The sequence below is a fragment of the Lactuca serriola genome, chromosome 4 (assembly GCF_051521515.1).
Source record: "Lactuca serriola cultivar US96UC23 chromosome 4, Lser_US96UC23_V15, whole genome shotgun sequence".
In the NCBI taxonomy this organism is placed as follows: domain Eukaryota; kingdom Viridiplantae; phylum Streptophyta; class Magnoliopsida; order Asterales; family Asteraceae; genus Lactuca; species Lactuca serriola.
In genome coordinates, this window is record NC_136411.1 from 98,240,028 (window position 1) to 98,312,116 (window position 72,089).

Below are 72,089 nucleotides of genomic sequence, written 5' to 3' on the forward strand. Positions count from 1 at the left end.
GAAGCTTTTATGCGATAATGAAGGAGCGATTACTTTAACCAAAGAACCAAGAGATAATGGAAAATCAAGATATCGACAAAATATATCATTATATCAGACATAGAGTTGAAGAAGGTCATCTCGTGGTAAAAAGAAACTCGTCAGAAGATAATCTTGCAGATCCTTTTACAAAGGCTCTATGAAGGATTAAGCACAGACAACATATTAGGAGCGTTGGATTGCGAGATGACATTAGTTTTAGTAGTTAGATGACTAGTTTGAAACTTGTAACCAAATAAATGTGATTGACTTTTGGTGATTAAATAATAGAGATTATTTATGAGTTTGTTTACTGCCTTTGTCAATTATTTATTCTTTTGTTCCGTTTTGCATGTTTACTTCCCGAATAATTTAATTATTCAAATTCCACAGTCACTCATACTTTGGGAAGTAAGCAGTGAATTAATATTGTCATGAACTGGATTGTCGATTGTCTAAAGAAGTTAGACATAGCAATTGTATTGCTACAACATTCAAGAGTACTTAGAAATGGAGATTTAAGTATTGAATAAATCCACGCTCAGAGAATTACTTCATGGATTATATCACGAGTAACTCTGAGACGATAATATATTATATTCTTAAAACGAAGATATATGAGTAGTAATTTACAAGTCGGTTGTGCATTGGTGTTGCATAAACGCAACAGTAACATGATGTTATAAAACACAGTGTCATGTATGATTTAGTGAGTAAAGGATACAAGCATATAAGTCGAAGTTTATTCATTCCTTTTTCCCTAACAGGAAAAACGATATCTTTGGGCCCCTTGGTGATTTGGTGGTGACTTATAGTGTAGGGCACAACCAGGCCTCAATTGATGTGTTCAATTTGAAGTTTTATATCTTCGCCACAAATCGAGAAATCAGGAAACAAAATTTTGGACAATGAGATTGATTCTAATCTATGTCTCATGTCTATATGATATTTAGTAGAACGGAGAAATATTTGATCACTTAGCTTATGACCAATGTCTATTTAATTCAGAGTTCAGCAGTTGGTTGTGGAAGCACTCTTTGCTGTCTAATTTAGAAGTTATACTGGTAATTGCAGTTATAGACTTATCCAAGAGGGAGATTGTTGGATTAGGTGCTTAAACCAATAATTGAATTAGTATAATATTGAATTACTAGCAAAGTCCTTTGGGTTGCCCTCAAACCTAGTAATTAAATGAGATGACTTTTAGAGAGAGAGATTGATTTATTAATTTATTATATGATTAATAAATAGCAATAAATAAATTTATTAATATGTTATGGAAATAATATATTAATTAAAAATATTAATGTTTAATTAATAATTAATCGAAAATTAATTAGATTCATTATATTAATTAAAAGCGCAAGGATTAAAGTGCAATTGTTCAATAGTTGAACCAGAAAGAGTCCAGAACCTTCCTTGGAAGGAGGTGGACAAAATGAGGGTATTCCAGAACATCTAGAATATTTCTTGCAAATAAATAGGAAGATGGATGATTACCAAATTTAAATAAATATTATTTTATTAATTTGGGGTTATCTAGGGTTTCCAAGTTGCACTATAAAAGGATCCCTTGAGCTATACTTTTCGGCTACACAACTCCTTCTACTTTAGAGATAGCCGAAAATTGACATCCCTTCTTCTCTTTCAAAAGCTTCTTGTTGCTAGTGTTGGGTGTGAACCATCAGATGCAAGACATTTGTGTTGTTATCTTCCAAGTTATTGAAGAAAGGATTCTTGATTGTTTACTACAATAATCAAAATGTATGTTTTATGTTCTACAATTTTCGAACTTACCTAGGGTTAGTGTGTCCTTGTTGTTCAATAGAATGCTAGATCAATAATGTTATGACTTAGATCTTTAGGTTGCATGTACCCTTAAGTGTTAATGATTTATCCACATTAATACATATTTAACCCATCAATATATATAAGGTTAAAACGTCTAGCCGAAATAGTGGATGTTACAATTTATCACCACCCCCGATTCAATACGAGTTAATGGAGAGGACATTAAGTGGAAACCATCATTGATATCTAATCTTACTGATTGACCTCTTAATATTTTTTATACATCCTCTCATACAGACTTTAACAATTTACCAATAGTAGTGATACGTGGAATTTCATCAATGTTATACTATATTATAAAACATATTAGTCATATGTTGAATTTTAAAAGGTACGAGATGAACAGCTTATTGTTCAAATTAGTTATGCATAAACAAAACATTTGATTGCCAAAAGTTTAAAGACTTGAATCAAACAAAGTTATTAAGAAATTAAATCCGAAACAAAATGACAATTTTAAAATATTAAATATATCTATACAAATTAATTTATATTTCTTAAACTAGACATCAAAAATAATTAATTTACATAAAATGTATAAACATACAATATAAATATAAGTTCCAAACATAAATATTTTATTTAAAATGATACTTTTTATTACATAATAACTAATAATAAAATTTATTAATTATTTCTCCATGACAAAGCAATTTGCCAAAAGAGTTATTTATCGTCAATACTTTGCGTGGGCACACATCTAATATTAAAAAATCCATATCTATCTTTATTTTTTAACATAACATCTATTTTTGGTTTCAAATCATCTAATGTGGTTACACAAATACATCACTAACATTAATCTCCATTTGGGGTAAACTCACCTTACAAAAATATTTTGGATTGGTTGTTTATGGATTAATATTTTGGGTTAATATTTCTGTAAAATTATATCGGTTTTTATAATTGTTATATTGTTTTTTATAATTTTAATGTTAAATAAACAAAATAAAAGAAATGAAAATTGTTTTAGCGGCGACACAAAACTATTAACGACGACGGCGTACTAGTGGTGACATGTGGTTATTAGCGGCGACAACTTAGTATTAGCGGACTAAAAGAGCATTTGCCACGAAGCATTATCAGCGACCTATTTACAGCTACACATCGCCGCTAATACCTTTAACGGCGACAAGCCCTATCTTTGCCGGTGACAAACGTCGCCGCTAATGCCCACATTTCTTGTAGTGTCAAGAGAAAATTTGACATAAAATTCTTGATGCTCACATGAATTAATTGTTGGTAAACGAACATGTTCGAATTGAAGATCAACTGAAACTTGATGTCATCATCATGTTTCTGCAAGTACTATCGGTAAGTTGTATGTTGTCCATGCAACTACAAATGTCAAAATGGGTTATGTTGAAGCAACTATTGTGGTCGATGTCTATTGCCCCCGAAAAAATCTATTGCAAAAACCAGTGGCGTAGCCATGATTTTTTTTAGGGTAGGCCAAATAATATACAAAATATGAACGAGTGACAAAATTCTTCAAAGGATAACAAAATATAACTATATATATATATATATATATATATATATATATATATATATATATATATATATATATATATATATAACTAAATTGTTTATTTTAAGTTGCACACGATATTGTCTTACATCATTAAAGTAATCTAAAATGGAGTCTAATCGACATAGAAAATAATGTATTCTCTTCTACTAATTTCAAGTTTTAAATGAATAGCCCATATCACAACCTTAATTCTTTTTATTTAACAAATATATATATATATATATATATATATATATATATATATATATATATATATATATATATATATATATATATATATATCTCAAACCCCTATATTGGCTAGCAAAAAAAATGTCAACTACTACAACCTTCCCTCACCTATTATCATGTTGATCACCACAAGATGATGTCTCAAAATCCCCTCCTGAACATATCTTTTTTATTGGAATTCAATTGAACTTAGTTGCCTATTTGAGTGTTAAGCCGTAATATCATTTTCTTTTGCAACTAACCTATAAATTAGGTGTTCAAGAAGGTGAATGTGTGATTGATCGATCTTTATAGATCCAAAGGTGATCTTACTATTTGTTTCTAATCCATTTTATCTACAAAACATATAACATAAGATGAATGTGAAATAAACTATGAGTGAAAATGAGTGTGCCAGGATGTGATGTCTTTTATTTTTTAAACGACATGTCATTCCCTAGTTAAAACTTAAGAGATTCATTAAACTGTCACTACACCACTTTGGTAGATGATGTTAAGATGGATGACACAAATAGGAATATATTGTAGATGCATATGTACATATTATGAAAAGGGAAACAATACAGTATAAAAAACCGTGTTATAGTGGACATCATTCATGAGTTGTCATAGATCATTTCCTAAATTTGGAGTTAAAAGACTATCTAAGACAGTTGGTCAAAAAGACCACACCATGTTTCAAAGTTGGGTCGTTGTATCAATATGAGAAAGGAAAAGGTTAAAGTATATAACATATAATTTAGAGGGGTCATCTTGTATTTTTGCTTTATCTTGTTTCCGTGTTTCCAATTTCTATCAACCAAAATATAACTTTTTTTGTATGCACTACGGAGCATATGGTCAATACAACATTTGATTTTTTTTGCAATTATTTTATTTAGTTTTAAAATCAAAAGTAGTGTTTAGGTTCATATTTTTGTGTTTGCTTTGAAAAGAAACATAAAAAAAACGTATATGTGCATACTCAATTACTGCTGTTCATGAGTAACGGGTCCACTAATATTGCACCGAAAATTTTTAAATGTACATAATACAACTTATACATATATTTAAATATTATAGGTATATATTGTTTAACAAATTATCGGAATGCATATCTTGTTATTAAGTTATTTCCTTAGTTATATAACTTAGAAGAGCCTACCAAATCGCTTCAAATATGCTTACTTAATGAGGATAAACTATAGCACATCATTAAATAGATTAAATTAAGGAGTGACTCACGATTCATTTATATATTTTAATAGTTGAAGAATTTTATTGATGTTAGTGCAAAGGAAAAGTGTGGATAGTCGAGAATCCATGTGATTAATATTTGATGATATGCGGTGCGGCCTTGGAGATGATTGATTATTGGGAGCCGGAGGATACGTTGGACGTGGTCGGCGGGGACCGCATCTTGGTTACGGGTTGTCATCATTCGTTGACATTTAAAAAAGAGTCGGTTACATTCTTATTCCATGCTATAAGTGTAAAATGTGGCCTTTAATCTTTATTTTTAAAAACAAAACTCAAGACTGGTCCTGTGATATTTTAAAAAACTTTTAGTAGGGTCTAAAAAGTTTTTAATTTACATGGAAGGTCCAAAATCAAGGTTGTATTATGATTTTGGTCCTAAAAACCCTGAAAAGACGGTTATGTCCTTTATTTTCTTTTGACGAAATTGCAAGAATTGTTCCTATGGTATGTCCAAAATTGTTACTTTGAGCCAAACAGGTTTGGACTAGCACCAATAGTTCAAAAGTTTTCATTTTGTTGCGGTTTTTGTCCAAAACAGTTTAAAAAATCTTAAAATGATGGATTTGCCTTTTTCTATTTGTTTTTTACTTTTCTTTTTGTTATTTAATTAATTTCTAACTAAAAAAAATAAAAAAATAACAAAAGAAAATATTTCTCTCTCTCTCTCTCTCACACACACACACACACACACACACACACACTCTCTCTCTCTCTCTCTCTCTCTCTCTCTCTCTCGGAAACCACATAACATACAAGATTATATATCTCTCTTAGTCTACAGTTATGCCGGAAATCACCTTCTCGTCGGAAATACCTGTCATCGTCGGAAACCACCGCCGCTACCGCCACCATATTCGCCGGAAACCAGCAAAACCACCGCTACAACCACCATTTATGTCAGAAAGCATGGAAACCGAAGCCCTCCTTCGTCTTCTCCGGCTTGATCGTCTTCTTCATCGAAGCACAACGCCGCCACCTACCAAGATCTGAAGAATTAGGGTTTTGGCGACTTCGCCTCCAATAAATCTGACTTCGTCGATCTGGGTTACAATGATACATTTCGTCTCCCCAGAGAAGATGAATTGATCTTGGTCCATCTGTAGACTTTGTCTTCCTCTACCAAAGCAACTACCATCTGCCTAAAAAATACGAACAACCACCTCCCTAGCTCCTATCTATAAACCATCGGAGGTTGCCGACTACCGCCTTCGCAGCCCCTCCCCACATTTACGACGCGTAAATGCGCGTCAAGGAAGGCCCTGTCATAAAGAGAGACGACGCGCATTTACGACACACATTTATGACACGCAATGCGTATCATTAAAATCCTTGTCAAGAGAGGCCATGTCATAAATGAAGTTGACACACATTTTTGTGTATCGTAAATTTAAATGTTTAAAAAAAATATATTTATATATTTATTATTTTTTAAATTAAATTTGCATTTAATGTATCATAATAGAAATAAAATACCATATACAAAAAATACAATCCGTTGCATAAAATTTAATGTCATACAATTCTATTTCTTACAATATATAAATTTGCATTCATCTAATCTACTTTGTGTTTCATACAAAAAAATCTATTTCATGCGGCTTCTTGCATTTCTCTTATTAGCAGCTTCCATCATTAGTAGTACAACTAACAATTGAAATGAATAATGCAACACTTGGATTTGCAATATCTTATCTCTTTCAGCTTGAGCTTTCTTTTCCTCTTCTAACAATTGAAATGAAGAATGCAACACTTGTTGAATATTGTTAAACTTGTATTTCTGCTAACCCAAGAATCAAATTAGTTTGTTTGCATGTTTTCAACCAAATATAGGAAATTTGTTAATATCCAATGATTCCCAATCTAACATAAAAGGGAATCATTTCCATACAAAAAACAATTAACATATTTTTTTCATATATTTATAATAACAGCCAAAATTTTGTAAAAATCAGCTAAAACAACAAACTCATACACATCGTAAATGTATAAAACAACAAACTCAACAATGGCAGTAGCAGTAGCATCAAAGCAGCAGCAAAATCACACATCTATTTTGAAAAAGGTTTTGTACTTTACGGGCTAACACATAAAGGCAATGCACTTTGCATCAAAATTCCAACAACAACAGTACAGATACAGCTAAAGTGATAACTACAACAATTTAAATTGAATAAAAAAGATGGCAATATTGAGTTTCAAGAAACAAACCAATGACATAAGTACATGTGTGTGTGTGTAAGCTTTATCTGCATTTGCAAGTCGATCTTGGAATAATGCCCACTCACTTCTGCATCTATCTCTTACCCCCTTCCATGGAGCTTCACCAAATTCAGACTTACCCTGAATCAACAACATTCTACTTTCAATTATACCATTCTAATTTCATTTCAATATAACATGGGGTGGGGTTGGTCTCACTTGGTTCTCGTGTGTAGGCTGTCACATCAAAACGATTTTTTTTTGAGATTTTAATTTGAAGTTAATTTTAGATCTCAGAAGAAAATAGAATTGATTGATTGACCTTTACACATCGTCGAAGTGCAAAATCCAAACCCCATCCGTGCACCAAATCATTCTATAACAACATTATAAAACCAATAAACCATTATTGTTAATGTCTTGTTAAAATATAAGCTGACTATATTTTTTTTTATATATCTTTACCTAAATCAAATGCCACACACACCTCCAATGCATGAAAAGACATGAGAGGAAGATAAAAGTAGCAAAAATGAAGATATGGTGATGGACATGTGGTAAAAAAATATTGTAACTTCCATAAGAACCATGAAAGCAAACTATGTGTACATTTAAAAGACACTTCTTTTACGTGCTCTTATTTCATTCACAATTTCAGTTTATAATAATTGTCAAATAAACAGTTAACTATTATTCAGAATTATTTTCAGACAAAAGGGTAAAACAATAAGTTTTTTTCTTCATATTTTCATTTAAACCAAAAAAGAAAAGTCTTTTTATCAATTACTTTACCCATACATTACTAGCGGAGAAAAAAAAACATCCCCTAAAAGTCCATAACAACAATTTCAATTTCAACACACAAGAATCTTGGAATTTTGTTTTTTAATCTCATAAATAAGTAAAGAACTATATTTTTTTTCTTGGCAAAACAGCGTTGGTTTTTTCTTCAAATAACTGAAACTTTGTGTTTACAAAATACCATTATTTTAATAGTTTTCAACAGTGTTTGTGAATAAGAAAAATAAATAGTTGGTTACCAGTTTATGACATCTAAACCTGTTAAAAATACGATCAGCCAACGACACTAGTCTTGGCTGCAAGATAGGTGAGAGACTATTTATGGTAATTAATCCCAAGTTGTTTATACTTTTTAGTAAAAGTCACAACATCAATCTCCTTTCCAAGAAGTTGTTCATGTAGCATTTTTGATTCCTCATCCGTTTTATTCATACACTCTGAAATAAAATCAGCGACAATATATCATCAGAATAATTCCCAAAAATGACAAATAATCAATTTTAAAGAAAATATATATTTATTATACCTTGTAGCTTGTTTAGCAAGGAACCCGGGGAGTAACATTGAAGGAGTTGGGTTTTTTTTCTTGAGCTCATGTAACTTTTCTTGAGCAGATGCTAATTCCATTGTTCGTATGATCATACAGTGTAACACCACATTAAGTTAACAAAAAGGAATCGGAATGGAATCTGTTGAAGGAATTGGAATTTGAGGGAATAAAGGAAATGTGTTTGGTTGGTTGGTTGGATGGATGGAATAAAATTCAACAATAAAATTGAATGATTTGTAAGTTTTATTTTTTCTATATTTATTATTTCAATACATGTAATGAGGGTATTTTGGTCTATTATTAAAAAAAAAAGAATGGAACTGATTTCCATTGATTTAGCAAAACAAACATGCAATGATGGAATGGAATCTGGAATTCCAGTTATATGAGTTTTAAGTGCCCTGAAAAACTCACCTGGTTCCTTAATTTAGTTATCTGGGGTTCTTATTCCATGTTTTCTCCTGCATAACAAACATATCATAAAATTATTCGTATATTATTCAAGGGTATTTCAGACATTTGGTAAATAAATCCACGGTCAAATATTCAATGGAGTAGATTATCCAGATCATTTTTTTTGTTATTTTTACTTTATTTCAACTTTATTTAGGTTACAAATTTGATAAAAAGGCTAACACATCAAGTAAGAAACTTACTAGCAAGTTGCAGGGTTTCTTTCTTAAGCTCATCTTGTACTTGGTTAAAAAAAAAACATATATATATATATATATATATATATATATATATATATATATATATATATATATAAAAGAGAAAGTTACAGGAATTAGCAATGTACTTGATCTTTTTACTAATATAGGTATTGTTATTCCTCATTATTTGTCCAATATATAAAGATAAAAATAACTGGAAGACTATATCAAAACATCAAGAATTTAAGAACTTGTGATTAAATAGATAAAAGTTTGTTGGTTAAAAAAAAGAAAACATATATATATATATATATATATATATATATATATATATATATATATATATAAGAGAAAGTTACAGGAATTAGCAATGTACTTGATCTTTTTACTAATATAGGTATTGTTATTCCTCATTATTTGTCCAATATATAAAGATAAAAATAACTGGAAGACTATATCAAAACATCAAGAATTTAAGAACTTGTGATTAAAAAGATAAAAGTTTGTTGCTTAAATTATTTAGAGTTCTTACAGGATCAATTGAAAGCAAGAACTGTTGATAGGCTCCTTGGTTAAATAAAAGTGTCTGTAACTCATCAATGCTACACCAATCATATAATGCAAAGATTAAATACACAAAAATTCAAAAAAGAAATAGAAAAATGATGGTTGAAGAATATTAACATGTTTGAAAGGAAGGGTACCTTTTGTCTTGCAGATATCTAGCCATGGTATAGGTGATTAAAGCCACTACTAGAAAAACAGCCTTGTACGACACTCATTGCGCGTTGTAAAAGGCTCAGACGACGTGCAAATGCGCGTCAAGGAAGGCCATGTCATAAAGAGAGACGACGCGCATTTACGACGCTCATTTACGACGCCCAATTACGACGCGCGTTCACGACACGCAATGCTTCTCAGGGAAGGCCCTGTCATAAAGGAAGACGACACACATTCGCGTGTCGTAACCTTACGACGCGCGTGTTAATGACACGCAATGCGTATCAAGAAAGCCCCTGTCAAGAAAGGCCATGTCATAAATGAAGATGATACATATTTTTGCGTATCATAATTTTAAATGTTTAAAAAAATATTATTTATAGATTTACTTATTTTCAACTTAAATTTGTATATAATGTTTTATAATAGAAAATAAAATATCATATACAAAAAATAGAATTCATTGCATCATGTTAAAAAATTGTAATACATTGGTATTAAGGGGATCCGATTGTACATTGTTATTAAGAGGTTTTCCCTAACTATATAACCTAATACTACATTGCTGTTAAGGAACACCTTCTTGTTTCTACTTATTGTTATGCTTTTTTGTCCACATGATACCTGTTTTCATCATAACACATTAGTATTCAGAATGCTTTCAAGCATCAACAATCTATGTTATAAAATATTAAAATTTAATACAAATATAGTAAAATACCTTTTTCCAATAATTCAAGGTTGAATACAACCCATACCTATATAGAATATTAAAATTTAATACACATGTTGATTAAAAAGTTAATATGAAAGAGTGAAATAGTAAATACATTTTTCCAATTGTCATTGCAGCAATTCAATACGACCCATACTTGTATAAAGAAACATGGTGACATACAAGGAAAAATCAGTGCAAAATGGTATGATGGGTTTTGTTCGTCTTCAATTGGGAATTCCTTGTTTTGGTATTTTTTATAAAATTTCTGCATAAAAATAAAATCTTTTCCATTTTTTGGTGAATGCAAGACTTAAAACTATCCGATTTTTTTTATCTACTTGAGTGGTGAATGTTGCTTATTATCTTTATGATGGCGATAGAGAAGTTTTTAAAGTTGTCAACTTTTTTTAGAGCTTTGATTTTGTTGGATTTAATAGATCAGATACCTAGGGCCACCCCTACAATTCCTAGAATGTTCCAAAATATGTTCCCGTTAGCAGCTGGTCAGGTAATAAGTTTAAGATTGTATGTTATTTTATTATTATTATTTTTTTTATACACATTGGCTATTTGCAATTTGGAGCTCTTCCTGTTATGCCAGTTCAAGCCGGAGAAAAGCTAACCTTATCAGTCAAAGGTTCTCTGCCCCAAGGCTGATTATGTTCTATGTACTCAAATAACAACCTACTCTGAGTGGTGGCAGAATCACTATCATCACTAGACATTATTAAGCTCACATACTCTTCTCATGTTGTCCAAAACCTGAAAATTGATTATTATAAACTTGTAAGAAACAAATTCATATTGATTACAAGTAATGTACATTATACAATCCTTGTTTATGCCTCTAGCTTGTTTGAGTCACCAGTAAGAATGACATGTGCATTTTATTTTGCAGCAATTAAACTAGGTAGTGATATTCTAACTCCAAGCTACAGATAAACGTTATGTTGAGATTGAATAATTGATAATCAATTAATGATAAACAGAACACATAATGAATCATGATTTATCTAAAACAAACAAGCTAAAATGGTGTAAAATGTTTATTTTTAACTTTGTTGGTTAAACATTAGTGACTTTAACATTTTGTGACCTAACTTCCCTTGTATATAATTGTTTTTTGGTTGAAAATGAGTGACTTTAACAGTTGGTGACCAAATTGCCCCTGTAATTCATAATTTCAAAATAAATAACCAGAAAACATTGACATCATTTTATTTAGACCAAAACTATTTCATTCTAACATTCTAACATTCTAACATGATTTTCAACTGTATGCATATATGATATACCTTTGAGACTTTGTATGCATATATGATATCTTACTATGTGACTTTTCTTTCCATCTTTTATATATTCCTGTTTTATTCGCCTTCCCTTTTTTACCACTCTCTGTTATTATCTGTATATACACACAAGTAAATTAAATAGTACAAACATATTTTTAGAACCAAAAATTGATAAAAAATAAAAAATAAAATTATGTTTGAAAATACCTTCCTATCAGCTGACACACAGTCACCGTTGTTCAACTTGACATACTTTTTACTCCACTGTCATCATATATATAAATAAATTAAATATAAGTAAAAAAGTGGAATAATAAATATATATACATAATTAAAAAAAAGTCAAACCTTATCCCAATGAATGAAACGAGAATTTTTGCTTTTGTAATCCACCACTATCATCTGCAGCTAAGTCAAGAACAGCAGACTCCAACCAATTTCATCAATCAATACAAAATTTTAACTTTATATCATCATAATACCAACTTTTTTGTAAAAAATGATCACAAGTTCAAGTCTCCTGAGATCTAGTTATTTACAACCAATCCTACGGCTCAATGTATGAAAAATAACAGGTATAACAAACTCTTATTAGTATTAAAAATTTATATAAAAAGGAATAAATCTGTTTTCTTTTTGCCGTTTAAAAGGATTAAAAAATAGTTGTTGATGCTTATCATACCAAAAGTCCAAAACTTAGTCAGTATGCTTTCGTTTTGTCGTTAAATAACTAACTTTCTGCACCAAATCTTATCAAAATGCACCTGCTTAGACCACTAGATAGTCCCTCCTCATCTTGTTTCTTGGAAGCTTTTTTCCAGTCATTGCAAGATAATCTTCTTCAATCTCTTCTCTAGTAAGCCTGATCAATAATTTTGGTTTCTCATTTTTTGGATCCTCACTCATCTTGTCCTTAGAAACCGAGTTTTCACCTTCTGAAGGGACCTTAGAAGAGGAACCCTTGGATTAGGGGTGTGCAAAAAAACCGCAAAACCGAAAAACCGATCTGATCCGGTCAATCCGAAACCGAAAAAACCGAAACTGAAAAAAAACCGTAACCGAAAAAACCGAAACCGTAAAAACCGACTCTCTACGGGTCGGTTTCGGTTTCGATATTTAGATATCCGTGGATACCCGAACCGAACCGGCGCGTATATATATATATATATATATATATATATATATATATATATATATATATATATATATATATATATATATATAAGTAAATAAAATACTAATCAACATTGTTTGGAATGATCCCTGTGATACTTCGCAGTGGCCAAAACAAAATTTAATTGACAATTTTCAGTTTCACGTTCTATATTGATTTTTTTTTTCTTATTAATTTTATTAGTATATTTATTATATAAATTTAATAAATGATATTTGAATTTTATATTTTCTTTTTGACCTTGTGAGTTACTACTTTTAGAAAAAAAAAATTGGTCGAAATAGAGTTTATAGCTTTGATTAAATTTGATTTTTTTATTTAGCGGGTATCCGTGAACCGAACCGTGGTTACCCGCCTTCACACGGTTCGGTTCGGTTCGATTTTTTGGCCAATTCGGTTCGGTTTCGGTTAGTGCACATGAGGTACCCGCCCTGTGGTCATGGTTCATAATTTTATTACTATCCGAACCGAACCGCCCCGTGAACACCCCTACCTTGGATCCATGGTTACCAGCCGAATTAGGCTCCTTTATTTTGGCTAGTTTAGACTTAATATCAACCTCAGTGGATGTGGAGTTGCTGCTGTGCTTCATGAACCGAGGTTGCTCGGAGACAAGTGGTGTTCTCATGGGTGCACCCCTTGGGAGTTGTTGGTTTTTCTCCTTACTAGTCCACTTCAATTCATCTGGCATGTTAAATTAATGTAACTTCTTGTTAAAGCTTCAGGTAGGCATTTTGTTCTAAAACATGAAAAGTAGAATCAAGATACAAACAATACAATGGAAAATGTTACAAAATAAAGCTACTATTTCTGTAATTACAGTGCTATCTACAAAACCAATATATAGTTTTCACTTTTCAGTTAAAAAAATCAAAAATTATTGAAATTAAACACTAATTTAAAGATATCAATCATATTATTATACCGATTGATAGCTGAGTGACTCCAAGTTGAACTTCAATGGAAGATCGCCCAAGCCATACAACAGAACCACCCATTTTTAGATCACCATCAACACTAATTGTTTTCTTGAGAACCATTTTGTCAACAGATGCAGTAACCAGTAATAAGGGCCTTGTCATGCTATACAAAAAGAAAGAAACTTAATTATATTAACAAATTGATTAATGTTGTTAAAACTGTGTGATGGAATGTAAGGGTAAAATGGTCATTTATTTTCATTCAAGCGGTTTATTCGGTCCAGAAAAGTGAACAGAAACAGACCTTATGAGTTATGAGTTATGTATGAAGCACTTTATCAAATTTCGAGGGTGGACCCCGTCTTCAATGAATGGTTTTGCCTCCTTCAAGAACTCACCAGCAAGAAGAACTACTGTTGTGGTTCCATCACCAGCAAGAAGAAGAAAGGTTAAGTTCATGTAGGATGTTTCCAGTGAGATGTGAAATTAAAGACTTGAGCATAGAAACTTGTTTTAGGTTCTACAGTTTCCAGTGAGATGTGACATTCAAGAAGAACTCACCAACAAGAAGAACTACTGGGGGTTGCCTTACCTTAGAATGGAGATGTTGAAAGGAGTTGGTGTTCACATTTGTTAAAGACTTGAGCATAGAAACTTGTTTTATGTTCTACAGTTTTCTTGGTTGGATGGGGGTCTGAGTTCACTTGTATTTTAAGTTAGAGCCAACCACAGTGCATGTTTTGAAGGGAACACAATATTTCTCAACAATGTCCCTTTAGTTAGGCTCCATACCTGCAATTTAAAAAAAATTCATGAGGGCATTCACGTCTTTTCCGAATATTTATGCAATATGTACCTTGCAAGTACGATCTAGAAAGGCAGATAAGATAATTGCATGGGATCCTCCATAGCCCGTGACAATGTCAGTTACAGGTAAAGCATGACCAGTGAAACTGTATTCATACAGATGTCCTGCTCTCTGTTGTCCTTCCTCATCAAATATCCTGATCACAAGATGAAGAAAATGAATTATAGTAATAAACGCTAAAATTGCAACTCATGAATGTAAAAGGGTAAATGAGTAATTATACATACATCAGAAGTGACCAGACTCTAACAGTTCCATCCTTAGATCCAGAAATCAAAAGTGACTGATCATTAGAAAAGACCAAGCAAGTAACAGGCCTATAGTGACCATGCCATTTCTTTAATAATCTACCAGTTGCAACCTATAATAAATCAAAAGAAATAAAGAAAAGACTTGTAATAAGATCAATTTTTTTATGATTTTTGCACAGATAGTTAATCCGATTATAAAAAAAAATAGTGAATTGTTGGAACCAAAGAGCAACAGTAAAACAGAATAACAAAGTTTTCAATATAATTTGAAGAGAAATTAAAAATCGGCAAAAGAACCATGTATTCTTTATGACTAGAAAACTGAAATGAATTTACAACTCACCTCCCACAAGTGAATATGACCTGAAACTCCTCCTACTATGTAAGTACCATCAGTATTGCAAGCAAGAGGATTGATTGCTTCTGCTGGAAAACTCTTAACTTCTACCTGAGGCTGCAAACAGCAAAAACCTGAACATAAGTGTCAAATTTGATATTTTTTAAATGAATAAGTTATGAACTACATAAATAGTTATATAGTTTAATGTAGTGAATGTTGGGTGATTGAACTCCTATTAGAATCTAGGCAACAGGAAATAATTAAGAATTAAGCTATAATATTTCCCTTGCAATTCCTCTGTATGTTGAAAACCTAATGGAACTAGTATATTTACGTAGTTGCTTCTGTTATATTTGTATTTATAACTTCTACTTTAATTAGTTTATTTATTTATTTATTATTATTATTATTTACAAAATTAATAAGATTGTCACCAAGTAGATACCTGGAACCATCTACATCCACCCTTCCATATGCTCTAGTAATAGACTACAAGTTTATGACACAATACATCAGTTAAAAATGAAAATATGTTGCCATTTTGTATATTTTGCCTCGAATATTAACATCAAATGATTAAAAGAGAAGAAAAGAAAATATTGTTTGAAGCAAATTGGGAAACTATCAACTGTCAAGTGTATCTTGGATCTTGATAGCCAGTTTATGCACCTCTTCCATAGGTTCCATTTGGATTGAAAGATAAATTCTGATATGAAGTTGGCCTCATAGGGGTAGAAGCAGTGCTCCCCTTCACACCATTTGGGTTTCCTTGAGTTGTGTCCAAAGATAAAGCAGGTTCCTCTTTAGTTGCTATGATCTCACCCTTTGGAGGCACAGGAGAGTAAGGGGTTGTAGGGGTCATAGGTGGGAAGTAAGAAGTAGGGTACTGGTAATGTTGGGCTCCATAGAGTTCACCATATTAACCTACTGTTGGCATAGGTGAGCCAGCAGGAGAATAAGGTCCATATGGTGCATAACCATGACCATAAACACCCTGTAATGAAACCAAAAACAATATACAATTATAAACATTTTTTCATGTCAAAAAATAGACAAAACTCACAGAAGGAAACAGGTTCTTACATGAAATAAATCAACTCCATCAGGATTCACATATCTTGAGTAGTCATCCCAATCATTGGTAGTTCTATCATAGCCTATACAACAGAAAAGGGAGATTGAGCAATTGCAGAAAAGGGAGAAAAGGGGTAGGAAGACTATACGCCATTGTTAATGTTTTATGATAAGAGATAAGCGAAAGAGAACTTACTGTGACTGGATTAATGGAGTATACACCATGGTTGGATCGATTATCTAACTTAGAACCAAAATACCACCACCACCGTTTCCGACGAGACAATGAGAGAAAGCATCTGGAGCGATCCCTTGTGAAGAAAGCTATGCGGTTACAGAGAGTCCTTGTTAACCGAATCCAAAGATTCCGTCAATGGCTCTATCGGGTTTGGTTAAAACCCCAGTTTGGGATGTGCTACATCTGGTTCATGAACTTGTCAAATCAATAGGGTTTTTTTTAATAAAAAATGAAAGGGGTTAATGGATTGGGATGAATTACCCGAACAGGATAGATGCTGAAGCGTTTGATGGTTTTGAATCATCGATGATTGTATCAAGTAGAAAAGTATCAGAATGGGATGCACAAGTAGAAAGTAGGGGAGAATGATATCGTACCTGAGAAAAGAAAGAAAAAGAAGGAGAAAAGGGGAGAAACAACGGATCCTATCTGATATGCGTAGAGAGTAGAAGTAGGGATCGAGTATGGAGGAGGAAATCACAATTGAAACCCATATAATTTTTACGGTTAGGGTTTTATAGAGGAGAAGATGAGAAGTTTCAAAATCAAAATTAGAGGTAAGAATAGAGGAGAAAGAGGAACATGTATCATGTATTTGACATTCTTGATGGAATCGTTGCTCTCGACCTAGAGAATGATGGTTTTTACGGTTAGGGTTTTATCATACGAACGTGAAGCATGAGCACCTGTGACATGAATGATTTGATCTCAATTGACATAAATACAAACATTAGCATATCATGATGGGGGGGGGGGGTTGTTATCGGTGTAGTGCGACAGGAAAGAATGCTTGGAGAAGATGGTCGGAGACACTTGGCGGTGCGAGATCGGAGGTTGGGTGGTGGTGCGATGCTGCTATGAAGACGAAGGCCTAGGGCTTTTTCTTGCTAATCGAAAGAGACGACGGGCTTTATTTTTTGGATCCAACAGGCGGGGTGAAATCCCGCCTTAAAAAACGCGTGTTTCATTAAAAAATTATAAAGTGACACACTTGGATGACACACATTTTATGATAGGCGCCCTCCGCATTTCTTTTTTTTTTTTCTTTTTCTGACACTAATTTTAGGGCACGCACAAATGCGTGTCCACTATCCTTCAAATTTTGCAAAACTGACATTATTTTTTAGGGCACGCACAAATGCGCGTCCACTATCAGCGAGTGTCATTGTTTGCGCGTCATTAAAGGGCTGTTTTCTTGTAGTGAGCCCATCATAAGTGTATCTTGGATCTTGATAGCTAGTTTGTGCACCTCTTCCATAGGTTCCATTTGGATTGAAAGATAAATTCTGATATGAAGTTGGCCTCACAGGGGTAGAAGCAATGTTCCCCTTCACACCATTTGGGTTTCCTTTAGTTGTGTCCAAAGATAAAGTAGGTTCCTCTTTAGTTGTTGTGATCTCACCCTTTGGAGGAGCAGGCGGGTAAGGGGTTGTAGGGGTCATAGGTTGGAAGTAAGAAGTAGGGGTAATGTTGGGCCCCATAGAGTTGACCATCTTGACCTACTGTTGGCATAGGTGAGCCGACAGGAGAATAAGGTCCATATGGTGCATAACCATAACCATAAACACCTTGTAATGAAACCAAAAAATGTATACAATGATAAACATGTTTTCAAGTCAAAATATAGACAAAAATCACAGAAGGAAACAGGTTCTTACATGAGATAAATCAACTCCATCAGCAAATCAGATGCTTCTGTACATAAAATTAAGGATAACTACTTGTTTATCAAAGAAACTGTTACCATCAACAATTGAATCATAAAACTCGTATCCGTACTGTTAAACTTAAAACCCTAAGAACCTGATGATATAAACCAAGATTCAGTGACAAAACTACAACATAGAACATTCTATTTATGCAGCAGGTGGACAATTACGTATAAAGATCGCACAGAAGCGTGATCTTCGAGAGAAACAAGAAACCCAGTTCAAATCGAGAGAAAACAATAACGAACCGTAAAGAAATTACTAGCAAACAGAGGATACATCGGTGCAGGAAGGAGGTGCGAATCTCAAATTTCTTGAGAGTTCTTGGAATTACCTGATACACATAGGGAGAAAAGGGGTAAGAAGACTATACGCACACATGTTCTGTTGACTTTCATATTAGCGATTACAAGAGCAAGAGCAATTCTGCATATTCGGAATTATGTTTCACCCCATTAAGTCGTTGTACTCTTCTTTGATCATGAAAGCAAGAGCAATTCTGCTATGAAGATGAAGGACCTAAGGCTTTTTCTTGCTAATTGGAAGAGGCGGGGGGTTTACTTTTTGAGATCCAATAGGCGGGTGAAATCCTACCTTAAAAACACGTGTTTCATTAAAAATTATAAAGCGACACACATTTTATGGAAGGTGGCCTCTGCATTTCTTTTTTTTTTCTTTTCTGACACTAATTTTAGGGCACGCACAAATGCGTGTCCTCTATCCTTCAAATTTTGCAAAACCGACATTATTTTTTAGGGCACACACAAATGTGCATCCTCTATCAGCGAGTGTCATTGTTTACCCTAGCCGCCAAGAAACCCTAACTTTCAGATTTCGATCCAAAGCATTTAGGGTTGCATGTGCACCATAGGAGTGTTATAGTGCTCAAAACCCAACATTATTAACTAGAGACTAGAGGAGTATCCCCAAAAATCAACTCATGAACAACCAAGTCAACATTGGAAACTAAAGTACGGTGAAGGATTGCTCCACGTAATCCTTTAAAGTCATATCATAACACCAATGAGAATTGTATCAAACATTTCTCTTCTCTCATAGCAATTTAGAGCATGGATGACTTCAACTCATTGGGATCTAAAAGGTTAACTGGTCCCATAAATTAGACAGAACAACATAAAAATCCTAGACACTCATAATATTTTTATTGGAGTGCTCAAATATCTATCTCAAACTATTACTACTTAGTAAATTAGACTGAGTGTACAATTTAACCAAGCGATCTCACACTTCTTTAGTTGTATAATATTTCACCAACTGGGCGTCAATGGATTAGATCAAAGAATTATTAACCCAAGTTATAAGTTTTGAAATATCATTCTTCGATGTAGCAAGAAAAGTTATGAATTTTTTTTGTCTTCTCATCATTAGGTTGACATGGTGTGCTAGTAAAACATCCCTACAAAACAAAACTCCAATAAACATAATTTTTGCCATCTAGTTAATGGTGTATGGTGTATGGGGTTCGTACATACATAATGACTATACGACATCATTAAGGAAGGCTTAGCCAATGCGGTAAGCCCATGATTAACCAGACCGACTTTCTTAAGTAGCCCATATCAACTAGAAAATCAGCAAGGTAATATCTTATATCAACAAATAATTTGTGCAACTACCTATGTGTATCTCGGGAAAACATGGAAAATACATTAATTATATTAGAGAAAACTACCCTTATAACCTCATGACAACATCATTACCCGGTTAAAAGCAATGACCAAGACTTTTTCATCCATGTATACATACCTCAACATATATCGGTAAAAGTGGAGAACACATTCATTAACAATTACGCAACTTTCATGTTTGATATCTAACTTAGGCATTGGAGAGCAATACATGGGTCTATCCGTCAGTAGTGCGTCCTAACCTAGTGTTCACTTAATTTGCAACATAACTTCCTCTGTAGCACCACAAAACAGACTCTCTAGTGCATGAATCGTTAGTCCGGGAAGCTACATAGCATCATTGGCATAATTTGAAATCACCATGCAAGACAAGCAAGTAGCTTCATGTCCCAGATCAGACTCACATTTTAGCCATATCAATCTAATTCCAATGTTCACCACAAACGCAACGATGTCACCAATTACCACCCCATCATTTCAAACAACACCCCTACTAACAATAACAAACATCTCTCAGAAAAACGTGCAACTTGATAAAGGAAAACAAAAACAACCACAAGTAGAAGCAAGGAAAGCCAGACAAACAAAGTTGATCATGATAGAAATAGCAAGTAGTTCTAGCACAAAGGAACCAAACACACCCAAAAGGTCATCCAAGTTAACTCCAATGGATAATGAGTTAAACATATAAGTGTTACCACCCCTTTTACAACAACCTCTAGAAACAACCACAATATCGACGCAACAAACTGTTCAACCATACATACCAATGCCACCGCCCTTCTTATACATGCAATAATAGAAATTTTGGCCACAACAATCCCAACAAACATATGTACACCAAGACATTTTTGGAAACGAAGCAAATACCATAAATACAATGGGCACAACAAGCAGCAAAAAACGGTACATCCCTAGAAATAAACAAAAACGTCAACCACTATCGTGTACAGAGATCGTATAATTCACCCTTCATAAGAAGTATTCGGGAATACTAAATGCTAGTGGGTATGAAATTACCTGAAATTTCAAAATATGATGGATTGGGCGATCCTAGTGATCATATTGAAAACTATTAATGAATAATGGATGCTTACTAAATGGATGAAAAATACTGGTGTATATTCTTCCCGACCACACTGTCAGGACCAACAAGGCTCTGGTATAAGAGCCTACCAATCAAAAGTATACACAACTTCAACCATGTGTGAGAAGAGTTTAGGATGAAAAAAGCTAGAGGATGAGTCATTACACGCCTTCGTGTATATATTCAACAAAGCAATGCTCAATGCACCAGAATAAGCAGACAACATCGTCATTGTACCTTTCACTTACGGACTACGTCCCAAATTCTTGTTCAAGAAACTGGTGGGAAAACCACCTAAGTCAAGGAAAGACATGATTTAAAGTGTTCTCTGTTTCATGAAGCAAGAAGAAGCGGCGTTCGAGAAAATAAAGAGTGATCAAGGGGATAAAATGTTCACTAAGAAAGACACTCGCATGCCATACATTAAACCGTCAAACCATGAAAACCAAAGATATTGTAACACCCGGATGCAACAATAAACAAGGTTCCCACAACAAGGGAGAAACTACCCATCAGCAAGTAGTGGAGGCAGAAATGAAGTGGCAATAATTGATGAAAGCAAGAAGAACGAAAAAGTAAAGCAAGAAGACATGTCGAATGATAGATAACACAACAAATAGTGTGCGTTCCATGACTCTACCGGTCATGATACCATTGAATGTACTATACTCAAAAGGGAACTAAAAACTAAAGTCCAAGCAGGGCAGCCGAGCGATATGATAAGAGGGTTGCACTCTAAATAACCAGAGAGTATCTTGTCGGTAGAATCTAAAATCAAGAGCTCAGGAAATAGCGATATTTTCATGTTCAGAAAACCTGAGAAATTAGGCGCAAGATAGGATTGGGAAGGAGACACGTTCATATATGATGGATGGGATTATCATAGCAATAATCATCAAGGACATGAACCGGTAGTCATTGGAGGATTCATAGGGAAAAAGTATGTAAGCGATATATATATATATATATATATATATATATATATATATATATATATATATATATATATATATATATATATAGGGAGTGATTCAAATGAGAACTAAAAAAGGTTAAGAACCGTAAGAACCTATAACTTTAGATGTTTATAAAGGGTTTAGGGTAACCCAAAACCCTAAACACTAAACCCTAAACCCTAAATCTTAAACCCTAAACCCTAAACCCTAACCCCTAAACCCTAAACCCTAAACCCTTTATAAACACCCTAAACCCTAAACCCTAAACCTTATACCCTAAACCCTAAACCCTAAACCCTTTATAAACATCTAAAATTAGAGGTTCTTACGGTTCTTAACCTTTTTTGGTTCTCATTTGAACCTTTATATATATATATATATATATATATATATATATATATATATATATATATATATATATATATATATATATGGACAATAACAACTCTACAAATGTTATTTACATTCACTATTACAGACAACTTCCAAGCCAAATACAAAAGAAGATAGAACCACCAGAAACACACCTCATAAGTTTCACTGCCCACAGTGTCTGGCCGGAAGGTATGATAAACCTGCCACCGATGTTAGTCGATTACAACAGTGGAAGGAACGAAAGCCGAGCTATAAGGTTTGTTGTTATTAATGCATCCTCGTCGTATGATGTTATATTCAGAAGATCAACAATACACAAATTTAGGGTCATCGTGCCCACCATTCACGGAGTGGTCAAATTCTACACGATGTCAAGATTCAGCACCATCCCAATAAAAGGGAAAGAAGGAAGAATAGAACAGAGTGACGACCAAGAAAGCGAAGAGAATGACCATCGAGATATCCTACATTTCCAACTTGGTCAGTCGTCAAAAATTAGACAGGTGAATGTACTACGCAGTAAAGATGATAGAAATCGGGAAGATAAACAACTGGAAAAAGGCAAAAAATTGGGAGGAAGATGGCAACCTAGAACAAGCAATTGCAATGTTAGCAAAAAGTACATTGTTTCTGATCGAGAACAAGAAGTCTCGGTCGCCATATGAGAATTCACTTAAGAAATGAAGGTGGCCACTAATAACAAAAGTGCGGCTCCCCACATACCCAAAGTTAAACAATTTGGGTAGCAAGTATTCGAGCCAAGCCAAGAGGGGTATAAATTATTCTCGATAAAATCAAGACAAAGATAGATTCAGAAGAAAAACAAAAAAAGGAAGCTAAGATAGGACGAAATCAATGCAAACGCAATCCAACCACCAAGACCAAGAGTCTACAAGCTATTTATACTGGAACAACAAAGCGAGATACAAAAGAAGTGGTCCCATCCACAAGAAAACACTCACAAAATGTGAAAACATTTACTATCGTACCATGGGGAAGGAAGAAGCGACACATCAAAAGAACAGACACATTTCCTGGAAACAAGTCGAGATGAAAAGAAGTCATGAGTCTAAAGCAACAGTCGCCAACCACATGTAGGACAAGTAAATAGAGCAGGAATAACATCATTAATCTTACTTATGCAAATATGTATAATTAAGTCACAAGTGACTATGTCTTTTATCAATGTAATGATGGTTAATTGGAAAAAAAGACGTGCACATAACAATCATTCATAAAATTTGATCGACCAACCGACTACTTTGATATTTTGGTCATAGAAACATTTTGAAAATGGCTATCCGGTTAGCCAAATATCAAACAATCATTCATAAAAGTAGATCGACCATCCAACTACATTGAAATATTGTTCATAGCAACATGTTGATCATGGCTACACGGTTAGCCAAATATGCAACAATCATTCATAAAAAATTGCTCGGATAGCTAACTACGTTGAAATTTTGGTCATAGCAACACGTTGACCATGGCTACCTGGTTAGCCAAATATAAAACAGTCATTCATAAAAAGTAGCTCGACCAGCCGACTACTTTGAAATGTTTGTCATAGCAACATGTTGACCATTGCTACTCGGTTATCCAAATATTCAACAATCATTCATAAAAAGTAGCTCAGTCATCCGACCACTTTGAAATTTTGGTCATAGCAACATATTGACCATGGCTACCCGGTTAGCCAAATTTACAATAGTTGTTCATAAAAAGAAGCTCCATCAACCAACAAATTAGAAATTTTGGTCAAAGCAACATATTGATCATGTCTACCAGGTTATCCAAATACACAACATTTATAGCCCAGCCAATTGAATAACTAGAAATTTTGGTCGAAGCAATTTGTTGATCACAGTTATAAGAATCAGTAAAAATGTGAATACCATGGATTCTCCAAATACATCGGCTTTTCAAATATTTATCTAGTCACATTAACACAAAAACCAAAGATATTTATCTAGCTAAATAAGTCTTTAGGGAGATTAACATGTTAAACATTGAGAAGATTTGACTAAAAGTCACAAACCAAATGGGACCACATCTTAGCAAGAACATGAAAAATATGCCTAATCTACAACTACCAGTAATCCAGTCTATTCAGTAACCCAAACGAAGAACGAAAATCATTCCCAAATCCAAGCAACCCAACCAAGCAAAAGCCATAAAAATACCCATCACAAACAAAAGAATAGCATGTGTAAAGTGTGAAGATAATTCAGAAACCTGATTTTATTCATAGTCATAACAGCAAAAGGAGAAATCAAAAGATCCGCAACAAGTCATTGTGTTTTATAAAATAAAAAAAAACAACACTAAGGAATTGCTAGCCCAAACATTATTAAATCATACCACATTGACCAACATCACCATACCTCAAACATCTCCACTATTTCCACCACTCGAATGGGCACCACCTCTTATGGGATTAACTATAAAAGTGTAACGTCCCAAAAATAATAGGTAAAAATTTCATTTTTCAAACAAACAAAATCATTCATTCATCTAAAAGATAATAAGAGTATAAAAATATTCTCAAAACATCATAGTAAGATCATAAAACAAAAAGTGTTGTGATACAACCATAGTCTTTCATAAATATGTTGTGATCCAACCGTAGTTTTTCATACAGGTGCTATAATCCAACCAATCTCTTTAATGCAATAGTCACAAAGAAAATCTAGCAACCTACATAGTATAGTGAGAAGAATCACCACACACTCGAATTGAATAAACCACAGATCGCAAAGATGTGAAACCGGTGCTACAACCTACCTATCAAAACACGTAAGGTCAAACCTTAGTCTACACTCTAATAATAGCAATTTGACCAATAGTTAACCAGGTTAAAGTAAATGGTCAGAGTCAATGCTAACTGATCTCCACGTCGTGCCCACCCATTGGCCACGTCGTGGCAACTTCATGACAAAGCAGTCATGACCAAACCAACCACCACATCATGGCAAGAATGTCGCCGCATCATGGCAACTACAAATGAACAACTTAATGGATTAAGTTCTTAACTCCTAATCCCAAGAGCTCTAAAGCTCAAATCTGAATCTCCTCAAGGTATTGATGGATAGAGTTTCCAACTTTATCCATTAAGACATACCAATAAGTAAATATATCTAATCCTAATTTCTTAATGGTTGTACCAAATGCATGGACAACAAACTAAGTCATGCAAGACCACTTTCCAACCAACACCATGGTCTAGAAGCCAATTGATGCACTCAATGGTATGGAGTTCACTCAAATTCCAAGGATAAGAAGATTAGGACCAAAAAGCTCATAAAATGGCCTAGAACAAGATCTAGAGAAGTAATGATCAAGGTTGAGACTTTATACCTCCAAAAGGTTAGAAATGTGATGAAGATGTTGGATCTAAGTCGGAACCAAGCTTAAAAGCAACAAGATGGACTCCTTCTTCCTTCAATCTTCACAAAAGTGGCTTCACACACTTAAAACACACATAAAGAGGCTAGGGTTTGGATGGGGATCGATTTCAAGGGATGGAGGCTGCCAAATGAGGAAACTATAAGAGTTAGTGCCTTTAAATAGGGTACAAATCCTGAATTCTAGGGTTTTGAACCCCAACTGCCACCACGTCGTGGCCAAGCCAAAACCCCAAAACACTTAGATCGAAAGTATCATACTTAGATATGGGTGTTACAAAAAGACCTAAGCTTAGCAACCGATCCCACCGGGAAGCCAAGCGTAGACAAATAATCTCCATAAAACAAGGTAGAAAAGGCATTTTCCATTTGCTGCAATTAGGTAGGGTCATAAAAGGGAATCTCACCCTCAACAAGACCAAGAGCATGCTCTTTGTTCATTAGCTTGCCACCTTGCCCCTTCCTAAACTCAATACATATCGACTCAAGTTCCCGGTTAGCATCATAGAATGAAGAATCATCAAGGACTCTATCAAAAACCTTTCCTATACACTTGAATAACCCCATCTTGTATCCTCTTCAAATTTTTGTACCTGACTAGTCAAACTGATTACGCTCGCTAGTAAGTTGGTATTCTTTAGCACCAAATCTCCAAGATCAATCTTTAGTTTACGAGCACCCATTTTTAGCATGGTTTCCTTATCATCATAACCAACTTTTCCAATTCCAATGAAGCTACATGAAACATCCCAAAAATCAAGGTAAAGTTTCATATTTAAACCTCAACCAAAACCATAATTGTTTGCAAAAGATTGTTTCAAAAGCAATAATCACAAATTAGAGTGTCTCCAGAATTCAATAACATAAAACCAAAAGTATGTGAATGATTACACCTTTGCTTTCACATTATCATCTGAAGTACCTGAAACATGAAACTTAAAAATTTAAGCCAATGCTTAGTGAGTTTTCCTAAATCGCATCAAACCCCTTGGCCATTCGAGGTAACTTGGTGATGATATCCATGGTGATCTGTTCCCCATTTCGACATAGGAACCTTCAAAGGCTGAAGATTACCATGCAGCCTTTGGTGCTCAACCTTGACCATCCGACAAGTCAAGAACCTCTCAACATACTAGTCGATCTCCCTTTTCATACACATGCACCAATAACTAAGTCGCAAATCCCGATACTTCTTGGTGGCTCCAGGGTGTATCGAAAATCTGGACTTGTATGCCTCCTCCAGCACAGTCTGTCTGATCCCATCAAAATTCGGTACCCAAACCTGACCACACCGAGTCAACAATCCATGAATGTCGGTAAAAAACCTATCAATCTCATCCCTAATTCGCTCCTGCTTCCAATTCTCCTTCTTGATTCCCTCAGACTGAGCCTCCTTAATCAAGTCTAGAAGTGGCGAAATGATAAAAATCCTCATACATAAGATCCCAACCAATGAACTAGCCGACTTGCAGCATAAAGCATGAACGACCAGATTCACTTTTCCCAGGTGATAAAGAATCTTGCAGTCATAATCCTTGACCATGTCAAGCCATCTACGCTGTCTCATATTCGGATTTGGCTGATCCATGAGATACCCCAAACTCTTGTTATCCGTGTAAATGGTATACCGGACTCCATACAAATAATGGCGCCAAATATTGAAGGCAAACACCACCCCCCGAATTCCAGATCATGCATAGGATATCGCACCTCGTACAGCTTTAGATGCCGAGAAGCATAAGCAATAACCTTCACTCGTTGCATAAGAATTGCCCCTAAATCTGTGATGGATGCATCACAATATACAACAAAATTCTCAACACCCTCAGTAAGAGTCAACACTAGGGCCTCACATAACTTCTGCCTCAGAGTCTCGAATACAGCCTGCTGCTCAGGCCCCTAGTGGAATTCCACGACCTTCGTCGTCATACGAGTGAGGGGTACAACAACCTTGGAGAAATCCTGAATAAATCTCCAATAATACCCAGCTAGCCCCAGAAAACTCCAAATCTCCGATGGAGACTTTGGGGCCTCCCACTGCATAACAACCTCAATCTTGGTCAGGTCGACCATAATCTCGTTCTAGCTAACGAGGTGCCCCAAGAACTGGACCTCCCGTAACAAAAACTCACACTTCGAAAACTTATCATACAACCGTTCCCGCCTCAAAACTCCCAGAAGCTCTCAAAGGTGCTCCTCATGCTGCTCCTTGGTTTTAGAATATACCAAGATATCATCAATAAAAATAATGATCGATCGATCGAGCATCGGCTTGCATACTTGATTCATCAAATCCATAAGTTCTATAGGTACATTGGTGAGCCTTGTTGGATTAGTGTCTAAGTCCATAACTATAATTGGTATGTACTTGACCCGAGAGTAGCATGGTCCATTTGGGTTGCATATTATTAGGACAATTTGATAGGATGGACTTTTGAGAAGAAGTTATTTATGGTTTATTAATATATTATAAGTTCTATATATTAATATGAAATAATATTTTTTTAATCAGTATTAATCAAGAATTAATTTGGAATTAATTATGTGATCAAAAAGAGACTAATTAAATATAAGGGGTTGATTTGGTAAATCATTCATTCTTATAAAGTGGGCTTATGATCCATAGTTCTTCATGTTGGTCTAAACCCATGTTGTAACCCATGGATACTCCATGAAGGTTTTAACCCATGGAGCATGAGGGATATAGAAAGTCATTAGGGCTTACATGGTGTAACCCTAGTTTGCCATACTATATAAGAACCCCTCTGGCTCATGAAATCGACACTTAAGTGGAATACTAGAGGTATAGCCGATTTGTGTGTTCAAGGAATCTCTTCTCAAGTTATCCTTTGTTCTAGGTGTGTTGTGATTCCATTTTAGGCATTCATATTATTGATTCTTGGCTCTTAAAGCTCCAAGCAACAAGCTACAAAGAAAAGGTATGTTATCTAACTTGTTTTATTACCCAAGTATCAAAGTTTTGTATGCTAGTTAGGATAATACCTTGGAAAGTTCAATTTTGCATGTATAATAGAGAAAAGATAGATCCAAGGTATTTAGGGTTGCATGTACACCTTAGGAGTGTTAGAATGCTCAAAACCCTTTAGTGGTATCAGAGACTAGGCTTGTTTTCAATTATATTTGATGCTACTTGTGTTAAATGCTTAAAAAATCATTTTTTGCTTTCTGAACAGTGGACTCGTCGAGTCTACTGGGAGACTCACCGAGTCCAAGAACAATTCTGACTAACTCGCCGATTTGATTCATACACTCGACGAGTTGGTGCTCCAGAGTGCAGATTTTCGATTTTTAAGGCTGGAGTTGAACTAGGATCATTACCCTAAACTGTTTTTGAACTTATAAACCTGTTTTTGATGTGGTAATTATCATTTTTATCCAATTCAAAAGATAATTTTCAAAATTTCATGTCTTGCATTAGTTTATATGATTAGTCTAATTACATGGAATTTGTTTGATTTTAATTATCTTTTTTCATACAAGTTTAATCTAGAACTTGAACATGCTTGTTAGTTTAATTTATGATCTTGATGATTTTAATGGACTCCATAACTTGTCCTCAAGTCATGAAATTCCAAGAGTTTTTCCTTTAAAGAGATCATTAAAATCATAGGTTATGAACTTGAAGAGTCTTTTTCCCATAAATGGTTTTATGAACTCCATAACTTGTCCCTTAGTTATGGATTTTCAAGAGTCTTTTAATTAAAACATATATTAAACTCATAAGTTATGGATTTGAAAAGTTTTGACAAGTTTGAAAACTTGCCCTCAAGTTTTGGAATTTGTAAAGTTTCACCTTTTGAACACTTTAGTTCCAAACCCTAGAATTTTAAAAGTTTAAAATTCAACCCTTATACTATTATAATATTATAGGTTATATATATATATATATATATATATATATATATATATATATATATATGTATGTATGTATAAGAGTAAAGTCACTCTTACCGTTAGTAGGCCTCATTCACGAACTCGGTCTATAAGGGGAGTATAAGGTTACTGCCTATAAAATGGCAGTTTAATGGGTGTCCACTCTCACCACCGCTTTCTTGAATGGTGGAGAGTCGTTAGCCGAACGGGTAGGATAGGACTCTAATTCTCCATTCATTAAAAGTATAATGATAAATATAAATTAACTAAACACTTATACATTCCCAAGTCTTAGTTACTTAGGAAAATGTCAACATGGTGCTAACCCATGAAATTGCACTTTGCACCTTGTTAAGTTGTTAGTGGAGCGTGTGTGGTTAATCGACACACTAATCTGGGAATGACAGTGCGTAGAAAAGGGTAGCTTAATATTAATCATACACCAATGGAGCGTGTGTGGTTAACCGACACATTGATTAGGTGGTTGTAACATTGGATGTACCAAGTTAATTTGCACGCTTATTCACACCTTGTTTGTGATCCTCGGCATCCCAGTCACAAAACTTGAAGGGCACAATCGAGATTTAAACATGCCATTAAATTGTTCAATGAATCTCAAAGGATTTAGGAGTTTCAATTCACTTAAAACCTAAAATTCTTTTTCGTTTTTTGTGGTGGAAATTGGTAAATTATCATTCACCTACCTTCAAATATTTTGTAGTTTGGATTACGACATCCCTCTTCCAAATTGTAAAATATTGTGTTGGGTCCTAGCCTTAATATTTCATGTTGGGTGTTATATTAAAGACTAAAATCAACTAAATTTCTCCCATTCGTAGATGTCTAGTTCAGACAACTATGGTCTTCCCAAATCTTTTGGAAAAAGCTTTCCTCATGAAAATGATATTCCACAAGACAATCAAGGTGAAAGATTAATCCCTTATTTATGTTTTAGTGGAACTTCACTTCCTCCACCTTCTCCAATAATTCTTCCTAACCCACAAGTTCTAGGTCACTCAAAATCCTATTGGCAGGAAGAAAAGTCTGTATGTGCTCACGTCTTGGAGATGAAGTTACATATTGACAATCTGGGAGAGTTGGGTGTCGAAGTCTCAAGGAAGTTGGTTGTTGACTAGGTTCTTCAGTCACTTCCTAAGTCATATAGCGGGTTCTTTAAGGACTACTATATGGGAGACGACAACATGAACCTTATTGGTCTTACCTATTTGATCGTTGCTGCTGAATCAACAATGATTTGGTGCACTGGTAAAAGCAAATTGGATTGAAAGATCTACTCCCTAAACTTCCATCGACAATGACAATGACAACAATGGAAGTCCAGAAAAGCATTCTCTTCCCAACGGAAAGGGACCGACCATAGTCAAACTGGTTGACCAAATGGTAAAGATAAGGGTCCCATGTGTCATTCCCAAAGAGTCCATTGCCAAGAGAATGGACATTGGTTGTGAAGCTGCCTGATAGACCGCAAGGATGGTAAAGTAAAAGCTTGACTCTACTTTAGGTAAATCTACTGTCTAACACTATTAAGTTCCTATTTGAAGATTCTTAATACATGATGTCACTAGGTCGCATCTTGATGTTTTGTAGAATCGAGGAAAAGAGAGGAAGCTTAAGAGTAAGAGCATGCTGAATCTGATCATGAAGAGATGGATTTCGATCGCATGATTCGATGATCAGATTCTTGAGCTGCTGCTTAAGAGTTATGATAGATCGCTTAGAAATATTTAGAAACATAGTTTTCACTTGTAATTTCATTGTAAGGAAAAAAAATTTCCACATTTTATAAATAAATAAAATTTTGTTTTGTTTTTTATTGTATCTCCTTGCAATGGCATTTGTGAAAATTGATGTTTGTATGTTTCTATGTTAGCAATATGAATTTGATTCTTTCGTTTGTGGTAGTGTCAAAATTTACCAAACAAGGAAAGATTCTCATCACCCAAGTTTCAGTTAGATAGAAACTTGGAATCACGCAACTTGCATTGTGTGATGAATGAGAACCTTCATCTTTGGTAAATTAAGACTAATTCATTGTTCACATGTATATGTGAGTCAAGTGAAGGATAGGGATTGGGTACAATGGGTGTGCACTGGTCAGGTCCACCATAAAGAATGATAAGGCTATTCGTCATGATTTAAGAAAGTTTAGTAGATATGATTATGCTTACAAGTTTAAGTATAATTCTGAAACATTGGAAAAGTTTCATTGTATGGCAGAACGGATGTGAATGATCAAATTAGGCAGAAAGATAAAAGTTTCTCCAATCTGAAGAGATGGGAGAGTACTTTAGTATCGTCTTTTGTGATCATCTTAATGATTATGGAAAACCATATCACAATTGATCCTCTAAGGATATCTCAATGCATTTGTATGGCTAAGAAGAGGAATCATGAATAGTTGAAATGGTTAAATCAAGAAGATGAGCCATACTTCGTTCCAAGAGCAGGGGTTAGAGTCATACTCCAAGATTGAGCCTTGAGTGACATAATCTTAAGAAAGGTTTATAACACTTGTCAAATGTAGAGTAAAATGTTTTCTACTCTTGTACATTTGAAATTAGTAAGTTGTGATGTCTTGGTAAGGACAAATACCAACTAAGACCAATAGTGTGAAGTGTTTGTCTTGATAAAAATCCGCACTAACTCTTGAATATTTGTTTGTCAAGGAATTATTCATGACAAGAGAATCTTATATGTCAAGAGGTCAATGGGAGTCTTAAAGATTTTGAAAGTTTCAAGAACTAATCAACAATAAGCCTATTGTTAAACACTAGCACACGACCTAAGGTTTGTAACCTATCATGTTGACATATTCTTGTTTTGTTGGAATAGTGTCTAAGGCCGCAACTATATTAGGCAAGTATTTGACCCCGTTGAGCATGGTCCTTTTGGGTTGCCTTCACCATAGCAACTTGACAGGATGATTTATAATGAGAGAAGGAATATTATTAATATATTATAAGAATAATATAAGGAATAATAATATTATTATTCAATTAATATAAGTCATAAATTAATTAGGAATTAATTTGGTGACTTAAAGAGATTAATTAAATAAAGGGGTATAAACTGTCAATTGTTTGATAGTTGCACTTTGGGCTATATATCCTTTATGGATAAGGGGTGGACGATTTCTAGGGCTAAGGATAGCTATAAAATCGTCCAAGGCTTATCATGGAAAGGATCTGGATTGCTTAGGGCTTAAGTTATCCAATTAGGGTTTAAGGGTGAAACCTTAGGAGCCTTACAAGTATAAATAGACCCCAAGGGCTAAGGGATTTCGTGACTCATGCTTTGAGTAGAAACCCTGGCCGATTTGATTCCCTCTCCTCTCTCCTAAATCATCTTCTTGCTAGTTGGTGTTTGTAAGCCATTAGAGGAGTGACAATTGTGACTCTAAAGCCTCAAGGACAACAAGATCAAGCAAGTGATTCAAGGTAAACTTCTAATCTCTGATTTCATATTATTGTTATTGTATATTAGCCATTAGAAGTCTTGGATTCAATGTATGTTCAATTAGAGAAACCAAGATCCAAGCATTAGGGTTGCATGTGCACATATGAATGTTCATATGGCCAAAACCCATCAGTGGTATCAGAGCCTAGATTGGTTTTTATTAAATTCATACTTTGATTGCTTGTTTGTTGCTGAAAAAATCGTTTTTTTGTTCTCTGGCTGATGAACTCGGCGAGTCCCATGGTGGTACTCGGCGAGTCCATCTGGGTACTCGGCGAGTTCGAGCGTCAGAAAAAGGAAACTTCAGGATTTCTTGATGTTTATCTTTGAGATACTTGCCTTAATCGTATTAGATCAATATAAATCCGATTTTATGATATATATGAGTATATTCTTGACCTAATTGAAGATATTTATCAATTAATAAAATATTTGTTTCCTTATGTGATAATTGATTAATTATTTTATTAAATTGGTAAATTGTTTTGCAAGAAATCATTAAATAAATCAAATATGGATAATTATGGAATTAATTGTTAATTAAGATTATTTGTTATTTGATCCTCTATGTTTTTAAAAGTTTAAAACTTGCCCTCAAGTTTTGAAATTTATGTTTTGTGTTTAAAAGTTTAATTTAGACAATTTAAATTTCAAACCCTAGAATTTTACAAGTTTAAAATCCAACCCTATACTAATATAATATTACAAGATTAGTATATATTATATATATATATATATATATATATATATATATATATATATGTATAATTAAAATGCTAGTCTTACCGTTAGTAGGCCTCATTCACGAAGCCGGTCTATAAGGTGGGTATAAGGTTGCTGCCTATAAAATGGCGCTTAATGGGTGTACACTCACACCCACCGCTTGCTTGATCGGTGGAGGGTCGTTAGTCGAACGGGTAGGATAGGGAAACCTCATCTCTTCATTAAAAGTATAATATGAAATACAAAGTAACTACATGTTTTTCAAAAATTTCCCAATCTTAGTTACTTTAGGAAAAGTGAATTGATGCAATCCCATGAAATTACACTTTACACCCTTGCTAAGAAGTTAGTGGAGCGTGTGTGGTTTACCGGCACACTAATTGGTTCTATGCAAAAGTGGCAAAGGGTGATTCATTGTTTATCATAGTTCGATGGAGCGTGTGTGGTTTACCGGCACATCGAATAGGTGATCGTTACAATGAAGGCACCATGTAAATTTGCATGGTGATTCACACCCACTTTGTGATCCTCGGTATCCTAGTCACAAACGAGAGGGGCATATCGAGATTTAAACATGCCATTGAAAAGTTTTCAACGAACCTCATCCAAACCTAGGAATTCTCAATACATTTAGAACTTAAAGTTATGTGGTGGAGAATTAATGAATCGTCATTCACTTACCTTCAAATTGTTTGCATGTTAGATTACGGCATCCCTTTTCTAATATGTAAATATTGTTGTTGGATCCTAGCCCTAATTTTTTCTTATTGGGTGATAATTAGGGATTCATATTCTAATCTATCTTTGTCCTTTCTATTTTTAGATGTCGAACGCAAACAACACTGTTGCTAGTTCATTCACATTGATGAGCCTTTGTCAAAAGGTTACTTTCGATGGGACGAACTTTAGCGAATGGATAAGATACATTCACACAATTGCTCGCTATGAGGACAAGGAGTATGTCCTAGATGAGAAGCTCAAGAAAATCAACCCAGAAATCGCTACTCCGGGTGAAATGACCGGTTTTGAAACTCATGAGCATGATGCAACGAAGGTACATTGCATCATGATAGCCATCATGAATGCCGAATTCCAAAAGTCCTATGAGGACATGTATCCATATGAAATGCACCAAGACTTGTTGGAGAGATACCACCAGAACGCAAGGCAAGAGCGTTACGAGATTTTCACTAACATGATTTCTGCTAAAATGGGTCATGGAGAATCTCTTACCGTGCACCTGCAAAAGATGCAAAGGTATGTCGATCGTCTTCGCAAGTTGAATGTTGACTTTGGGGAAGACTTGGCGATCGACATGGTGCTTCACTCTTTGACTCCGTGTTACAATCAATTTAGGATGACCTACCACATGAACAAGGAAGAGGTCACCCTAAGCAAGCTCCAAGGTCTCCTTAGGGTTGCTGAAAGCAACCTAAAGGACAAGTCTGTTGCACCCACTCCCAATCCACCCACTGCTCCTGTTTTGGCCATTGGGCAAGGACGAGGGAAGAAGAGGAAGGCTCCGTGTAAGAGCCACCGCAAGGGAAAGTCCCGAGATGGTTCCTCTTCTAGTGGGACCAAAGTTGATCGTGCTAAGCCCTGCCCTAACCCTAAGGAGGCAGAGTGCCATCATTGCCTTAAAATAGGGCATTGGAAGAGAAGCTGCCCAGACTACCTACAAGCCATAAGGGAAGGAAAGATCAAGCCATCTTTCGCAGGTATTTATGCAATTAAATCTAATGATTCATCTCATGCTAATTCTTGGGTCCTTGATACCGGTTGTGGTTACCATATTTGTTCCGATTTGCAGGGACTAAAAAGAAATAGTGATGTGGAGCATGGAAGAATAAATCTAATCATGGGGAACAGAAGATCGTCGCCTGTGACCAAGATTGGAGTGTATTCTTTAGTGCTTAGGAATGGTTTATCTTTAGATTTGAACAATTATTGCTATTCACCAGAAATGGCTAGAAACATCATTTCATTTCATGGTTTGTTTAGACAAGGTTTTAGATTTTCTTTTAATAATGAGAATGGTTCTATTCTTGCCTATCTAAATGGTGTCTTATATTTTGAAGCTATACCATGTAATGGAATTTATGAAACTGTTATGATTGTAGATAAATTAGGAAATGATGTTTTATGCATGGATTCTTCCAATGGTGTGGATAGAGCATCCTTGTGGCATTGTCGTCTTGGACATGTCAACAAGAAGCGCATAGCCCAACTCCAAAAGGATGGAGGGTTGGAGTCGTTCGACCTTAGGGAAGATGACACATGCGAGTCTTGTTAACTTGGAAAGATGACTAAGTCACCCTTAACTAGTACATGTGAAAGGGGTGAGGGTCTATTGGACCTAATACATACCGATGTATGTGGACCGTTTAGATCAACCATGAAGGATGGAAACCGCTTCTACATGACTTTTACCGATGACTATAGTAGATATGGGTATATTTACTTAATCAAGCAAAAGTCGGAAACTTTTGAAAAGTTCAAAGAGTTCAAGATTGAAGTGGAGAATCAATTGGACAGGAAAATCAAGATGCTTCGATCCGATCGAGGAGGAGAGTACCTAAGTCTTGAATTCCACGATTATCTCAAGGAGTATGGAATAGTTTCACAATTGACGCCACCTAGGACACCGCAGTTGAATGGTGTGGCTAAAAGGCGTAATCGAACCTTGTTAGACATGGTTCTCTCTATGATGAGTCGTGCTTCACTACCTATCTCTTTTTGGGGGTATGCCTTAGAGACTGCCGCCCATATCCTTAACCGAGTCCCTACTAAGAAGGTTGCCAAAACACCTCACGAGATGTGGACAGGGAAAGCTCCCTCGTTGACACATATCAAGGTTTGGGGTTGCGAGGCTTTCGTAAGACGAGATACTCACGACAAGCTCGAACCTCGTAGTGAGCGATGTATTTTCATCGGCTACCCGCAGAAATCCTTTGGATATCTCTTCTATAGACCGAAGGACAATGTTGTCTTTGTTGCGAGGAGAGGAGTTTTCCGAGAGCGAGAACTCATAAGCCAAGGAGACAGTGGGAGGAAAATCGAGCTTGATGAGATTCAAGAATCGATAGATGAAGGAACCTCTACCGCTGGCACTCAACCCGAAGAGGAAACTCCGGTTGAACCGATTGACGAGTCCTTACCTCTTAGATGTTCCGAAAGAGTTAGAGTTCAACCCCAGTTTTATGGTTTTCATATTACTACCGAAGGGGATACATATATTAGTGATGGTACACTAATAAATCTAGATGAACCTAATAGCTATAAGGAAGCTATGGCAGGCCCGGAGTCTGCGAAATGGAAAGAGGCAATGGACAGCGAGATCCAATCCATGTATGACAACCAAGTTTGGAATTTGGTTGATAATGTGTCCGGACGTAAGACCGTCGGGTGCAAATGGATCTTCAAGAAGAAGACCGACGTGGACGGAAACATACACACATATAAGGCGCGATTGGTTGCGAAGGGCTTTACTCAAACTCCCGGAGTTGACTATGATGAGACCTTCTCACCAGTTGCGAAGATTAAGTCTATTAGAGTGACGCTAGCTATTGCCGCATTTCATGATTATGAGATTTGGCAAATGGATGTCAAAACCGCTTTCCTTAATGGGAAGTTGGCTGAGGATGTTTACATGGCTCAGCCAGAAGGTTTTGTCGATCTGAAGCATCCGAATAGAGTGTGTAAGCTTGAGAAGTCCATTTATGGACTTAAGCAGGCGTCTCACAGATGGAATCTTTGCTTCGATGAGAAAGTCAAAGAGTTTGGATTTGTACGAAGCAAAGATGAATCATGTGTATATGTCAAAGCCAGTGGGAGTATAGTAAGCTTCATCGTTCTGTATGTTGACGACATACTACTCATAGGAAACGACGTCCCGACTCTGCAGGAGGTTAAGTCCTGACTCGGGAAGTGCTTCTCTATGAAGGACCTCGGAGAGGCTTCCTATATTTTGCGAATAAGGATAGTGAGAGAAAGAAGTAAGAGACTAATAGGACTTAGTCAGAACACTTACTTAGATAAGGTACTAAAACGTTTTAGTATGGAAAACTCGAAGAAAGGAGAATTACTGATACAAAGTAATGCCAAGTTGAGTAAGACTCAAAGTCCGAGTACTGAATCTGAAATAGCAGAAATGAGCCGAGTACCATACGCTTCCGCAGTTGGCTCAATCATGTATGCTATGACTTGTACTCGCCCTGATGTAGCCTTTGCTTTGAGCATGGTTAGCAGATATCAAGGGAACCCTGGCAGAGCCCATTGGATTGTGGTCAAGAATATCCTTAAGTACCTTCGGAGGACGAAGGAATGGTTTTTAGTCCTCGGAGGGAGTGATGACTTGAAGGTGCGAGGGTATAGTGACGCCAGCTTTTAGACCGACAGGGACAACTACCGTTCACATTCGGGCTGGTTCTTTACCCTGAATGGAGGAGCAGTAACTTGGAAAAGTTCCAAGCAGGAAACCGTAGCTGATTCAACATGCGAATCAGAGTACATTGCAGCGAGCGAAGCATCGAAGGAGGCAATATGGTTAAAGAACTTCATTGGTGATCTTGGAGTTGTACCTGCCATAAAGGAGCCCATGGAGATTTTCTGTGATAATGAAGGAGCGATTGCCTTGACCAAGGAACTAAGGGATCATGGTAGATCTAGACATATCGACAGAAAATATCACTTTATTAGGCATCGTGTAGAAGAAGGACAACTCGTAGTAAAGAGGATATCATCAGAAGATAACCCAGTAGATCCGCTTACGAAGGGACTGAGTAGAGTTAAGCACTTGTAGCATGCTAGGAGTATTGGGCTGAAGGATGATATTAGTATAGATTAGATAGTAGTAGAAACGTGTAATAGATAAATGTAATTAACATTTGATGATTAAATAAAGGAGTTTTATTTATGAGTAATGTTATTGTCTTATGTTAATTGTTTAACTATTGTTTCATTTTGCATGTTTTGACTTCCAGAATAATTGTATTTATTAAGAATAATCGAATTATTCAAATTGTACACAATCATTCATATGTTGGAAGTAGATATGAATGAAGATTGTCATGAATTGGTGTGTAGATTGTCTAAATGGTATTAGACATAGCAAAAGTTTGCTGCAACGTTCATGAGTGCTTATGAACTTGTTTTGAGCATTGGAACAAACCCGCGCTTGCTGGAATCACCTTATGAAATGTGATAAAAAGGGTGATCGCAACACGATAATATCATATGGTCTTAAAACCAAGATATATGGTTTGTTATTTGTTAATTGGTTGTACATTGATAATGCGAAACCGCATCAGTAACTTGATGTTATAAAACGCATTGTTGTGTATGGCTGATTAATGAATAAGTAAATGCATATAAGTCGAAGTTCATCTGTTACTTTTATCCCAAGAGGGTAAAAGTGATATCTCGGCCGCTCGATGATTTGATTTGACTTATGTGCCGCGCCCGGTCAAAACTGAATTGATGTGTTCGATTAAGTTCTATGTCAAATAAATCAGATATCGAGAAACCAAATGCTAGACAAATTGTTCCATAGAATTGTCAGCATGATGTCTAAACAGAGGACTGTACGATCCCTTGTCTAAAGGATAAGATTGATTAGATCAGAGTTTGACAACGTCTTTGAGAGCTACGATTGCTAATCAGAATATACTTGTATATAGTTACTAGACTTATCCAAGTGGGAGACTGTTGGAATAGTGTCTAAGGCTGCAACTATATTAGGCAAGTATTTGACCCGGTTGAGCATGGTCCTTTTGGGTTGCCTTCACCATAGCAACTTGACAGGATGATTTATAATGAGAGAAGGAATATTATTAATATATTATAAGAATAATATAAGGGATAATAATATTATTATTTGATTAATATAAGTCATAAATTAATTAGGAATTAATTTGGTGACTTAAAGAGATTAATTAAATAAAGGGGTATAAACTGTCAATTGTTTGATAGTTGCACTTTGGGCTATATATCCTTTATGGATAAGGGGTGGACGATTTCTAGGGCTAAGGATAGCCATAAAATCGTCCAAGGCTTATCATGGAAAGGATTTGGATTGCTTAGGGCTTAAGTTATCCAATTAGGGTTTAAGGGTGAAACCCTAGGAGCCTTACGAGTATAAATAGACCCCAAGGGCTAAGGGATTTCGTGACTCATGCTTTGAGTAGAAACCATGACCGATTTGATTCCCTCTCCTCTCTCCTAAATCATCTTCTTGCTAGTTGGTGTTTGTAAGACATTAGAGGAGTGATAATTGTGACTCTAAAGCCTCAAGGACAACAAGATCAAGCAAGTGATTCAAGGTAAACTTCTAATCTCTGATTTCATATTATTGTTATTGTATATTAGCCATTAGAAGTCTTGGATTCAATGTATGTTCAATTAGAGAAACCTAGATCCAAGCATTAGGGTTGCATGTGCACATAGGTTATGATAAATTCACATGGATATGAACACATACACCATAAAATCTAAGTGTCATAAGGTTTCTCTCCAATTCATGAAAATGATTGTGAGGAAAGTATTTAACTAAGTAGATTTTAAGGTGATATAATAGTGATATTTTCATTCTCCAATTCAATTATGATTATGACATACCTATTCACAATTTGAATTGTGAGAAATGGAGAAAGGTCTAAACATTTGAGACTTATTGATGTAAGTTCTAAAATTGTTAAGACACACATGTGAGTTATCTAAGGAAAGGTGTATGATTTTGAGAAGCCTAGATAAAGTCTTATCGGAGCATCTCATATCAGAAATCTGAACTTTGGTAATGAAAGTCAATAAGTATTCATTTTTGGAAGTCCAGCTGATTTATGGGTTCATGTCAAAGCTAGTGGGAGCATAAGTGTTATGTTGGTAAATTAATAATTATCATGCTAGTGGTAGCATAATTATTATGGTAAGGGTTGCAAGTTAACAATGTTAATTATAGAGAACAAAAGTTTCAATTTGCAAAGTTTCAGGGTTTGAAAATGTTGTTTTGCTATAATTAAGGGAGAGGAATTCATATTTCATTTCATAATCTAAAAGCTTAGATTGAGATTTTAATCAATTTAGTCAAATATATATGAATGTTATGTTGGAATGGTTCAACAAAAGGAAATTATATATATGGAAATGCGTTTTCAAAAAAATTGATTATGATTACGGCATCCCTTTTCATAATTCGAATTATGAGAACATGGAAAATAAAAAAAATATTATAGCAAAAGACTGATCAAGTATCATGTCTTTATGTTAGACATTTTGAATTGTGTCCCATATGCTTCAGGTATAGGATCGATTGCATATGCTATAATATTCTCGTGTTCTAATTTTCCAAAAGCTTAAGGCATTAAGAGGGAAAAAAGAATAGAACCGGATTTGACTAAAGTGGTTGAACAACTGTTAAGGACAATCTAAGGTTCGCCAAAGATTAGTCACTTAAGGACAGTTGGAAGTATAGTAATGGATGGACCATATTAACATTATTATGAATGACACGAGTCTATTAATAATGAGTTGTTGTATGGCAAATATGGAATGTTTCCATATTGGGAGTTGAAGAATAGATGAGAAAGTTAGAAACTTTTATGCAAGAAGGATGTTCAAAGGAATGTACTTTGAATTTGGGACTTCATTTCAATGGAATTGTCTTGTAATAATCTCCAAAGGAATATTTTGTAATATCATGGTCAAGTCTCTATGACTTTTGGCACCTAGACATTACAAAAGAATCATTGCATGATAGTTTAGAATCTAACACTTTCTAGCAGTGACAAGAATTTAGAATTGTTACACTTGCAGTAAGGATTTGAAATTTTGAAATGAGCATCATTGAAATGTTTTCAATTGATATATTTCACAAATTAAGGACCATAGACAAACATAGTGTGCATGCTTGGTGCATGGCATAACAATTGTTTAGACAGACAAAGTGTGCATACTTGGAGCATGGCATAACTATTGTTTTAATTCAAGTATTAAGTTGATTATTCGAAACATTATACAATGAATAATGAGTAATAAATATGTCTCAAAAGTTTTGGGGCCGTATAGGATTAGTATTATTCTTGTGTTTTACTTTGCATGTTTTGACTTCCCGAGTGACTAGGTTATTCAAACCATCCACAATCGATCATACTTTGGAAGTAGGTATTGAGGCTAGATTGTGATGAATGGGTCAGTAGTTTGTCTAGGAAAAGGTGGCTGCAGTGTTCATGAGTACTCCTGGAATAAGATTCGAGTATGGAATTCAACCCACGCTCATCTGAATCACTTCATGGATTTTATCACGAGTGATTGTGAGACGATAATATCTTATATTCTTGAAACAGAGACATGTGAGTTGTAGTTGCAAGTCGGTTGCACATTGACATATGTAAACGCACCAGTAACTTGGATGTTATAAAACATATCGTTGTGTGTAATTTGATGAGTAAGTACAAGCAAAGATTTGGGTTGTAGTTTATACGTTCCTTTTACCCCATGTGGATAAAAGCGATATCTGTGGGCCCCTCGATGATTTAGTGATGACACCAGGCCTGGACTGATTTGATTGATTCAATTAGTCGGTTGTCATAAACAGGAAACAACAGATGGACAGAGAGAATGATTATAATCCATGTCTTTGTCCATATGATATCTAGAATGGAGGAATATATGATCCCTTATCTAATGGACACGTCATTGACTAGGTCAGAGTTTGACAGCGGCTTTTAAGAGCTACGATTGCTAGTCGGGTTGTGGATTCGTACTTGCAATAATAGTTATTAGACTTATCCAAGTGGGAGACTGTTGGATTAGTGTCTAAGGCCATAACTCTAATTGGTATGTACTTGACCCAAGAGTAGCATGGTCCATTTGGGTTCCATATCATCAGGACTATTTGATAGGATGGACTTTTGAGAAGATGTTATTTATGGTATATTAATATATTATAAGTTCTAATATATTAATATGAAATCGTATTGTTTAATTAGTATTGATCAAGAATTAATTTGGAATTAATTTTGTGATCAAAAAGAGACTAATTAAATATAAGGGGTTGATTTGGTAAATCATTCATTCTTATAAAGTGGGCTTATGATCCATAGTTCTTCATGTTGGGCTAAACCCATGTGGTAACCCATAGATACTCCATGGAGGTTTTAACCCATGGAGCATGAGGGATATGCAAAGTCATTAGGTTTTACATGGTGTAACCCTAGTTTGCCACACTATATAAGAACCCCTCTAGCTCATGAAATCGGCACTTAAGTTGAATACTAGAGGGCTTGCCGATTTATGTGTGCAAGGAATATCTTCTCAAGATATCCTTTGTTCTAGGTGTGTTGTGATTCCATTTGAGGCATTCATACTATTGGTGTTAGGCTCTTAAAGCTCCAAACAACAAGCTACAAAGAAAAGGTATGTTATCTAACTTGTTTTATTACCCAAGTATCAAAGTTTTGTATGCTAGTTAGGGTAATACCTTGGAAAGTTCAAGTTTGCATGTATAACAGAGAAAACATAGATCCAAGATATTTAGGGTTGCATGTACACTGTAACTGATCGAAAAGATCATCAATCCGGAGAAGTGGGTAACGATTCTTCATCGTCAACTTGCTCAAATCCCGGTAATCAATACACATGCGGTGCAAACCATCGTTCTTCTTCCAAATCAAAATTGTTGCTCCCCAATGCGAGTTTCTAGGTCTGATAAACCACTTTCCCGACAGCTCCTAAAGTTGGGAGGACAACCCCTGCATATTTGGTGGTGCTAATATGTATGACGCCTTAGAAGTTGGGGCTAAACCGGGGATCAGATCAATCCTGAACTCAACCTGCCTCTCAGGAGACATATCGGGCAATTCCTTCGGAAATACATCTAGGAACTCTCTGACGATGGGAACATCCGAAACCAAAACCTCCTTCCGACCCAAGTATCAACCACATATGCTAGATAACCTAAACACCCATGTTGAAGGTACCATTATGCCTTGGCTACAGAACAAAAGGTTGATCCAAACCTGGTACCCTCTCCATAAATAATCAGTTCTGCCCCACTTAGGGTTCGAACTACCACCCGTTGACCCTCGCAATCAATCATTGCACCAAACATGATGAACCATACCATCCTTACTATCACGCATACATCCCCTATGGGGATAAGGATCAGATCAATCAGGGTAAGGCACCCCGAAAATCTCTATAATGCAACCCTAATAAATGCTCGATGCAGAAACCCCGTGTTTGTTGGCGTTAAAACCCGCAATGGACACTCCAACTCTCCAAGAGTCATATCAAAACGCCTACCGAAAGACTGAGACACAAAAGAATGAATGGCACCTGAGTCAAAAAGCATAAGAGCAGGCAAGGAGTTCACAAAGAAGGTACTAGTAACGACATCTGACGCCGCCTTGGCCTCCTCTGCCATGAGCTGGAAAGCATGACCTCGAGCCCTCGGGGGCTCCGCACTACCCTACCATCCATCCGTGATCCTCAAAGTGGTCGGGACTGGAGCCTGCGCCAGCCTGGCAGCAAGCAAGGGACTCTGGGCCTTCACATGGTCATCTTGATCATAATGGTAACAAATCCTGGTACTCGTTACTGGGGCCTGCTGGAGACAATCCCTCGCATAGTGCCCCTCCTTGCCACACTTGTGGCATCCAGAAGAAGAAGATCGACAAACACCCTCATGAACCTTGCCACACTTACCAAAAGTATGGCCTTTATGGCCTCCTGATCGTGAATCAACGGTCTTGAACCGCTTCGCCACAGGCTGGGATTGAATCGGAGCCTGACGTTGCTCCCTCGTCTAGGTCTCTATCTCAATCTCTCGCCTCCTCATGACATCCTGAATCTCAATGAGGGTATTGTATCGTTAGGTAGACACAAACTGTTGGATATCTGTCTTGAGCATGCTCAAGTACCGAGTCATCTGGTCTTGTACCGTAGCAGCAAAATCATGATAGAAAAGAGCCTTTTCTATAAACATCTTGGTGATCTCCATCACCGTCTCAAACATATGCTTCAAGACTAAATACTCATAAGCCAAACTATCCCTCTCCACAAGGGGAACATACCTCATGCAAAACATCTCTGAGAACTGCTCCCAGGTCATAACATTCCTCTACTTAGGAGTGTAGGAATTGGTAAAAAGGTTCCACCAATCCTTCGCGCCCAATCAAAGAAGGTTCGGAGCACACTTGACCTTCTGGTCATTTAGGCACGAACATGTGAAGAAAAAACCCTCCACATCAGACAACCACCTCATCACCACAATAGGTCCCTTGACCTCATCAAACATCGGGGGATTCATGTTGTTAAATTCCTAATACTGGAATGATCTCCCCCTTAAATCCCCGCAGCAACAACAATTACGATAGCTACATCAGCAACAACCTTAGTTACAATGGCGTACCACTGATCAAACAACTCAATCATAGCGGTCTTGATATGTATATCCAAAAACCTCAGGGATGGAACCTCGAACAGCGACAACTACCACAGTAGCGATCAACTCACGAATGTCATCATCTGTCAATCCTGACCTATCCTGGCCACTAGCTCCAAAACCAGATCCTCTCATGAACACCATACTGAAAATGAACCAAAATATATCAGAAATGCCCCAAATCATACTATTACAATCATTACAGAGAGGCTGAACCCTTGGGGCTTGTGACTTCCTTGCTACGTATACGTGTCGTGTGCTTCCAGTAGTATGGCCCCTTACTACCTTCCACACCAACCTGTATTTGTATCAATGGATCATCACAAACTACCTGAAAAACAAACCCACAACTAGGATACACATACATCCTATACCTACTCTCTCGAGAGTGGCTAAGCATTCCTCATCTGACCGTCTGCTCACACATTCACTCATGAAACTTCCACCAGCTCTGTAACCGCTCGTGCATGCTAATCATACATAACACTGGATCCCATAGATAGTTGAATACTGGATTCTACCCTAAGCCCATAACCAAACAAGGAACAGGAAATAAGGCTAAACCAAACATTCTCAGACTACAAAATCTTAGTTATGTACAACTATGATGCACACACTAAGCAACTATAGTAATGATGTCAATTTCATAAAAGATGTTCTCATAGGCTATCAGGCATCATACATCAAGAAAATCTATCACTACTAGAAAAAAGGCCTTTGACGACGCTCATTGCGCGTCGTAAAACGCTCAGACGACGCGCAAATGCGTGTCAAGGAAGGCCCTGTCATAAAGAGAGACGACGCGTATTTACGACGCACGGTTATGACACGCAATGCGTATCAAGGAAGGCCCTTTCATAAAGGAAGACGACACGCATTTGCGTGTCGTAACCTTACGACGCGCGTGTTTATGACACGCAATGCGTATCAAGGAATCCCCTGTCAAGAAAGGCCATGTCATAAATGAAGATGACACACATTTTTGCGTATCATAATTTTAAATGTTCTAAAAAAAATATTTATATATTTATTAATTTTTAAATTACATTTGCATTTAATGTCTCATAATAGAAATAAAATATCATATACAAAAAATACAATCCATTGCATAAAATTTAATGTCATACAATTCTATTTTTACAATATCTAAATTTGCATCTAATCTACTCTCTACATCAAATTCCAACTAAATAAAGTTGCATCTTGCCTTTCATAATTCTTTAAGACTAATGCTCCAAACAGATGTTATATGGATAAGAAGTTGTACATTGGCCCATCTACTCTGTGTTTCATACTAACAATTGAAATGAAGAATGCAACACTTGCATTTGCAGCATCTTATCTCTTTCGGCTTGAGCTTTCTTTTCCTCTTCTAACTCCAAAGCTATTCGCTTTCATCAACCCTATAAACACAACACAAAATCACTTGTCATTTTCATTCTACTTTTAAAATTAATTCTTATCAGGACATTCTGCTTTTAAACCTACCAATCTACAAATTTTTCAAAGAATATAATTTATCATTTTTATGGAAAGTGTCAAGGGGGTTTCATTAAACTTCCAAAATTGTATCTATTCTCACCAAATCTGACCAAAATGGCAGGTGCATTGTAAAATGACCATTACGCCCTTCAATTTGATCAAGTGAAATTAAAATGAATATCAAGGCTATCTTTGTCATTTTTGACAGATTTCTGACAATGGTGCTGGAAAATTGTAAAATAACCCTTATGCCTGTAGTTTGATTTCAAATTGTAAAAATCATCAAGTAAAGTTAATCTAAAGTTCAGGGGTATGTTCGTCATTTTTGCCATTTTCGATGGATTTTAGACAAAATGCCATTGAAAAATGGTAAAATGACCATTACACACTTCACCTCGATTTCAAATTGGTAAAAACAACCAAGTAAAGTTAATCTAAATTTCAGGGGTATTTTCATCATTTTGACCATTTTGAACAGATTTCTGATCAAAATGTTGTGGAACTGATCAAAAGTTCAGGGGTATTTTTGTCATTTTCGCCGGATTTGGTGGAACTAACACGAAATGGAGATTTGGATGACCCTTTTGACTCTTTTTATTAATAATTTGGTGTTGTATTTGGAACTTTGGCCAACATACACAGATGGTGGTCTGCAACAACCGGCTTCAATGGGAGTTAATTTTGCCAATTCATATTGTTTAAGAGTCTACAAAATTAACAAAAAAAAAAATTATCATCACATTCTTGAAACAAATCCACAAAGTTAAACCAATCAAATACAAACCTTGAATCTGTTTGATAAGTTACTGCAATCATCAGTTTTCACAAGACAAGTTTGCAAGTGCTTCCAGTAATGTGTGTTATTCAACTAAAACCCAAAACCAAGAAACAAAAAAAAGAAAGTTAATTTACAAGATTTTATGTTACAATCTAGATTCACAATCATTTCTTCCTGTTAATTTACAAGATTTTATGTTACAATCCATGTATGTGTGTTATTCAACTATACAGTGACTGAAGGTTATTTCCATGTATCATATGCAAAAAAAGCAAAGTAATAGATACCGTTTTAGGTTGTTGTCCTAGGCCTTCTTTGGAGAAAGCTTTTGTCTTTGTCTCCTTTTCACAAATCTTAAACCATTCCATTTCTCGCTCAACAAGCTTGCGGCCGTTCATCAGAGCCTGCTTATAAGAGTCACTAACCTACGTCAACACGTATCAGAAATAAGAACCAGATGTCAACAAGGAAGTATATGAAACAAGATATAGGCATCTAATTCTTAGCATAGAAGCTAAAACGAGATTAAATTTGAAGTAGAATAACCATTGTCAACAACAGGGAAAGTAACAGGAAGACACCAGATTGGGTGCACTTGTAGAATATACGTTTTCTGTCCCGGGAGCACATGTAAATTATGTTGAGATTGTTACCTTTATTAGGGATGTTATAGTTTATTTTCAATAATCAACATTTTTACTACAACATTTTAGTTGTTGCTTCAAATATGATTAGTTTGAGGCTAAAACGTCACAAAATGATTAATTTCAATCAGTTTTGTTAACTACCAGAAAATTATTATTACAACGCTTCCAAACACTTTGTTAATGGTAGTAAAATTAACTTTTCATATGCCTTCAATCAACTAATTCGTAGAATGATATATAGGTTATTACTACTTTAAAATCTATTTAATAAGACTATTTATAAAAATTATGTTATATAAAATATTATAAATTATTTATAATACCTGTAATCAAAGAAATATTCTTCCAAGAACAAAAACTCCAACTGCAGTATAACTACATGACATACAAAGAGTAGTAATTGGATTGAAGATGCAATTAATATAAAAACAAGAAAAAAGAGAAAGGGGGTCTTAACATACACATTCCCAAAGCTGTTCTTTGCATAGGCTCCACCCTCATGGCCAACATACATAAAAAGAGATCCAAAGTGTTTGAGTGAAATCTAATAACACCATGGAAGTCAATCAGAAGATACCAATGAGCATTATCAGCCATACAAGTATGATAAAGGAACATCGGAGATTACAGGGACATCAATGAAATACAAGAAATACAAAGAGGTAATGTTTATAGACCCCCAAACATCATAACAACAATGAAATGAACAAGGGAATTTATTTACCTCTTGATCAGACTTCTCATTTTCAAATTTGGGATAGAATGTTGCTCTGATTTTGGCAGTGGAGTAAGTCGAGTTGTCTACATTAAAATACTCCAACAAATCTTTGTTGAACAAACGGCTCAAAGCTGCATTCTGAGCTGTAGTTTCCTGTCTGGTAGTTTCTTTTGCAGCATCACTAGGAACTGTCCCATAAGACTTTGGTTGGTAGACGCATTTTTACCATGTAAAGAGTTGGCATTTATTACTGGAGAACATCCAACTGAAACATGGGACGACTGTCCATTGCTTTGACCATGAGGAGCTGCTACTGCTACATCATTCACGGTGATACCCCCAAACTGTGGCACAGGAACAGAGGATCGTGCACTATTTTCAGCAATAGCAAGCCTATTAACTCCATTTGTGATAACCTCAATAGAAGTTGCAGACTTAACTTCTGCAGCATCAAACGTTTCATCTATTTTGCTACTGCTTGGCTTCTGAATCCACCTCTGGTCTATTCGACCACCTCTTTTCTGGACAAAATCAAACTTAGCCAATTATTAGTAGCGATGAAGCCAAATTACATAACATTGTACAGACAATAGCCCAATCATCGAGTAAAAACAATATGAAACATACTTCTCATATATTATTAATCGATTAAAGCCCAATAAATTTTCTCATAAGCCCTTGCCCACCCTCGAATATAAAAAATAAAACCAATTAGTAACAAAAAGTTAAGTAAACCGAGGTGTTATTGATGAAATACCTAGTTACGCGGCATGAAATCCGAGATGTTAGAAGCGATGATAAAGCCAGGACGATGAACAAACTGGATAGAGAGAAAGCAAACGAAACTGAAACTCCTCAAAGAAGAACAGAGAGTGCGAGTAGAAGTTATTGCAGAGTGGGATACGAATACCGACACTCACGTAGAAATTGGAAGAGAGGGGTTTTTATCGGACTGTACAGTCTTGATCTTTAAGTGTGAATGATGGGGGAACAGACCCTTTGTTTACCTGCAATTGCAAACACGGAGACACAAAGGTGTGAGATATTGAAGTAGACATATGATCGAGAAATCAATGAAATGTACCTTAGCAAAAACAATGGGAGAGGATCTCTATCCCACAGTGAAGAAGGCGTGCGACCAAACCACCAGCATCGATTAATCCTAATTTTGAAAACAACAAACCATTAAATTAGAAAATTCCAACCCTAATACCCCCTAAAATTGATTTCTTAGATAGAACCTACAATTATTTATAGTGAGAAGGAGATGAAAAGCAAGAACGATAGGATAGAATACGACGTGAGGAAGAAGAGGGTCATAGGGTCGTAAGAGTCAAGAATCATTGCCAATCGAACGATCGGTGGAGTAAAAGGGGATGAAAGACTGGAAATTAGGTATGGGGGAAACGCCAGAGGAAAACCTACCGTGAAGTCTTCTACCTCAGCGTAAGGTCACAGCTTGGCAGCCAAGCTTCACCACGATATCGTTGGTCGATTTGTCACGAGGAAGGCCTGATGTCGCCGGAGGAGAAGTGACCAGAGGCGAAGCAAGGTGAATCGTCCAATGTTTCAGAGCTAAGAGAGATGCGAGAGTGTTTTCGTTCTTGAAAAAAGCCCTAGCTAAAATGGTCACAACGATTTTGTGGAATTTAGTATTTGGTGATGTTTTAGGATTTTGTTGTGCAATAAAATAGGAGTGGTTATGATATTAGGGTTTTTTGGGTACTGATCAGTGAGGAGAGGGAAGAACGATGGAAATAATGCAGAGGATTAACGAGATGTTTGATGATACTAAAGATGAAGATAAGGGACCTGGGGCTTTTTCTTGCTAAGTATAAGAGGCGGGGGGATTAATTTTTGGGATTCAATAGGCGGGGGTAATTTTCGTCGATTTCATTTCCCGCCTAAAACGCGTGTTTCACTTAAAAATTATAAAGCGACACATTTACACGACGCACATTTTATGAAAGGCGCCCTCCGCATTTCTTTTTTTTTTCTTTTCTGACACTAATTTTAGGGCGCGCACAAATGCGTGCCCTCTATCCTTCAAATTTTGCAAAATTGACATTATCTTTTAGGGCCCTTACAAATGCGCGTCGTCTATCAGCGAGTGTCATTGTTTGCGCGTCATTAAAGGCCAATTTTCTTGTAGTGCATGTAGTTCTTGAAGATCCCAAGGATATCACTAGCATGTGGTTCTATCATAATCATCATAAACAAATAACAATGTGGGTAACTTGGGGTATACTTTCTTGCTCCGGATGATCGTACACATCTCCTCCTTCCTTGGTTACTTGTGAAAACAATTTCGAAAACCATTTTGAAAACAATTTTGGAAACTTTAACAGATCCTTAGTTTGAGTCTGGATTCACACGAATGCTCATTTAATTCTCTCAAACGAAGGCTATGATACCAACTTGTAACATCCCAAAAATCAAGGGAAAATTTTCATTTTTAAAACCCAACCAAAACCATAATTATTTACAAAACATTGTTCTCAAAAGCAATAATCACAAATTAGAGTGTCTCCATAATCTAATAACATAAAACCAGAAGAATGTGCACGATCACGCCTTTGCTTTCCCACGATCATCCGAAGTACCTGAAACATGAAACTTAAATTGTAATCCAACGCTTAGTGAGTCTCCCCCAAAGTACCAAACACAAACAAAACAGATAACAACATGCATAAATGGGCCTTCAGCCTGACTGGACCGTCATGCAGGGCCTACAACCTATCTGGACCGCTCTCCAGGCCTTTGTCCTGACTAGACCGCCTCGTAGGCCTTTATTCTATTCGGACTACCCCGGGTATCTTGGCCTTCAGCACAAAGCAGTACCGCCTCAACCCAACAAACCATAACATGTCGACATATATAATAACAACCAATAACCAGCAACCCATGTAATCATACATATCTACCAATCTAACACATACTCAATAAACACAGGTAATCATACATATCTACCAGTCTAACACATACTCAACATAACATCAATCCGATATATCAGGATACAAAATCCACTTGGCTGACCTTGGTGCCTTCGAACCACAAGTACAGTGAGGAAAACTCTCTACATAATCTAAAAAGATAGTTGAATAGATCACAACTCCGACTGCTGACTCTACAGGTCACCTATACAGCAATCAGTGACCAAATCTCAGTCTACAACTCGAAATACCCAAAATACCCCTATATCAAACTTGGTCAAAGTCTTGGTCAAGGTTAAAGGTCAAAAGTGAACTAAGTCAACTCCGGCTGAGTACACCCAAAATACTCAACATGTATGCTTGGCGTGCACACGATCCAGATAAGGGGGATTAAGGGAGTACGTAGAACGTACTTAGAAGTACGCCCAACGTAATCCGCTGCCAGCCTTTCCTTCTAATAAGAGCTTAATCCAATAACTCATTTTGCCCAAAATATAGATCTAGTCCCAAATAGTGTTCTAAACCATAAAGTTTCCAACTTTATGATCTTGCCTGGCTAATAAATGCCTGCACCTTAAAACCCTAACTTCTTAACCAAATAAGACATCATAACCTTTGCATGGAAGGACTTGAAGGGCCACAGTCACATTTTTATCACTCTAGACACTCTAAAATGTCCAAAAGGACAAATCATTTGGTCTAGAGTATCTTATACTCAAATGGACCTAGATTATGGGGCTAAAAAGCATATAACTCCACAACTAGCAAGATCTCATGAAATAACCAACAAGTTCATAGCTTTATACCTCTAAATGAATTTGAGGGCAAGATGCCTTTGGATCCAAAGAGGTCTTGAGATTCTAAGGTGAATCCATTTCCTTCTTCCTCCTTCAAGAACACCAACAACATACTCTAAGGCTCAAAACGCTCACAAATGTGAATTAGGGTTTGCAAGATACGAAATGGGGCTAGTGGCTAATGAGGGAAGGAGTCGTGGGGAGTTAATGATGCTTAAATAGGGCTCAAACCCTAAAAATTAGTGTTTAACCACTAACCACGTACACTCAACGTATGCATCAAAGGTGTGTTTTTCACTTAAGGCTCATTGGGACCAATTTTTCAAACAGTTCCATATTAAAGGTCAAAATTATAAATTACCTAAATCGAGATGTTACACTACATTACCCTACAAAAGCAACACCTCTTCATCCTGATAAAAAAATTCAACTACCTTGCTCTCCAATATCGATTTCTCTTCCTCTTAACAACCTTATTTCACCTTTCAAAGCCTCCAAATCCGACCCAGGAACCATAGGAACGCAGAGCTTGTTCCCTCCAGCTCCACAACTCTTTTAAACATATCCACAAACTTATCCTAAAATAACTTATCATTTAGAGATAAACATATGGAGGGAATGATAAATGGCTTCGCAATATCAGCCACCACTTTAAACTTATCTCATAAATCAATATTTTCTTGATGCAACTTTACATTCTTATCACACCAATTCATAATTTCACTCTCCAAGGCTTGGTTTTCGACAAGCTTAATTTTAAACATGTCTTGGACATGTTCTCAACGTCTACTCCTAAGACTAATCCAAGTATCGGGCAAGGCAAAATTCTCAAAAAAAACAACATCACGACTTTTGGATCTTAAAATCTTTGATCCTGACGATACTCCCAGTCGGGAGCATAGATGGGTCTATTAGGATAAGGAACATCTGCATCTTGGGGGGGGGGGGGGAGGGAGGCTAATAGTGTTTAAACAATCAAGGTAAGTGGAAGTCATGTTTAAATCAATGCTACTTATGAACATGTGAAAAGCGGTATGATCCAAAGAACGAGATCGGTTTTTAATGTGATCAAAACTACCATTCTCCCCACCAGACACAGCGGCAACAAAAGCAGTTGAGGCAGCTACCCCTCCCTCTTTTTCGAGCAACCAAAAGGGTATCATTAGCTTCATCATCAGCATCTTCATAAACTATCCTAAAAGTAGCACCATTTTGGGGTTCACTATTACCACCCACATCAGAGTCATATGATCACAAATGTGAGAAGAAGATTGTGATCCTTGACCATCCTCATCATCATTATCCCCATTACTACCTTCTTCCCCATAACCACTCATGTTTTCATCTAGGACAGAAAACTCAAAATCAAGAACCTATATCTTTAGCAGAAATCGCGCCCTTAACAAAGTCACTCAAAAGAAATGGGGATCGACCACCATCTACACAAGAATTGAAGAATGAAACATTCAAGCGGTGACCAACAACGCAACCACAAGCACATATAATCAAGAAAAATAAAAACAAGTAAAATAAAAACTTAGTCCTCGAACATAAAAAGCACGAATAATCCCATAAGAATCCAATATGGACTCATTCCTATGTGCCCTAAAACCGCTTTAGGAATTTTTTTCATCGACACACATAATAAAGAAATTCTAGATGTCTTGGCAAAGATAGGTTTTCCTATCTAGTTTTTGGTCCTCAATAGTACCAAGGGAATGAAAAATGTTAGGTAATCGAACCATGAAGCATCAAGCCTAATAAAATCATTCTTCAATCTTTTGATGGATTATGGAAGACCCTCTATAAAGCTTCTCCCCTTGAGCGAAAATAGAACCAAGAATAATTACTAAATATGAAAAAGAAGTATTGAAACAAATATATTGTTGGCATGACGAGAAAGGCATGACACGGTAACTCGAAATAGATTGTCTTGGAAATCAAATTCGACTTCAGTTGGCATGTATGAATCTTTTAATCCCTGACAACTTGCAACACCGTCTTCCTCAATAAGGTGATACTTTTGAGAAACCTGAACCGACCCATCACGAGAAACTATGGAATGCAAAAAAAAAAAAAAAGCGTTGCGAATCGAGACATTTTTCAGAAAAAAACAGAGTAACAATGGTGGAATGAAGCAACTATGAGAAGATAGAAAGAAAATAAATGATGGGACATGCCTTAATAAGGGAAAAAGGCAGGAGTGCATATTCCTGCCACCTCAACTATCACGACAGTTACGTGAGTGCAAGGGCGTGTATAACCTACGAAAAAACGATTCGTTTCCCGGTTAACTGAATGCCCTTTGAGGCCAATTATAAAAACCTGTTGAGTACCAGCCTTTAACAATTGGGCTAGGGGGCTTAATGATGTATGGGGTTAGCCTATACATAATGGTTATATGGAAACATTAAGGAATGCTTAACCAACGCGGTAAGCCCATGATTAACCAAGTCGACTTTCTTTAGTAGCCAAGAGTAACTACACAATCAAAAAGGCAATATTTTATATCAATAAATTATTCGTGCAAGTACCGTAACGTCCCAAAATTCATACCAAAAATTTTCTTTAAATCATTACCAAAACCAAGTTCATAAAAATATATCATAAGTCATAACATGAATTCAGAGTATCATTTCCAAAACATATTTTCATTATCAGAGTAAAACATCCCAGGTTGTCTAAACTATGGAGTGTGTCATGCAATCACCCCGAGCTCTTCCCTCCGCCACCGGAAGTACCTGAAACCAAAAATGAAAACCGTAAGCACGAAGCTTAGTGAGTTCCCCAACCTACCACATACCCTGCATAAACACATACAACATATACTGGGCCACGCCCGCTACTTCGGGCCTCACCCGCTACAACGGCCCCTCTGCTCCAGGCCCCGCCTGGATTCGAGCCCCGCTTGGATACAGATCTGTTTCACTTAGGCCTCGACTGTCACTAGGCCTCGCCCGCTAACATATAGTAACACATAGGCATATCACAACACATAAGCTAACATATACTAATAAATCATGTCCTGAGGCCTCGCCTATCTTGGGCCTTGCCCTTGTCCTGCTACTGATGAGTCATGGAACCCCATCCATGCTCCTACTGATAATGGGATACGGGCCTAGCCCATACTCACTCTTTCCCTAACTTGGGCCTCGCCCCTGTTCTGTTGCTAATGAGACGTGGAACACCGTCCACACTCTGCTATTGGTGAGATACGGGACCTCGCCCACACTCACCTCCCTACCAGGCACATACATGTATCACACACACAACAAGTATAAACTATAATGTAAACCATTCCTTGGGCACCCGCCCGCTATCATTGGACCTTGGTCCTGAATATCATTCTAGCATACTGCGCCTAGGGCTAACCCCCGGGTCTTCCTACTCATAACTACATGGGCCGGCATTGTGGCCGTAGACCTATTCACACAAAGGGAAACTCACCTAGTATTGCTGAACTTGCTGGTAACCCCTCTAGATGCTGACCGACAATTCCCTGAACCGCTGCTCCACTAGCTCCCCGAGCTATCAATACCAAAACATATATCACTTAGCTTAACTATTCTCCAAAAGTCAACTAAGTCAACTCTGGTCAAAGTCAACCTTCCAGGTCAACCCTACTCGCCGAGTCTACCTACTGACTCGCCGAGTTCATTAGCTCAGAATCCTTTCATTCGCGACTCGACTCGCCGAATCTACCGATTTCCGAGTCCTGACCTATCCAACTCACTGAGTCCCCACTCAAGTCACCGATCCGAGTCCTAACTTGAAGGGTTTGGGGTTTTGCGACTTGACTCGCCGAGTCCAAGAACAGACTCGCCGAGTCCCAGGCAATCTTCAACAGACTCGCCGAGTTGTTCTTCCAACTCGTCGAGTTCCTGCCCAACTTCATCCAACTCGCCGAGTCCACCCATGTGACTCGCCGAGTCTCTCCAGTTCTTAATCCATTCAGTGGCTTTTCAAGCCATGCAGGGGCTCCAAATCATAGATTCATACTTCCAAAGTCTATCCCTCACATAAAGATGCAAACTTTACGTGTAGCTAAGGAGATCTAGGCCCAAAACACTCCAAACTCGGGTTTAGGACAACCATGCTTCACCTACACCCCCAAGACTGATACTTTATGACTCTTTAGGCCAGAATACACTTAGATCTGAAGTAGCAACCTCATATTTGGGCTCTAACTCGAAATGGTTCAAGGACATGGCATAAAAGCCCCAAATCTCATAACAAAGGGAAAACTAGATGAAGAAGGGTGAAAATAACGACTTAATACCTTCAATAACTCTGAAAGGTGACCCAAACTCTGGATCTAAATCCAATCCTTGAAGCCCCAAAGATTCCTTCCTTCCTTCTTCCTTCAAATCACCCCAAAATGGCAAGAGACTTGAATATGCAACAATGGAGGCTGAGGGTTTTAGTTTCTAGATGAGAGAGGCTCCAAGGAACCCTAATGGAGAGAATAAGATGCTTAAATAGTGCCCAAAGTCCTGGATTTAGGGTTTCCCTCTTCAGACCGGACTTGCCGAGTCCGCTACTTAATCGATCCCCCGGATCCCGCTCCGACTCGCCGAGTTCCTCCCTGGACTCGACGAGTTGACCCTTTGACTTAGGGTTTTTCCTTTCCTTTCTTGGTCTTTCTGATTATGGGGGTTACAACTCTCCCCCACTTAAACTAAACTTCGTGCTCGAAGTTTCTCTACGGCCAATCGCCCTGCAATCAGCTTTCAACACTCTGCTTGGTAGACCTAACATGCGCTAACTACCTTCGTTGGCCTTCCACCCGGTCATTCTGACTAACATTAATCCTTGCGGATAATAATCTCGGGTCAACCCTGACCCTGAACATTCTGGAAACACAACCTACTCAACTGACAATCCTTCTGGTACTCCCCGAGTACTGAAACTGAACCCATAGGGGTTCACCCCCTCTTTCCTTGTGCGTTTTCTGGCCTTCCTAAGGCAACGTTCCGACTACCTCCCTCTGCCAATGTGAAGGTCCTAACCTTCACCGAATCCATTACTCTCGCTATATTCAGTGCGGGTCATACTGCCAGTACCCATAGGATACTTCCTACTACTATAACTTAGTGCTGAATATCCATCGCAACGAATGGTTCAGATAATCCTTCGAGTAAAGGATTCATCCCTGCCACGGTTAGACTCAAACGAGAGTTGCACAACAGGTTCAAACCCTTCCCTCTAAGATTATCCAACCCTGCTGTGAGATGCATAGCACCCCCGATCAACTAGCTACCTTATACCATAGTCTACTTACCAACACTGCCACTGACTAAAATCCTGCTGACCCTTATCCACCTTCCGGATGTACCGAGACCACCCTGGTCCCTACTGATCTATCAATATATGGATTACCGGCTCCCACCGGTCGCTAGCCCCAATACAAACTTCTTGTCGCTCCCAGCGACTTCCGAGGAAACTTAGGCTACCTAATACCGCCCCCTCTACTCTGTAATTCTGGCGCTACAAGTCCTGGGATCCTCGATCCCCTAACTTGACCCTAAGGTCCTTACCAGGTCCCACCTATGTTACTAAAACTCACGGGCCTCGCCCACGGGTCTCACCCGATGATACTACTGAGCAACCCTGCTCTCAGGTCTCACCTATACTGCTACTCTCATACGGGCCTCGCCCACGGGTCTCACCCAACTACATCCTGGAGCGGCCTCTCCCAAGGTCTCACCTCTCTAGGGCTATGTAGGCAGCTCCATACTATTCTCATCCACTACCCATTCCTGATCCCTATCTGGTCACTAGGAGATAAGGGCCTCGCCTCAACTCCGCTAACGAAGCTACTAGGGAACGATACGACTTACCCGTAGTCTTACATCACTTCCACCACTAACTGCTAGTGAATGCTACGGCTGCCCCGTAGTCTTACAACACTTCCACCACTGACTGCTAATGAATGCTACGGATGCCCCGTAGTCTTACAACACTTCCGCCACTGACTGCTAATACGAAAGCATCCCATGCTATCAGTTCTCAAGATCCTCATTCCGACTCACTCGAGTCCTACAGGCGATCCTCCAACCTGAATTCCCAACCATATACCAACCATCTTGATTACATGATCTAACTGTTGGGAAGTTTCTCAAACTCCCAACCCTTAACTCATCAACCCATTCATCGTTGTGCTACTTCCTTTCCTTCTCATAGGTCGTGTACTCATCCTGGATCTGCACGCTCTTACCATTGTACACTCGAAGGGTTCTCCCCCACTCTGATCCTGATTATACCTCACTGCTCAATGCTTGAGAAGAATTCCCAATCTTCTTTGCTATCCCGAAATCGATTTGCTGACAACCCAAGCTTGCCATAGCTAGGTATCTAACCAATTCGTTACCCGATAACACCTTCCTGAATCTAGCGGGACACTATTGAGTCCCACACAAGCATGTTATAGCTACTGCATTCTAGGTGACTCACTCCAATAAGGCACAACCCCTAACTACCATTATACTAACCCAGGCATGCAGATGGCATATAACTAAATCACAAGCAAGCCACACAATTCTAAAATACTTATATCCATAACGAAGCTGAACCATAACAATGTAATCATGAACAGAGATAGCAGAAAACGGAAGACACATACCTGCAACGTCCAGAGCTGCTCGTGTCTCCATGGTAGTCATCTGAAAAGTCCTGCCTCCTACCGCAGGTGCCTCTGCTCGGCCCTGACGGTCGTCTGTGATCCTCAAAGTTGCAGGGGCAGGTGCTATCACCCATCCTGCCGTAAACAAACTGGGGCACTGGGCCTTCTTGTGGCCCCGCTAACTGCAGTGGAAACATATCAAGTCTGATCCCTATGTGGTGGTAGCGGTACAATCCCTGCTAAGATGACCAGTCCGGCCGCACTTGAAGCAGCCCGAATCTCCACCACTACCACTCCTGCATGCACCCTCGTGCGTCCTGCCGCACCTCCCGCATTGGCCGCGGCTCTGGTAATCCCTCGATATCGAATCCGACCCCTTGGGCCTTTTTCCCGAACCCGTGACTTCCTGAACCTCATCCAACTTCCTCTTCTGAATCTGATCCAAATCAATCTCCCTCTCTCTAGCTCGTGTGATCATATCCTTCAACGTTTTGCAGCTGGACCTGCTCACAAATTGCCTGATGTCATCCCTCAACATCTCGTGTATCGGGCCTTCTTCATCTCCTCGTCTGCGACATACTGCAGAACAAGGAGGGCCCTCTCCCTGAACTTGGCGGTGATCTCCACCACAGTCTCAGTAGTCTGCATCAAATCCTGAAACTCCCGTGCCAGCTGTTGCACCTCAATAATCGGCAAAAACTCAGCCCTGAACCTAGCCGAGAAATCGCTCCATCTCATCGCGTCCAACACGGCATCGTCACCAATGGCGTGACCAACCTCCTCCCACCAATCCATCGCTCTGTCCTTCAGAAGACAGGAGGCGAGTCTAACCTTGTCCCCCTTAGGACACCGGCTCGTACGGAACGCGTTGGCAATATCGGCCAACCACCTTCTGCTAGCGATGGGTTCCCTAGCCCCATGATAATCTGGCGCTCCGCAAGCTCTGAACTCTCGGAATGTCATAGTACATGCTCCCATCAAATCCATTATCTCCGTACGAAAGGCTCCTAGCCTCTCATCCAAGATCTCCAGTATACCCTCCTTGACCGTACCAAAGATCACATGTGTCTGATCTAGGATACCGCGCGTAACCTTAGCTGATATCAACTCCCTCATCCGCTCCTCGAGCTGCTCGGCCCCTGAACTCAAGCCTGATCCCTCTCCGGCGCCTGATCCGCCCACTGGTCTCTCTCATAATGTCACCATGCTGAAAACATATCACAATATTATCAGAATACTCATCACTGCCGAGGGATCATACGCACACACTACAAGTTTCCCGGTCTCATCTCAGCCTTTCCCGAATCGAGTACGGATCCTCTGCTTTCAATAGTACGGGCCCATACTACCTTCCACATCTATCCGTACTTTCTTCAAGAACTGCTTCGACTCCACCAGGTCCCTTTTCCTACTACTACTTCTCCCAGCACTATCTCATCCTAGGCTTACCCTAGGGAAACCTCTAACTCCACCCAAACCAACCCTCAGCTGCTAAAGGCCTCCTTGTGATGCCAATTAGCCATCACCTGAATACCATCACATGTGACGAGGCTCAGATAATCCTTCAAGTAAAAGAATCGTCCCTACAACGGTTGGACTCAGACAAGAGCTGTGCAATATGGCCAAATCCAGTACTCTGAGATTATTCAACCCTAATCACATGTGACGTGACGTATTCACCTAATGGCTAACTCCCATCACTCGGAATCCCACAATGCACATAGCAAGCAACATTCAGACAAGTGAAAATCAAACCATAACATACTCAAGCAATCACAACCTCATATCAAGAATCTGCACTAGCATGCGACATAAGCTCATAAACTCAGGCATAACCTAAAAAGGTTATCCTACTACTGTCTAATCAGCACTATCATGCAGCTCAAAACACATATAACAGGCACATAAGGCATCCTCCCTAGATCCTTAGTCCTAATCTAGCATGTTGTTCTACTAACTGATAATCACAACATAAATTTGTATGGGTATTTTGGGGCACTTACTTGAGCTCGGCTGATTGCATGCACCGCGCCTTTTCTCTTATCAAAATTCTTTTCTTTCTGAATTCTTTTCGCTTTTCAAAAAGTATTTCGTTTCTAAAAACTCTTTTAACAAAACTGTATTTTCATTTTGATAACTTTTAGACCAATCCCTTAGTTTAAGTCAGACACAACCGAGAGTATGTCTGAATCCCTCAAACCAAGACTCTGATACCAACTTGCAACGTCCCAAAATTCGTACCAAAAATTTTCTCTAAATCATTACCAAAACCATGTTCATAAAAACATATCATAAGTCATAACATGAATTCAGATTATCATTTCCAAAACATATTTTCATTATCAGAGTAAAGTTGGGTTTTGAGCATTCTAACACTCCTAAGTGTACATGCAACCCTAAATACCTTGGATCTATGTTTTTCTCTATAATACATGCAAATAAGAAATTTCCAAGGCTTTAATCCTAACTAGCATATTATGAAGTTCTTATACTATAAAGTACTAGTTAGATGACATACCTTTTTATGTAGCTTGATGTCTTCAAGCTTTAAGAGCTTAGCCCCAATAGTATGGAAGCCTCAAATGGAATCACAAATCACCAAAACACCTTGGAAGACTTTAGAGAATATGGATACTTGGTTCTCTCTAGTGAAATTGGCTAGCCCTTCTTAGTGTACCACACTAGTGCCCATTTCACCAACCAAGGACATCTTTATATAGTGTGGAGGATTAGGGTTAAACCCTAATACCCATGACCTTTCATTTCCTAGGATCCATGGGTTAAACACTCCATGGACTATCCATGAAAGCTTAGCCCAACCTAAATGAACTTGGCCCATTCCATATATATAAGAGTCCATATTTAATTAGTTCCTTTTGATCACTTAATTAATTATAAATTAATTCTTGATCAATACTAATTAAACGATATGATTCCATATTAATATATTAGAACTTATAATATATTAATATTAATCATAAACATACTATTCTCAAAAGATTATCCATATAAACATACAGAATTTCCTTATGTTGAGCCATTCCAACATGAAATTCATATATATATCCTTGACTAAATGATTATGTCCTCATGATCTAAGCTTATAGATTTGAGATGAAGTATAATTTCCTCTCCCTTAATTATAGCAAAACAACTTTTTCCCAATTGAAACTTTTGTTTTCTATAATTAACATTGCTAACTTGCAATACTTATCATGATTATCATGCTCCCACTAACATGATTATTATTAGCATAACACTTATGCTCCCACTAGCTTTGACATGTACTCAGAAATCAGCTGACTTTCTTACCAGAGATCAGATTTCTGATACTAGATTGTTTTGATAAAACTTTATCAAAATCATACACCTTCCCTTAGATAGCACACTTGTGTGTCTAAACAATTATGAAGAGGGATTCCGTAATCATAATGGTTAGACCTTTTTGCCACTTCTCACAAGTCCAGATTAGTGTGCCGGTAAACCACACACGCTCCACTAACGACTTTGAGAATGCAAATATCACAATTGCTATCTAGCTGAAACTACTTAGTGAAAGTGTTTCCTCACCATCATTTTCATGAATCGAAGAGAAACCTTATGACACTTAGATTTAATGGTGTATGTGTTCTTATCCATGTGAATTGTCAAAACCATAGTCACAAGGCAAGGATAATGACAAATCCAAACTCATATGGATTGAACTCAATCTTAACTTCTTGCCACTTGGCAGCTCAAGGGCCTGCCATTGCTTCCAAGTTGTTGTGCAACACATTGAGAACTCTAAGAACTCATATGCAAAGCCAACTTTAACTGAAACGGGCACAGAATATGTCAGTATGATAGGTTATAAACCTCAAGTCGTGTGCTAGTGAAGAACTTCAGGTTTTATTCTTGATTAGTTCTTGAGACTTTCAAGACCTTTAAGACTCCCACTGTCCTCTTGACATATAAGACTCCCTTGTCAAACATCCAAGAGATAGTGTGGATTCTAATCAAGACAAACACTTCACACAATTGGCCTTAGTTGGTCTTTGTTTTATCCAAAACATCACAACTTACCAATTTCAAATGTACAAGAGTAGAAAACTTTTACTCTTACATTTGACAAGTGTTTTAAACCTTCTCTAAGACATGTCACTCAAGTTAAAATCTTGGAGTATGACTCTAAGAATTGTTTTTTGGAACGAAATATGAATCATCTTCTTGATTTAACCACTTCAACAATTCATAGCTCCACTTCTTAGCTATAAGAAGACACTTAGAGGATGAATTGTGATAAGATCTCTAAATCATCAAGATGATCATAAAAATGATACTAAAGTACTCTCCCATCTTTTCAGATTTGAGAAACTTTTATCGTTCTGCCTAAGTTGATTCTTCTTATTCGCTCTACCTTACATTGAAACTTTTCCAATGTCTCAGAATTATACTTTAGCCTATAAGTATAACCATATTTACTAAGCTTTAGTAAATTATGACGAATAATCTTATCGATCTTTTGTGGTGGACTTAATCAGTGCACAAGACTATGTACTCGATCCCTTAGTCCATTACTTGACTCACACATCCATGTGAACGAGTAATTAGTCTTAATTTTTCCAATACTTGAAAGTTATCATTCATCATGCTATACACCTTGCATGATTCCAAGTTTCGGTCCAATTGAAACTTAGGTGATGAGAATCTTTCCTTATTTGGTAAATTTAGACATTACCACAAATGAAAGAATCAATTTCATAATTCCACTCTTGCTATTGATGGAATCTTATAAGCAACAATTTTTCCTCAAATGTCATTGTAAGGATATTTTAAAATAAATAAAATCAAAAGTTTTCTTTTATTTTAAAACTTTGCGGAAAAACTTATCCTTACAATCCATATGAAAACTTGTTGTTATCTATTCCTAAGCAATATCTCATAACTCCTAAGAAGTAGCTCAAGAATCCGATCTTCAAACTATGCGATAGAAATCCATCTACACGATCAGATTCAGCATATTCTTTCTTTAAGTTCCTTTACTTTTCTTTGATTCTTAAAACATCAACATGTGACCCAGTCACATCATGTAATAAGAATCTCAGAATAGAAACTTAGCAGAGTTAGATAGTGGACTTTACCTAAAGTAGAGTCAAACTTATTGACTTTAACATCCTCAGGTAAATTTGGCAGCTTCGCAACCAATGCCCCTTTCTTTGGCAATATAAACATATGGACCCTTTGATAATGGTACACGGGACTATCACAGACTTAGCTTTTTCTCTTTACCATTTGGTCAACCCAGTTGACTATGGCCGATCCCTTTCCATTGGGAAGAGAGAGCTTTACTAGATATCCAATGTCATCATTGTCAATGTCCATAAAGTTTTAGGAAGTTGATCTTAGCAAATATATAAGATCATTAAGGGTCTTGTCATAGTCTAATTCATAGGTGTCCCAAAGGAACTCACTATGTGACTTAGAAACTGATTGAACCACCAACTTTCTCAAGACTTTGACACCCAACTCTCCCGGCTTGTCAATATGTGACTACATCTCCAAGACGTGACCACACCTAGACCTTGCCTTGCCAATTCGGCTTGAGTGACCTTAAACTTTTCAAGAACTTGTGGGTTGGGGAGAATAATTGGAGGAGGTGAATGAAGTATGATTTCCAAGGGACATCATCTTCATTTAGGAAAGCTTGTTTCAAGAGATTTGGGAATATCATAAATGTCTAAACCAGACATCTTTTGGGAGATATTCAAGATAGTTGATCTTAAGTCCTTAATATGACACCCAATATGAAATATTAAGGCTAGGACCCAACAAACTATTTTATAACTTAGAAGAGGTATGTCGTAATCCAAGCTATAAAATATTTGAAGGTAGGTGAATGACGATTCATCAATTTCCACCAAGATAAACGAAATGTATTATTAGGTTTTAATTGGTTTTGAAACTCCTAGATCTTTGAGATTCATTGAACTGTTCAATGGCATGTTTCAATCTCGAGTGTGCCCTTCAGGTTCTGTGACTGGGATGCCGAGGATCACAAAACAAGGTGTGAAGTAACCATGCAAATTACTTGGTACCCTTAAGTGTTTACCCCTCAATCGATGTGCCGGTTAACCACACACGCTCCATCGATACTATGATAAACATTAAGTTACCCTTTCCCTACCTTGTTAAATACGAGTTACTGTGCCGGTTAACCACACACGCTCCACTAACCGACTTAAACAAAGTGCAAAGTGTAATTTCATGGATTAGCACCTTATTCACATTTTCCTAAGTAACTAAGATTGGGTATTATTAAGATTTTTGTTACTTAGTATTTATCATTAATACTTTTAATGAAGGGAGAATTCTAGTCCTGTCAAACCCGTTCGGCTAACGACCCTCCACCAGTCAAGCAAGCAGTGGGTGAGAGTGGACACCCATTAAGTTGCCATTTTATAGGCAACAACCTTATACCCACCTTATAGACCGGCTTCGTGAATGAGGCGTACTAGTGGTAAGACTGACTTTACTCTTATACATATACATATATATATATATATATATATATATATATATATATATATTATTAACTTATAATATTATAAAGTATAAGGGTTGAATTTTAACTCTTTAAAATTCTAAGGGCTAACTTGGAATTAAAGTATTCATAAGTGAAAACTTTTCAAATTTCAAAACTTGAGGGCAAGTTTTGAAACTATTCAAAACTAATTAATTCCATAACTTATGTGTTTAAAGTAGTTTTAATCCAAAAACTCTTCAAGTTCCATAACTTGAGGACAAGTTATGGAAGACTTTAAACTAATAAAAGAATTAACTTTTCTTTATTTTATAACTTATGAAATTAATTAAGGTTACACTTTTTTTTTATTATTTAATGAAGAGACTCTTGGTCCTCCATAACTTGAGGACAAGTTATGGAGTCATAAAACCATTTAATTAGAACTAGACTCTTCATTTTTGTAACCTTTGCCAACTTTTATGAGTTTTATGAAACTTAAATGTGACTTTTCATATAACTTGAGGACAAGTTACAAAAACACATTTTAGAATCAACTCTTAGACTAATTTGGATTGAAAACAACTATTTCACTCAACCTTTCTATTAATCTAAGCAACTCATAAGAACAAGATAATTCAAATCAAACTTTTTCATGTAATTAGTCTAAACCTTAAACTAATACAAAACATGAATCTATTGACAATTATCTTTGGAATTGGATTAGCATGAACATTACCACATCAAAAACAAGTTTATAAGTTCAAAAACATCTTAGGGTAATGTTCATAGTCCAATTCTAGCCAAAAAAGTCGAATTTATGCTGTATGGGGGTCCAACTCGTCGAGTGCACGAACCAACTCGGCGAGTTGGATGCATTTTGTCTTGGACTCGGCGAGTCCATTCATGGACTCGGCGAGTCTGCTGGGCAGACAGTATCAAAACTCGATTTTTCAGCTCCTTTTGCAAGTATAACAAGAAAACAAGCCTAGGCTCTGATATCACTATTGGGTTTTGAGCATTTTAACACTCCTAAGTGTACAAGCAACCCTAAATACCTTGGATCTATGTTTTTCTCTATAATGCATGCAAATAAGAACTTTCCAAGGCTTTAATCCTAACTAGCATATTATGAAGTTCTTATACTATAAAGTACTAGTTAGATGACATACCTTTTTATGTAGCTTGATGTCTTCAAGCTTTAAGAGCTTAGCCCCAATAGTGTGGAAGCCTCAAATGGAATCACAAATCACCAAAACACCTTGGAAGACTTTAGAGAATATGGATACTTGGTTCTCTCTAGTGAAATTGGCTAGCCCTTCTTAGTGTACCACACTAGTGCCCATTTCACCAACCAAGGACATCTTTATATAGTGTGGAGGATTAGGGTTAAACCCTAATACCCATGACCTTTCATTTCCTAGGATCCATGGGTTAAACACTCCATGGACTATCTATGAAAGCTTAGCCCAACCTAAATGAACTTGGCCCATTCCATATATATAAGAGTCCATATTTAATTAGTTCCTTTTGATCACTTAATTAATTATAAATTAATTCTTGATCAATACTAATTAAACGATATGATTCCATATTGATATATTAGAACTTATAATATATTAATATTAATCATAAACATACTATTCTCAAAAGATTATCCATATAAATTGTGTCAGTGAAGTGCAACCTAAATGGACCATGTCGGGTCGGGTCAAGTACATACCAAATATAGTTATGGACTTAGACATTAATCCAACAAGTAAAACATCCCAGGCTGTCTAAACTATGGTGTGTGTCATGCGATCACCCCGAGCTCTTCCCTCCGCCACTGGAAGTACCTGAAACCAAAAGTGAAAACCGTAAGCACAAAGCTTAGTGAGTTCCCCAACCTACCACATACCCTACATAAACACATACATCATATACTGGGCCACGCCCGCTACTTTGGGCCTCACCCACTACAATGGCCCCGCTTGGATTCGAGCCCCCCTCGGATACAGACCTGTTTCAATTAGGCATCGGCTATCACTGGGCCTCGCCCGCTAACATATAGTAACACATAGGCATATCACAACACATAAGCTAACATATACTAAAAAATCTTGTCCTGAGACCTTGCCTATCTTGGGCCTCGCCCTTGTCCTGCTACTGATGAGTCATGGAACCCCATCCACGCTCCTACTGATAATGAGATACGGGCCTAGCCCACACTCACTCTTTCCCTAACTTGGGCCTCGCCCCTGTTCTGCTGCTAATGAGATGTGGAACACCGTCCACACTCTCCTATTGGTGAGATACGGGACCTCGCCCACACTCACCTCCCTACCAGGCACATACATGTATCACACACACAACAAGTATAAACTATAATATAAACCATTCCTTGGGAACCCGCCCGCTATCATTGGACCTTGGTCCTGAATATCATTCTAGCATACTGCGCCTAGGGCTAACCCCCGGGTCTTCCTACTCATAACTACATGGGCCGACATTGTGGCCGTAGACCCATTCACACAAAGGGAAACTCACCTGGTACTGCTGAACTTGCTGGTAACCCCTCTGGATGCTGACCGACAATTCCCTGAACCACTGCTCCACTAGCTCCCAGAGTTACCAATACCAAAACATATATCACTTAGCTTAACTGTTCTCCAAAAGTCAACTAATTCAACTCTGGTCAAAGTCAACCTTCCAGGTCAACCCTACTCGCCGAGTCTGCCTACTAACTCGCTGAGTTCATTAGCTCAGAATCCTTTCATTCGCGACTCGACTCGCCGAGTCAGCCCCTGACTCGCCGAGTCTACCGATTTCCGAGTCCTGACCTATCCAACTCACTGAGTCCCCACTCAAGTCACTGATCCGAGTCCTAACTTGAAGGGTTTGGGGTTTTGCGACTTGACTCGCCGAGTCCAAGAACATACTCGCTGAGTCCCAGGCAATCTTCAACAGACTCGCCGAGTTGTTCTTCCAACTCGCCGAGTTCCTGCCCAACTTCATCCAAATCGCCGAGTCCACCCATGTGACTCGCCGAGTCTCTCCAGTTCTTAATCCATTCAGTGGCTTTTTGAGCCATGCAGGGGCTCCAAATCATAGATCCATACTTCCAAAGTCTATCCCTCACGTAAAGATGCAAACTTTACGTGTAGCTAAGGAGATCTAGGCCCAAAACACTCCAAACTCGGGTTTAGGACAACCATGCTTCACCTACACCCCCAAGACTGATACTTTATGACTGTCTAGGCCAGAATACACTTAGATCTGAAGTAGCAACTTCAGATTTGGGCTCTAACTCGAAATGGTTCAAGGACATGGCATAAAAGCCCCAAATCTCATAACAAAGGGAAAACTAGATGAAGAAGGGTGAAAATAACGACTTAATACCTTTAATAACTCTGAAAGGTGACCCAAACTCTGGATCTAAATCCAATCCTTGAAGCCCCAAAGATTCCTTCCTTCCTTCTTCCTTCAAATCACCCAAAAATGGCAAGAGACTTGAATATGCAACAATGGAGGCTGAGGGTTTTAGTTTCTAGATGAGAGAGGCTCCAAGGAACCCTAATGGAGAGAATAAGACGCTTAAATAGTGCCCAAAGTCTCGGATTTAGGGTTTCCCTCTTCAGACCGGACTCGCCGAGTCCTCTTTGCCGACTCGCCGAGTCGGCTACTTAATCGATCCCCTGGATCCCGCTCCAACTCGCCAAGTTCCTCCCTGAACTCGACGAGTTGACCCTTTGACTTAGGGATTTTCCTTTCCTTTCTTGGTCTTTCTGATTATGGGTGTTACAAGTACTTACGCGAAATCCCAATAAACATGGAAAATGAATTAATATTATATTAAGGGTCCTACCATTGAAACCTACGGAAAACATTAATACCTGGTTAACAACAATGAACAAGACTCCTTCGTCCGTGTATAAATACCTCGACATACATCGGTAACAGAGGAGAACATGTTTATTAGCAATTAAGCAGCTTTCATATCCAATATGTAACTTAGGCACCAAAGAACAATATCGAGGTCTATCCATCACATAGTGCTTCCTAACCTAGTGTTCACTTATTGTGTAGTGTAACTTCCTCTGCATCATTGCCAAACGGGCTCTCTATTGCATCAATTTTCAATTCGAGAAGCTATGTAGCATCACTAGTCGAGTGATAATAGATCGAAAATACTCATCCTTACGATCTATATTGACAATAACAAAACAAAAACAATTGAATAACATTATCAAATTTCGAACAAGTACCATCAACAATTGAAACAAACAAACAAACATCATCCATAAATACAGAAGAGAATTGAACGAAAAAAAAACAACAAACAATTACCAGAAAATCGATGAATGATAGTTGCATAGAATCATCACATCAATAAAAATTGATCGAATAGAGCTATGATATCATGATAACTGATAGCAATATAGAAACAAAATGACTAGAGTTTTATTATTGTGACAAAACTAAATTAAAAAAAATGACAATAAATACTATAAATAAATAAAAAAAATAGATTTACCTAATTAAAGCCCTAAATAAAAGCTAAATAGCTTATTGTGCTAACATATAGTATTGGAAACTATAATGTCGATACTTTAAGTATACAAAGTGTGGAAGTTTCTTAGGTATGAGTTTGTTGCATGAACTCACTTTATAAATACATAAATTTAGATTATGGTTTAATAACAAGAAAAAATAATATACTTAGAGGTCGTTTGATAATTGTTAACTGTGTTCGAGAGCTGACTGGATTAGAAATCTGACTGAGTCCGCATCTGAGTTTATGTTGTTTGATTATTTTTCCAAATGACTGTGATGAATAATAAAAAATGACCAAATGTAATGCTTAATTTTTTATTTTTTGATTTTTATACCTTTATTCAATGTTGAACAATTAAACATTATAAGTTTGGTATATTAATTTTTTGTTTTCCTATTAATAAATACTGATTTTTATTTATTTATTTATTGTTTTTCATTTATAAACTAAATAAATAGTTGTTTGGTTACATGATATGATATGAACGATGAAAATGAAGCTTTTTCCTTATTTGCCTTTACAACCCACAGTCTTCATTATTTTATTCTTGCACCATTTCAAGAAAACACATCTTTCTCTATTTCTTCTCTTCATCATCGAACCCCTTAATCATTGAACATACCAATTATTCACATCAACAAATCACAAAAATTCATAGCAAATGAAATCATATGTCGTCAACAATTCAATGAATACAACAAAAACAACAAAAAAAAAGAGCAAAAATTCATAGAAAATGAAAATCAAGCAACAAATCGCAATATCACAACAATTCAAAGCTAATCGATATTTTGCAATTGTCGGGAACATAAAAGTTAGAAACGTATCTGGTCCGGAAGAAGGTGGTGTCTGGTTACAAGGTCGGAGGAAGACAATGGATCCTAAGCATTGGGTGGTCGTCGGTACAAGGTCGGAGGCATGTTTACGATAGCAATGTAAAACTGGAGTTGAAGGCATTTTGTCTGGTCCTTGTTATTTGAAGTTTGGACTGAATCAGTCTATTTTGATGGACCAAGTCCACATCTTAGACCGAGTCCATAACTTTAAAATTCAAATCACACATGCTAAATTGTGTTTTTTGAACCCGGGTTAAAAGCTAAATCAATCCATCCCTTAGCTAAAAAGAAAATAGTGAGTAGGTCAAACAATTGGAAAAACACTATGGATTCAATTTGTAGTGCATAAAGCAAATTAAATGTATCACCCAAAAATTAAACTAGTATTCTCTCGTAATATAATTTTGTAAACAATTTCAAACACATTAGATTTCTAATATTAAAAGACTAGGTGTGAGATCCGTGTATTACACGGGTTGATTTAAAAAAAGATTAAATATTAAAATGTAAATTATTAATATTTTTAATGTACAACTTTAAAATAAAAAAGAAAGAAATATATTTATTGCAATTTAATATTATAATGATATTTAATACTTTATATATAGTATATGACTTTAATTTTAAAAATTGAAACAAACCAAAAATTGACAAGTGGATAATATTTATTTTAAAAATACTACAAAATGACAAGTGTCAAAACTCATGAGAGATTGACATGTGGCAAAAAAAACTTTCATTTATTAAGGAGGATTTGGATAAAAGAATGTTTCAGGCTAAGCTAACCCGACCCTTACCAAAAAAAAAAAAAAAAAAAACAACGTCGTACTTAGAACTTTGCTACTTCAGTATTTT

At 36.8% G+C, this 72,089-nt stretch overlaps 1 protein-coding gene and 1 pseudogene across 1 annotated transcript; both read right to left on the minus strand.

Annotated features, from left to right (window-relative positions):
- Positions 1-8,146: 8,146 nt before the first annotated feature.
- LOC145098650 (vacuolar protein-sorting-associated protein 37 homolog 1-like) lies at positions 8,147-9,806 on the minus strand (annotated as a pseudogene).
- A 16,590-nt stretch (positions 9,807-26,396) lies between these two features.
- Positions 26,397-27,439, minus strand: LOC145098651 (uncharacterized). The gene is made up of 2 exons (XM_079036269.1): positions 26,985-27,439; positions 26,397-26,586 (listed from the first exon to the last, which is right to left on the minus strand). Exons 1-2 carry the CDS (start codon positions 27,437-27,439, stop codon positions 26,397-26,399), a joined length of 645 nt encoding a protein of 214 aa, XP_078892395.1.
- Positions 27,440-72,089: the final 44,650 nt, after the last annotated feature.

Excerpts from the sequence above, each read along its gene's own strand:
- LOC145098651 (XM_079036269.1), bottom strand. The coding sequence starts at position 27,439 with ATGGATCAGCCAAATCCGAATATGAGACAGCGTAGATGGCTTGACATG. Across the intron at positions 26,587-26,984 it reads ATGAAAAGGGAGATCGACTA|CTTCATTGGAATTGGAAAAG; the intron begins GTATGTTGAGAG and ends TGTTTCATGTAG.